General features: G+C 46.9%; 1 protein-coding gene across 2 annotated transcripts; it reads right to left on the reverse strand.

Moving 5' to 3' along the window:
- Positions 1-47,975: 47,975 nt before the first annotated feature.
- LOC123122252 (homeobox-leucine zipper protein ROC6) lies at positions 47,976-54,646 on the reverse strand. 2 transcript variants are annotated; one of them, XM_044542407.1, is made up of 8 exons: positions 53,821-54,646; positions 53,453-53,685; positions 53,247-53,364; positions 52,424-53,113; positions 52,246-52,347; positions 51,940-52,167; positions 50,165-50,749; positions 47,976-48,903 (listed from the first exon to the last, which is right to left on the reverse strand). In XM_044542407.1, exons 1-8 carry the CDS (start codon positions 53,998-54,000, stop codon positions 48,490-48,492), a joined length of 2,550 nt encoding a protein of 849 aa, XP_044398342.1. In that variant the 5' UTR covers positions 54,001-54,646; the 3' UTR covers positions 47,976-48,489. The 2 variants fall into 2 exon arrangements, with proteins under 2 accessions (XP_044398342.1, XP_044398341.1); XM_044542406.1 differs by having other exon boundaries at positions 51,940-52,347.
- Between the last annotated feature and the right edge of the window lie 17,443 nt (positions 54,647-72,089).

A 72,089-nucleotide genomic window follows, 5' to 3' on the forward strand; every position in this document is an offset into this window, starting at 1 on the left:
GATTATTATACCCAGACATTTTGAGTATATGCTCACTGACAGAACTATTCTCTTCCATCTTGCAGCTGTAGAACTTATTGGAGACTTCATATCTCTCAATCCGGGCATTTGCTTGAAATATTAACTTCAACTCCTGGAACATCTCATATGCTCCATGACGTTCAAAACGTCGTTGAAGACCCGGTTCTAAGCCGTAAAGCATGGCACACTGAACTATTGAGTAGTCATCAGCTTTGCTCTGCCAGACGTTCATAACTTCTGGTGTTGCTCTTGCAGGCGGCCTGGCACCCAGCGGTGCTTCCAGGACGTAATTCTTCTGTGCAGCAATGAGGATAATCCTCAAGTTACGGACCCAGTCCGTGTAATTGCTACCATCATCTTTCAACTTTGCTTTCTCAAGGAACGCATTAAAATTCAACGGAACAACAGCACGGGCCATCTATCTACAATTGACATAGACAAGCAAGATACTATCAGGTACTAAGTTCATGATAAATTTAAGTTCATTAATCATATTACTTAAGAACTCCCACTTAGATAGACATCTCTCTAATCATCTAAGTGATTACGTGATCCAAATCAACTAAACCATAACCGATCATCACGTGAAATGGAGTAGTTTTCAATGGTGAACATCACTATGTTGATCATATCTACTATATGATTCACGCTCGACCTTTCGGTCTCAGTGTTCCGAGGCCATATCTGCATATGCTAGGCTCGTCAAGTTTAACCTGAGTATTCTGCGTGTGCAAAACTGGCTTGCACCCGTTGTAGATGGACGTAGAGCTTATCACACCCGATCATCACGTGGTGTCTGGGCACGACGAACTTTGGCAACGGTGCATACTCAGGGAGAACACTTTTATCTTGAAATTTTAGTGAGAGATCATCTTATAATGCTACCGTCAATCAAAGCAAGATAAGATGCATAAAAGATAAACATCACATGCAATCAATATAGTGATATGATATGGCCATCATCATCTTGTGCTTGTGATCTCCATCTCCGAAGCACCGTCATGATCACCATCGTCACCGGCTCGACACCTTGATCTCCATCGTAGCATCGTTGTCGTCTCGCCAACTATTGCTTTTACGACTATCGCTACCGCTTAGTGATAAAGTAAAACAATTACATGGCGATTGCATTGCATACAATAAAGCGACAACCATATGGCTCCTGCCAGTTGCCGATAACTCGGTTACAAAACATGATCATCTCATACAATAAAATATAGCATCATGTCTTGACCATATCACATCACAACATGCCCTGCAAAAACAAGTTAGACGTCCTCTACTTTGTTGTTGCAAGTTTTACGTGGCTGCTACGGGCTTAGCAAGAACCGTTCTTACCTACGCATCAAAACCACAACGATAGTTTGTCAAGTTGGTGCTGTTTTAACCTTCGCAAGGACCGGGCGTAGCCACACTCGGTTCAACTAAAGTGAGAGAGACAGACACCCGCCAGTCACCTTTAAGCAACGAGTGCTCGCAACGGTGAAACCAGTCTCGCGTAAGCGTACGCGTAATGTCGGTCCGGGCCGCTTCATCTCACAATACCGCTGAACCAAAGTATGACATGCTGGTAAGCAGTATGACTTATATCGCCCACAACTCACTTGTGTTCTACTCGTGCATAACATCAACGCATAAAACCAGGCTCGGATGCCACTGTTGGGGAACGTAGTAATTTCAAAAAAATTCTACGCACACGCAAGATCATGGTGATGCATAGCAACGAGAGGGGAGAGTGTTGTCTACGTACCCTCGTGGACCGAAAGCGGAAGCGTTAACACAACGCGGTTGATGTAGTCGTACGTCTTCACGATCCGACCGATCAAGTACCGAACGCACGGCACCTCCGAGTTCAGCACACGTTCAGCTCGATGACGTCCCTCGAACTCCGATCCAGCCGAGTGTTGAGGGAGAGTTTCGTCAGCACGACGGCGTGGTGACGATGATGATGTTCTACCGACGCAGGGCTTCGCCTAAGCACCGCTACGATATTATTGAGGTGTAATATGGTGGAGGGGGGCACCGCACACGGCTAAAAGATCGTTGATCAATTGTGTGTCTAGAGGTGCCCCCGTGCCCCCGTATATAAAGGTGCAAGGGGGAGGCCACCAGCCAAGGAGGAGAGGCGCGCCTAGGAGGAGTCCTACTCCTACCGGGAGTAGGACTCCCCCCCCTTTTCCATGTTGGACTAGGAGAGAGGGGGAAGAGGTGGAGGGGAGGAAGGAAGGGGGGCGCCGCCCCCCTCTCCTTGTCCTATTCGGACTGGGGGGGAGGGATGCGCGGCCCTGCCCTGGCCTCCTCTCCTCTCTTCCACCTAGGCCCAATAAGGCCCATTAAGTTACCGGGGGGTTCCGGTAACCTCCCGGTACTCCGGAAAAATCCCGATTTCACCCGGAACACTTCCGATGTCCAAACATAGGCTTCCAATATATCAATCTTTATGTCTCGACCATTTCGAGACTCCTCGTCATGTCCGTGATCACATCCGGGACTCCGAACAACCTTCGGTACATCAAAACATATAAACTCATAATATAACTGTCATCGTAACGTTAAGCGTGCGGACCCTACGGGTTCGAGAACTATGTAGACATGACCGAGACACCTCTCCGGTCAATAACCAATAGCGGAACCTGGATGCTCATATTGGTTCCCACATATTCTACGAAGATCTTTATCGGTCAGACCGCATAACAACATACGTTGTTCCCTTTGTCATCGGTATGTTACTTGCCCGAGATTCGATCGTCGGTATCTCTATACCTAGTTCAATCTCGTTACCGGCAAGTCTCTTTACTCGTTCCGTAATACATCATCCCGCAACTAACTCATTAGTCACAATGCTTGCAAGGCTTATAGTGATGTGTATTACTGAGTGGGCCCAGAGATACCTCTCCGACAATCGGAGTGACAAATCCTAATCTCGAAATACGCCAACCCAACAAGTACCTTTGGAGACACCTGTAGAGCACCTTTATAATCACCCAGTTACGTTGTGACGTTTGGTAGCACACAAAGTGTTCCTCCGGTAAACGGGAGTTGCATAATCTCATAGTCATAGGAACATGTATAAGTCATGAAGAAAGCAATAGCAACATACTAAACGATCGAGTGCTAAGCTAACGGAATGGGTCAAGTCAATCACATCATTCTCCTAATGATGTGATCCTGTTAATCAAATGACAACTCATGTCTATGGCTAGGAAACATAACCATCTTTGATCAACGAGCTAGTCAAGTAGAGGCATACTAGTGACACTCTGTTTGTCTATGTATTCACACATGTATTATGTTTCCGGTTAATACAATTCTAGCATGAATAATAAACATTTATCATGATATAAGGAAATAAATAATAACTTTATTATTGCCTCTAGGGCATATTTCCTTCACGTCGTCCTCCGCACGCACTACGGCAGCGAGCTTGGGGACGGAGGCCATCCCGCGCGGGCGCTAGGTCTGCGAGGACGGCCTTGTCGTCAGTGCGTGACCTCGCTCGCCGACGATGAGTGCGTCAACGCTGCACGTCCTTTTCTTCCCCGGGGGATCTGTGACCACCGGTGAGGAGGGAGAGAGAGGCCGTCTTTTTTAGATCTGGCGAGAGGGTGATAGTGTGAGAAGCAAGTGGGCAGCCCTTAGCAAGAAAGCTCTGAAGCTCTAGCCTATATATATTTTTTATACTACTAGTACTAGAGGTGGAGTAGTGGTAGAGTAGTTTATATTTTCTCTGCAAACAGTACCAGTTAGTCATGCTTCAAAACTGAACGACACGCCATTAGAAAAATAAAGGCCGATAACTAATGCGGCACCTCGGGCCAGCGCGGCCAGATCGCATTTTGCACGAGAAATTACACTCCATGTTTCGTTGACATGTGGTCCCGTTCCAACATGTCAGTGAGACGACGGCGAGTCCTTTTGTACAATTTCCGAAAGGATGTGTAGGCCGGGGCGCCTCTTCGTGTACCGTGGCAAACTGGCAACCGTCCACCGACTCTTCGCCTTTCCCTCTCAATTTGGAATTGTTGTCGCACGCTCTTCCTCCCTCCTCCATTTGCCTTCACCCTTCCTTCTGCCATTGTTCGATCGTCTTCTCCATGGAGGGAACAAGCCGGAAACGACCCCGTTATTCTTGCCCCGATCTGAAAGATGACGTGGTGGGGGAACTCATTGATCGGTGCGACGTCATCACCTCGGCTAGCATGGAAGGTTCGTTCAAGAACATTCTCGACTCAACTAATAACATCATTAGAAGGAACCCAAGGGTCCAGGAGCGGTTTGATCTCCCCTATCTTCTTCTCCGTGACCCTGCTGACTGGCGCGGGGACGGGGGAAGCCTCGCCTTGTGCAAGTTGATGCCGCTTGATAATGATACGTATGATGTTAAGATGCCATCGCTTGAGGGCAAGGCTTGGGCAGGCGCAAATGGAGACTGGGTTGTTTATATTGGGTACAATTTCGAGTGGGAACTTGTGAATGTGTACACTCGTCAGCGGATTCCACTTCCAAAAATCTCCGAGTGCCCTGAGGTTGAGCACATAGATGATCTACGTACGTTCAAATATGATCATGGTGACTGTCATCTACGGAAGATAGCAATTTCTCGAGTTCCCAACCGCTCTTGGAATTACAGGAACTATCAAGTTGTTGCTATCTTCGACAAGCTTGTCGCCATCCTTCGTGGTTCGACTGGATGGATATTGCTCAAAAAACAGTTTCTATGCACGGATGTGTACTGTGATGCAATTGAATACGAGGGTCTTGTGTTTGCTGCCACCACTCGTGGCACTGTTTTTGCATGGGATCGTCGTAGTTTCGGTACGTTTGTCTTCCACCGTAATTATAATTGTTTCATCCACATGCATGCGAGTTAGCAAGTTTCCCTTCTCTACTAATTAACCTTCTTCTTGTGTTTCCAAGGTCCTGTGAACATTCCACCGCCTATACTTGAAAATTTTTATAACCAAGGGGGAGAGGAAGATGGTGATGATCACGAGCATGAGGACGAGGAGGGCCCATGTACTCAGTGGCGCCTGGCAACTTCTGATGGATCACCCCTTCTTGTCTGTATACAGCCCACTACTGATGTTACTACTGAGGGAGCAGGTGTTGTCTCCCATGGTCGCACTCTCCGGACCTATTCCAACACCCGTTGCATGGTATTCAGGATGGATACTAGTGTGCTAGCGCCAACACCTTCTCCCTGGTACAGTATTGATAGTCTTGGAGAAAACTCGCTCTTCCTTGGACAAAACTATCCAATGATGGTGAAAGCCGATCCAGCTGCTGTTGACACAACGTTACTACCATTTATGAGAAGCAACTGCATCTATACGTCGGACATTGCATTGGTTCCCTATCCTGGTCCTGATATAGTAGGCCGCTTCAGCCTGGATGATCAGTCCTGCGTTGTTCTCGAGATTGACAGTAGTTGGCTCTTCCGAGAGAATCGCTTGTGGTTCAAAGCAAGTGTTTCCAACGCCGAGGATTGGTTGAGTTGAAGTTCATTTCATTGTTTGTTATTTGTTGTGTGATGAAAACTTTAGTATTTGCTAGAATGTTTTGTTGTACATAATCTATAATCCAACATGTATCCTCGTTGTCGTTGTGTGTTGATGACTTGTTGTATTTAATGAATGGTACATTTCAGTTGCAAATGCATGTCATAGACTCAATTTGTGAATGGTTTTCGAGTCACTTCTTGGAGTGTGATTACCGTAGTAGTATAGCCAGCATCCGGTTAATATATGAAGTTGCCACATCACATAGAACCAACCTAATATTGGAGTATGCTAGCCCTCCACTGGCGCGCCGCTTCAAATGGCGGAGGAAGTGAGAGGTCGCGTCACCTTGTGTCCAGATCTGAGATGCCACGTGTACCAGATGAACGACTCCAAGTTCGACCACCGTGATGCTAGGTGCGAGCCCAGGAACACTGTTGGAGAGACCCCCCTCATAATTTTCCTACATTGGTCATTTGATTCATAGGATAGAATGCTATAGGATTTTTTTCCTATGTAATCATGTTTTAATTGGCAATCTAGCATCCACTCCAACTTTTGTTTCACTACAATTGTTCCTACAAAGAGAGTACTTGCTCTAAATGATGTGCCGCTGCAAGAGCCGCCTATATTTATTAACCATGCTCTAAAAAGGTGGACCAGCTTTGGCTATAGTAGTACTGTACTAGGTTAGTAGGTGACCTTGCGCTTGGCTCTTCTCCTCTTCCAGAAGTCGAACAATAATGATGGTACTACATTAGTACTTCTGGCAATCTGACACCAAATGAACTTCTGCACGTCCACCGCTTGTAAGCAAAAGTTTCTCCTCGTGCTGCGAGCCACCGCGCACGCATTGGCGAGGGAGAAGGCGTAGTAAGCAAGCTTCTCGTCGTTCTGCGAATTGACGGGACACATCAAAGTTATTTATTAGTACTCTCTTCAAAAAGGGCCGACCATGTCCATGGCTACCATCCCGTGCTCTGTCATTGAGTACGTGCACTATTCACGTGCCATCGAGGAGAAAAAAATATTGCATAGTACTAGGTGCCATCGAAGTGCACGACTCACTTATGCACTGCATATCTCCATTTTCTTGCATGACACGCCACCTTGATGCTAGATTTCCCGCGTGTCATGGAGGCATATAGTATGATTTTGTAAAATGGAGGCATATAGATGTCCCGCGTGTCGGCAAAAGGATGAACAAAGCTCATGTCTTAAACGAAAGAGTGGAAGAACATAGATTCCCGACGACCGAGAAGGAGCAACAAACCTCGGGGTGGAGCGTCTGCACTCATAATATTTTATATTATTCAGCGATATAAAATCAACCAAATCTCTCCATGTTCGTATACCATTCTATAGTATGAGAATAACTTTGAACGTAAGCCATTGATTCACTCTATCCAATGTTCATAGTTGGAAAATCCAAACAAAACCAAGCATTGGATCAACTCTTTTTTCGAGATCAACTCTTTTAGCACTTACCGCCTGCCCACCTAGCCCACCTATATATCCGCTCACGTGTGATGACCACAGGAGCTATCCACTCAGATTGTATGTTAAAAAAATAAAGGTCGATAACTAATGCGGCACCTCGGGCCAACGCGGCCAGATCGCATTTTGCATGAGAAATTACGCAGCATGTTTCGTTGACATGTGGTCCCGTTCCAACATGTCAGTGAGACGACGGCGAGTCCTTTTGTACAATTTCCGAAAGGACGTGTAGGCCGGGGCGCCTCTTCGTGTACCGTGGCAAACTGGCAACCGTCCACCGACTCTTCGCCTTTCCCTCTCGATTTGGAACTGCTGTCGCACGCTCTTCCTCCCTCCTCCATTTGCCTTCACCCTTCCTTCTGCCATTGTTCGATCGTCTTCTCCATGGAGGGAACAAGCCGGAAATGACCCCGTTATTCTTGCCCCGATCTGAAAGATGACGTGGTGGGGGAACTCATTGATCGGTGCGACGTCATCACCTCGGCTAGCATGGCAGGTTCGTTCAAGCCCATTCTCGACTCAACTAATAACATCATTACAAGGAACCCAAGGGTCCAGGAGCGGTTTGATCTCCCCTATCTTCTTCGCCATGACCCTGCTCGCTGGCGAGCGGACGACGGAGACCTCGCCTTGTGCAAGTTGATGCCGCTTGATAATGATACGTGTGATGTCAAGATGACATCGCATAAGGGTAAGTCCTGGGCTGGCGCAAATGGAGATTGGGTTGTTTATATTGGGTACAATTGCGAGTGGGAACTTGTGAATGTGTACACTCGTCAGCGGATTCCACTTCCAAAAATCTCCGAGTGCCCTGAGGTTGAGCACACAGATGATCTACGTACATTCAAATAGAATCATGGTGACTGTCGTCTACTGAAGATAGCAATTTGTCGAGTTCCCAACCGCTCTTGGAATTACAAGAACTATCAAGTTGTTGCTATCTTCGACAAGCTTGTTGCCGTCCTTCGTGGTTCGACTGGATGGATATTGCTCAAAAATCAGTTTCTATACACGGATGTGTACTGTGATGCAATTGAATACGAGGATCTTGTGTTTGCTGCCACCACTCGTGGCACTGTTTTTGCATGGGATCCTCGTAGTTTCGGTACGTTTGTCTTCCACCGTAATTATAATTGTTTCATCCACATGCATGCGAGTTAGCAAGTTTCCCTTCTCTACTAATTAACCTTCTTCTTGTGTTTCCAAGGTCCTGTGAACATTCCACCACCTATACTTGAAAAATTTTATAACCAAGGGGGAGATGACGATGGTGATGATCACGAGCATGAGGACGAGGAGGGCCCATATACTCAGTGGCGCCTGGCAACTTCCGATGGATCACCCCTTCTTGTCTGTATACAGCCCACTGCTGATGTTACTACTAAGGAAGCAGGTGTTGTCTCCCATGGTTGCACTCTCCGGACCTATTCCAACACCCGTTGCATGGTATTCGGGATGGATACTACTGTGCTAGCGCCAACACCTTCTCCCTGGTACAGTATTGATAGTCTTGGAGAAAACTCGCTCTTCCTTGGACAAAACTATCCAATGATGGTGAAAGCCGATCCAGCTGCTGTTGACACAACGTTACTACCATTTATGAGAAGCAACTGTATCTATACGTCGGACATTTCGGTGGTTACCTACCCTGGTCCTGATATAGTAGGCCGCTTCAGCCTGGATGATCAGTCCTGCGTTGGCCTCGAGATTTACAATAGCTGGCCCTTCCCAGAGAATCACTTGTGGTTCAAAGCAAGCGTTTCCAACGCCGAGGATTGGTTGAGTTGAAGTTCATTTCATTGCTTGTTATTTGTTGTGTGATGAAAACTTTAGTATTTATAATGTATCCTCGTTGTCGTTGTGGGTTGATGACCTGTTGTATGTAATAAAATGATATGCCTGTGATAAACTTACTAAATTTATGAATGGCTATCGAGTCGCTTCTCTGAGTGGGTGCTGCGACGAGGCAAAAAAATATTTTCCGAATACATAATTGTACGTGCATTGCAACAGGTTATCGGATGAGGCCAATCAACAATAGTACACTATTTGTACTAGCTTCACATGCTGCACTATCTCTACGTCTACGTACGTAATACAACAAGTTTTAAACTTGAGACCAGCCACCCATCCTCACAAAGAACACTTTTTAACCTAGCACAGACTCCAGGAAATTTGGCCACAGTGTGAGGTGGGCCATATGTTAATGTGTTCGCTGTACGTAACCAGCACCTCGAATCCTCGATAGGATAGTAGTAGTAGAGTAGTAGTAGGAGTAGTAGGGTGGCATGGGCCAGAACAAGCATTCACGTCCAGGAGTACGGCACACGCCACCAGCACGACTTCCATCTGACACCATATTTCTTGGAGTCCGTGCTACAACAATCTCTTCAACCTCGTCGTTTCTCTAACTCAGCCATCGCGCGGCGGGCGAGGTGGGGGTTTGCCTATAGTCGGTTTCCTCAACTGCGGTCCCACTTGTAAGGCCAACTCCAACGCACGACCCCAACGGACCTCCGTTTTGCCCGGATTCTGTCCGTTTGGGTAGGGCAATGGGGTCATGTCCGGGCCATTTCTCGAATGCGGTGGTCGTGCACCGAATGCGCGACCGCATCCCGGCCGCGTACATTTTCTTTGCAAACACATACCTTTTTTTCATCATTGATTTTTTGGTACATGGAAATACATCACCAAAATTTTGACTAGAAAAGCAAGACCAAAGAAAACAAGAACCACAAGAATACATTTTAGAAGATATCCAACTTCCATAACTGCTCCTGTAAGTTGGATTAGTGCCTTCTCGATGCATTCATTGTTGATCTGCGGAGGCTCGATCTTGCGTGCTTCTTTCTTCTTCGAGTGTAAAGAAGTAGACGTGTCTAGCCTCTATTCTATCAACAAGTGCACTAGTCTCATCTCTAGCCTCTATGCTAGCTAAAAGTGCTAGAACATCTACTAAATTGCGCTCTATCAATATATCGTTGTATTCTTCTTCCCAATACCAAAACTTGCATCCATTCTACACAATAAAATTTTAAGTTAGCACAACTAGTCTAATCCGAGAGCACAACCGAAGATTTGGTCGAGTTCTTCCTCCTTTTGCCGACACGTGGGACATCCAGCATCCAGGTCGTGTCATGCAAGAAAATAGAGTGGTAGGTGAAGCCACGTGATGTGCATCTTGGGTTAAACTGTAAATAGAATCTTACTACTCTTGAGTAACTCCAAAAGCGGCCACCGAAGATCTTTATTGGATTTGTTTTTCATCACCAGCACGTCGAGGTGAAAGATGTGCAGGTTCAGTGGGTCCTCTTGCGTTTTCACTGACATGTGGGACCGCATATGAGCAAACAGACAATGGGCTCCGCGCGTCTGCTGGCTGGCTGAGAAGAGAGATAGAGGAGGGCTGAGCACGGACTCCAGGAAATTTGTTCTACGTACTCGATATAGTGGAGTAACCAGCACCTCGATATAGTGGGGTGGCATGGGCCATAACTAGCATTCATGTCTAGCAGTACGGCACACGCCACCCACACGAGTCCCATCTGACACCAATTTTCTTGGAGTCCGTGCTAGCTACAACCATCTCTTCTCCCTCCTGTTTTCTCAGCCATCGCGCGGTGGCGGGGTGGGGGTTTGCCGATAGTCGGTTTGCTCAACCGCGGTCCCACTTGTAAGTGAAAATGCAACACAGCACGCATTACCCCTTGAGCGGCGTGCCGGACAAACCGTGTGGGGGTGCGACGCGAACACGGCAGGCTTTTCCTTTTGAACTTGTAACTTGTAAAATTTGGTTCTGCTCCATGGGGCGACCGATAGATAGAAATAACGATTTTCCCTAGAGTAATGAGAAGTTTGGTTCTGGCGCGGTTCATGCATGGAGTACGTAGGAAAATTATGAAGTTGATGCGAAAGGTAAGATAATTACTAGTAGTACCATATACTACTACATGGATTCCACGGAAAGATAAAGATACATACGGATCCATCAACGACATCCTCACGCCCTAGTGCACCGGGTCACCAACCGACGTGTGAGGAGCAGCGGCGTTGGCGGCAAGCTCAACGTGCTTCTGAACAATGCCGTCCAAGGTTGCCATGCGGTCCAAGAAGGCCAGCGTCCTATCGTCCTCCTCTTGCATGTAGTAGTCCTTGTGGACGATTTGCGCGTAGACGTGGGTGATTATGTCGATGGTGTCTTGCTGCTCCAGGCGCTGCGTGGCAAGCGCGACCTCGAGGTGGACATTCTCCGGCGCGACGGCGGGCAGTCGCAGGGCCAGCAGTGCGTCGAAGAGGTTGTCACCATAGAGGCCGTTGAGGGTGGCAGGCATCGTAGAGCCTGGGCGCGTGGGATGGAGGCGTACGTCAAGGTCATCCGCGAGCTTCTTGACGACGGTGAACTTGTCGAGGAAGCCGACGAGGACCTCGTCGAACAAGGAGACGAAGCTGTCGTCCAAGCGGCCCCTCGCCCTGGCGGCCTCAAGCACTACCTGGAGACGTTCCTCGGTGCCGGGCCGCAGGCCGACGTCGTGGACCATCTGGCACAGCCGGCTGATGCTCGCGCTCATCGCCTCCATGGGTCTAGCTTCTAGTCAACTGATCTTGCGATTGGAGTGATCACTCTTGCCCTTGGGTGCGTAGGTGCGTAGGATTTCGTAGATTGGACTGGCGGGAGCCTTTATATGAGAAGTGCAGACTGCGTTGAATTCACGTGTGTGTTGGCCATCTACTCCTCGCCCCTCTACTACACCTGCCTTTGGCTGTATGACAGGTTGGCCAGCCACCCGTTGGACCCACGTGTCATACACCCAAAGGCAGGTGCAGTAAGTCAATGAAGCTGCGTCCCCCTCCGTGCCCGTGCATGCTTTCAATGACTTGAGACTACCAAACATCACATGCGGTGGTTAGTTCATTGCATGTAATCCTATTAAGTAGCAAAAAGACATTAAGTTACCTCGCCGATAGGAATAAACAATACACCATGTATTTATTTACAGAGGGAGTAGTACATTTTTTGCGACATGCATTACTAGATATTCTAGTCAAATACTAAATCCAGATGGACGTGGTAGTACTAGTAAATCCAGACGGTGGTGCTAGTACTAGTAGTAGTAGTAGTACTACCAATGTAGTAGCACTGTACTACCCGTTGGTCAAATTATTACGTGTTGCTCCTCACAGTGAGGTGACAAGACCCTACGCCGGAGATCACACCTGAGTATAGGCGCCGTGTTCGGCATACCATAGTCAGCCTCACCGTCTGCAGTCACTATCATCATGGCTGTAGACCTAGCCTGCTTACAACTAGCCGTGTTCAACATAATTTACCGTGCGTAGATGCCCGTGCAATGCACGGAACACCAAGATTGGGGGGTGGACGGCGCCGGCAGCGGCCATCGCGCCAGATTTTTCCATGGCCTTCTAGATGTGGTGGGGAGGAGATAAGGCTGATTGTGAGAGACAAGGAGTTGTTTGTAAATAGGGAACAAGTGTGGGCATCCTTTTGCAAAACTGGAGAAGTTTGGTTTGTATGCGTCAGATCTAGATCCGACGGCTATTGGTGAAAGACGGCAGGCACAACATCATCACCAACTCAGGACCTGTTTGATTCGCGGGATTTTGAAAACGCATGAATAGGACACGGCAATATTACAAGTTTCAAACTGATATTACAAATGTTAGGAGTAATGCTGCACCTACAAAGAGGGAATTACTAGGAAGTTTACGTAAGAACTTTCGTTACTTTAGGTGGATGCAGCATTATCGTACAAACTAAAATCCACCACCCTGACAAGTCACTAATGGGCAAATAAGTTTTCGAGTCTCTGGCCACTTGATGTTTCAAAAACAAATTCAGCTTCTGCGGAGACTTTGTCATTTAGGTTTAGACGCTTGCGGTGATCAGCACGCCATTCATTGTTGCGCCAGAGAACGCCAAACCTCATTACCTTGAGCACACTTGCCTCCAGAACAAAGAACCTGGCCAATTTAATCTCAGATGTGCTGCCTCGGTAGTCGATCAAATCAATTTCTGTAAGATGGAGATCAAGGCATTCGATGAGATTGTTATAGTGCAGCACATTTTTCACTTTCGGGTCTTTTTTATCTGCAAAAGAAGAGAACATATTAGAGCAGCTGGCTGTATAAGATTGTCGTGTCATCAAGAGGTACCAATATCATTCGCTCATACGATAGGGTTGGCTGGCTAGTGATATTTTTTCACTCTCTCTCTCTCTTTTTCTCTTTCCTCTCATTTACCTAGGAGTACGTGAAGAGCTTGGGCATTTGTTGCCTTCCACTATGTGGCCGATGCCATATTTCACAAAAGTATGCCACATAATACGCATCGATGTCAAATCAAAAGATTTTGCCACCGCTCTCGCGATGTGAGAGAGTTGGCACCGCTGTGCACACAGACCCACATGTATAAACAAATCAATCAAACCAACAACACCAGCCTCTCACTCTCCCAAACAAGTGTTTTTTTATTGCCTCAGTCCTCTCTCTCTCCCATGCAAGTGTATTTTCATTGCGTGAGTTAATTTGGCACCGGAGCAAAGTAGGTGATCCAGATTGGGGCACCGGGTGAGCAATGGAGGGGCATCGATGCCCCTAGCCCACTTTTGTACTACCTCTTATTTAGTATAAATTTTTGACCATATATTTATGTAAGAAAGTGCCAATGCATGTCACTAAAAATTACACCATTTGAAATTATGTTCAAATACGAATCCAACGATATAGTTCTTAGTGACATGCATTAACATTTTGTCAGTTAAATCTATGGTCAAATTTTCATACTACAAAATAGGAAGAGTAAACCAGGACGGAGGTAGTACTTGCTCTTAGGGTAACCATAGAGTTACTGGAGTAGTCTAAGTTACTTTCCACTATGACTAGCCTAGGCTACTATAGTAGTACAACAAAAAACGATGCAGGTGATCACGTGAGAAAAAATACTAAAAACATTTCTTTCGGTGCAGTGCATAGATGCAGTTTTGAACACTACACTTGTCATCGTAATTTGGGAAAATTACGAAAAATTTGAGCCACATTGTGATTACCGTTTACTAATAGGAAAGAAGTTTCACCTCGATGAGTAGCTTCTCCGTGCACGGAAAGCATGTAAGGAATCCAACAACTTGATCCAGATTGGGGCCGATAGATTTTATTGGCAAGATCTTCACTTTGCGCATAGACTGGGTCAAGCTTGTGGGAATCATTTTCTGGAAGACGGTTGTAAATACATCAAGAAGAAATTTAAAAATGAGAATTGCAAGAAGACGGAGAAGAAGATGAGTGATGTACCTGAACGATTACGGATCCAATAAAGAGTTCGGAGAATTTGGCAGATGAGTGCACCAACGCTGTCAATTTCAGCGCGTCAATGACCCTGATTTTTGTTGGACCTTCTAGATCCGATACAAGCAATCTCTCAAGGAAAGGCGCATTCTCAATGACCATAACGTGGAACAGCTGGAGTGATCTCTTCCCAATTGATGTCTTGTTGCGGGGCCAGCAAGACACATAAATCCATCGGAGATTCGTCGAGGCGATGTGGAGGCTAATGAACCCGTGGATCTGCTCAAGACGAAGGTACTCGAGCGCAGTACAGCTGCGGAGAAGGTGCTCCATAGCCTTCTTTGAGATGACAACGTCGAAGAGGTCGAGCTGCTTGAGTTGAGGGAGAAGAAGGGCGGGCGCGGCATTATTCTAGGGAAGATAGCAGGAGCTGAAGCTGGCGCGGCGCAGCGTTGGCGCGAGGCAGAGCGCGGACGGCGGCAGAGAGCGACATCGTCCAGCTTCAAAGCTGAGCTCCTCGAGCTGATCTAGGGCAGGGGATAAGAACCACTCGTCAAACTTGGGTTGGACCTTGCAGTTGGTACTGAACATGTGGATGTCAAGGCGTATGGCTGGCCCAGGGTGCGATGAAAGGATCTTGGAGACTGCGGCCATGCGTTTGCAATCCCCGTCGCAGAGGCAGCTGTCGACGGTGAGGTTGAGGGGGACGCGGCGCCAGAGGGGGCGCCACTGCCGGGAGAGCAGGGCGGTCCGCACGGCAGATTTGGTGGGGAGGAGGCCGATGATGACGAGCAGCATGTCATCGGGGAGGCTGCTGATGAAGTCTAGGCTCGCCGGATGCGGTTTTGGCTCGAGCCGCCTCCGCTTGTTGGCTGCCTCGCCATCCATCTCAATCGGCGGCGACACCGGTGTACACGTGTGCTGGTGTGTGTTGTGTGCTGGGTGTGCACGAGTGTGTCCTTCTGTGCATGCCGCCGCGCAGTGGTGAATTGTGCGCGAGTGCGTCCTCCACGCGGAAGAAGTGTGTCCTCAATGCGCCCTCAATTTACTAGCCTGCGGGGTGCTACCCCGAGTGGTTTCAACTTTGTTTACTTCACCGCGTGTCAGATGGGCCTCTAGTTTACTTATTTTCACCCACTGCCACATGGGCCAGCACACGAAGATACAAAACACGAGCTGACAAGGCAGCATGTGGACTGGTTGACCGGTCAACTAAACAATATACAGAGCTATACGCTGACATAGTGAGCGTATAATCCGTCGGTATAGAGTGTTCGTGTGAGAGGGGAGGCCCGTGAGAGATAGCAGAGAGAGAGAAAGAGCTACTCCCTCCGTTCGATAATGTAGTTCCAACATTTTTTTAAAAGTCAAACTTTTGAAACTTTGACCAAGTTTATAAAGAAATTACTTATATCTACAATACCAAAGATAAATGATAGTATGAAGTAAGTACATGTTGTGATGAATCTAATGATCTTTCCAGATGTAAAAGTTTTTCTCCACATATACCTGGTCAAACTTTTCTGAGGTTTGACTTTTCAAAACATCCATATGCTTATGGACGTGAGAGAGTCCCTAACTAGAGAGAGAGAGAGAGAAATAGAAAGAGTGAGTGAAAAAAGTGTGTGTGCATGTGTGAAAGAGACATGGACAACACTCCATAAAAGTCGAGAAAAAACGTGTGTGTCTTATGCAAACATATCACAGATGCATCTTCGACAACGGAAGCAAGGTAAGGAGATAGTGTGTGGTTGTTTGCAACCAAGAGAGCAAGACCCCTAGCACGTGGCCAAGAGGGGTCTGACAAACAAGCGAGAGAGGTCGAGAGAGACGTACGGAGAAAATGCAGACATGGGGAGGAGAGAGTGTATGTTTGTCATAGAGATCCCCTGGAGATCGTGATGGGAGTACATGGGTGGGAGATCGAGTGACAAGGTGTGTGCGCGATAGAAGATACCCTGAGAGATGTCGAGATAGACGTATGGATGGAAGGAGACAATACGTGTGTTCCTGATGGCTAGTGAGAGATAATCATACTTGGGGGGGGGAGTGCTTGCGCCTATGATGGAGTGAGGGATTATGGTACTTATTAGGGGGGTGCGTGTCACATAGAGAGAGAACAAGGGTGGAGAGTGTTGGATGGGTCTATATTTATAGCGCGAGCGATACATGTGTATGTGTGAACCAGGGAGATATAAAGTTTGAGAGAGATTGAGGAGCCCCGATAAGGCTGAGTGGTGCGTCAGATAGCTGAGAGGGGGAAAGAGATATTCCATCCGCTCGATAATGCAGTGCATGTAACTTTTTTAGAAGTCAAACTTTGGAAACTTTGATCAGGTTTACACAAATGTTATTTATATCTTCAATACCAAAGATACATCATACGAAACTACATCTCACGGTGAATCTAATGGTATATGTTTGCCGTTCCAGATGTAATTGTTTTTCTCCACGTACATGGTCAAACTTTGTGATGTTTGACTTCTCAATAAATCAATATGCTATGGACCGAGGAGAGTGCCTAAGTCGAGAGGGATCAAGTGCGTGCGAAGGAGAATGACTAGGTGTGCAAAAAGAGTATGTGTGTGAAAGAGAAAGTGACAACAAACGATAAATTAGAGAGAGTGTGTTTTTTTCGTTTCTTAGGCGAACATATCACGCATGCATCTCCGAGATAGAAAAGCGAGGCGAGGAGATACACGAAGATAGCTAGTGTGTGATTGTTTGCAACGGAGAGAGACACCCCTATAGCACATCTCCAATAGAGGTCTGGCCAACAAGGAACAAAGGTCGAGAGGGACACATGGAGAATACGGACGCATGGGGAGGGCGAGAGGGTGTGTTTGTGATAGAGAGACCCCCTCGAGATCGTGAGGGGACTATATGGGTGGGAGATCGAGGGAGGTGCGTGCGCGATAGAAAGATGCCCCGAGAGAAATCAAGATAGACCATGCACATGTTTGTGATGGAGACTAAGATTAGCTAGTCATATACATATAGGGGGGACTGCGTGTGCCTACAATTGAGTGAGAGACCATCATACTTGGCTAGCTAGGCATGAGATTGTGTGTGTGTGCGTATGAGATGGAGAGAGAACGAGGGAGAGAGATAGACTTTTAGATGGGCCTACTGAGTGCGAGTGAGATATGCATGTGTATGTGTGACCCAGGTAGATGGAGAGTTTGAGAGAGAGGGGGAAGAGCTCCGAGACGACAGAGTGGTGCGTGAAAGAGTTACGGGCAATGAGCCAAGGAATTTGTGTGCATACGATGAGTGCACCCAAGATATCTAGCTTGGACTAGAGAATCATACATAGTGTGCGAGAGAGACCTATAGATGGAGTATATATGCATGCGAACTAGAAAGACCCCCCCCCCACCCACGCACATACACAAAGAGAGAGAGAGAGAGAGAGATGGAGAGAAAGAGACAGGACCAACAAGGTTTGTGTGTTGGATGCGTGCGACAGAATTGAAGATTGTCGGCGAGAGAGAGAGAGAGAGAGAGAGAGAGAGAGAGAGAGAGAGCAGGAGTCCGGGAGAGGGGGAGGTCGCGTTTTATGCATTAAAGACTGATATAAACCATGTTTCGATATAAACTTGTATTCAAATATTTAAATTGGAGAACATGTTGTCTGCAATCCACACATGAACGGATATATGCGTATATCAAACAAGTTCATTAATTTGACTTTCAACATGTTCATGGAGTACTACAATATTGTACAACATGCTATTCGATTGAGGTGTTCAATTTTGGATTTAGTTCACTATTTTGACCTGGTGAACGAGCTACTTCATTGAATCGAGATATTTCATTTTGGGTTTGATTCCCGTTTTTGAGTGGGTCAACTATTTGTCATACAGTAAATCGCTAGCAACGAGCATGTAAAAACACATTACTCCCGAGCATCATCTCTCCATCTAAAAAAGAAGTGGCAAGCTAATATTTCTAATTTTGATTCGAATCGACTTGGTAAGGTAGACGTGGATGCTCGTTCTCCCAAATTTTGAACGAACTGTTAAACATCCTCTGCTCGGTGGAATTCGCCCGAGCAAATAAATGGGAGACGCGAAATTACCGTCCTATGTGGGAGACGCATTAATTGGCCCGTTGTGCATCGAGGGTAGGTTCGTAACTTCATCCAAGCGCGCCTTCTCCTCGGCCGAAATGACATGTGCCGAATAATTCATAAACCATGGCCGGCAAAACACGCTCTCCTCGCCCGAAATAGCTCGCGCCCACTATTTCAAAACACGCTCTCCTCGCCCGAAATCGCTCGCGCCCACTATATTTCAAAACACGCCCGAAATCGCTCCCGCCCACTATTTGGGGAGAAGAAAAGTTACTCTACTATCCCCGACCCTCAGTACACACACCCAAGCCGAGAAGCCTAAAGGCACGGGTAGAACTGTAGCTCCCCCTCACATTTCAGACAAATGCGTGTGTATCCCAATTCCCCTCCCCCCCCATTCATACCTCATGGGCGCCAAATCACCTTCTCCCTGGAAGCTCCCTTCTCCCGAGCCGCGAAAAACCTCAGCCCCTCCTCCATGGCGCCCCCACCGCACCAATTTCACAGCCGCCCTCCTCCCTAATGCCGGAGACGCTGTCCATTTGTCGTCGTGCACTGGGCCGTGTGCCTCTTACTCCGTGCTGCCGGAGCTGCCTCGACGACGGCCGCGTGAACCGTACCGGAGCCGATTCACCCCCGCCGTTGTTCACGGCGCCAGAGCGGCTCCAACTTCGGATCTGTCCAGAGTCCCGGCGCTGCTTCCCCGTAGCCGTCGACCGTCGCGACATCGCTGTTTCCCTGCCGCCGGTGGCCACCGCAACCGCGCCGGCCTCACCGACTCGGCAGCTGGACCTGCCTACTTCACCATGCCGCCAGATAGGTCGCACCCTCATCTCAAATCACTTTATTTAGGCGTCAGTTGTCTGAATTTTTATTCTGGGCCAATCGATTCCCAATGGGAAGCAGCACCCCTCGAGGCGGCGGAGCTCCTAGGCTGCCGGTTGGCTGGGGTCTAACGTAAGGGTGCGGGGCCGCAAGTTCGCCGCGGTAGCAGCGCTTAGATGGCTATCTTAGAGTTGCGTGGGTTCAAGGTACTGCCGCCGCCGGATCTGGATGACGGGGAGTCTTTGTGGATTGGCCCGGGGGCGGCGCAACCACGGCAGTGCGGTGGGGCGGGGAGCGGGGTTTTGGCCGGGGCCACGGACGGCGGAGGCAAGCTGCTCTGCCGTTGGTCGCTGGCTCTTCGGGGAAGATTCCTAACAGTGTCAGCCGGGAGGCACAAGACGGCCATCAAGCCATCCGGCGTAGATCGGACAGTACCAAAATAAAATAAAAACGTGTGACCCCAATTTAGTCTCAGTCAACAGACGTGTGACCACTCTCGTACCTTGTTGTTGATCTCTTAGTGTATTTCTTCAGATCAAAGAGATGCGTCGTTCTTAACATCATGTGTTATCTGCATCTTCAGCCACACCGTCTTCCGACTCACCGCAGCTGCTCCAACAAGGGAAGCATACACCAAAAGGGAGCTATAGTCCCCACTTAACAGTTCCCTGCATCGAATGCGCGTGCCCGACATGGACAACCACAACAACTGCAGGGCCATCGACAAGCCAGCACATGATGCTCACTCCTATCGATGGCGACCAGTTAGGTTGTACCCTCATCTTACTTGTGTGCAACATTTATGGCTTTGTTATTCATCTAAGCATGGAAAATAGATTATCACATTTCACTGTATATTCATGTTGATCTCTTACGGGTCTTGTTAAGGAGTTAACGCTGTTCTATAGTTCAGCTAAGATACTTGTTCTTTAGGTAACACTGTTCCATAGTTATCATCCATCAGCCAATGCTATCCCACAGGCCGGTGATTATAGTATTATACCACTTCTAGTATTACCTATGTTGTTCTTTAATACTTTTGTGTGCCATCTAGTTAATCTTGACTACAAATGATACATATTCTGTAGCTTTCATCTGTGTTCTCCCTTTAGTTTTTGAGACCTGTTGCTGCTAGTTAACCCTAGTCCTACTATTTATGTCGTCTCCTACAGGCACTCATTACATAAATCTAACTACTAGTTGTCTTCCATGCATGTCAGATATAATTGCACACACTGATATATCCACAAGAACCTCACGGAGCAATGTAAAGGCCAATAAACTTGATGTCAATGATACCCAATATGATGGAACATGTAAAGGCAGTTCTTCATATGATATTTTTATTTGGTTGTAAAATATTTATTGTGATGTAATATGTGACTTTTTATTTGTATTTATATGCATAGAATGTAAAATATTGAAATTTGGGCAAATAAACGACCAAGCGGACCAAATGGGTCAACCAGTTTGGCGCCCTGGCAGCAAAACGAAGCCGAGGCCAGATGCCGCCCCTTCGGACTACCCAAATGAACAAAAACCGGATCAAAGGGGCATCCATTTGCGTCGGCTAGTTGGAGTTGGCCTTAAGCTCGTAGCTCGTTTCTTAATGAATAGAGCCAATCATATGTTTTAGCTTATTAAACTTAACAAGCTTAACGAGTGAGTGAACGAGTTTCACGAGTAGCTCGTTAAGCTCGTCAATACAACACAACACATATTTTTTATTTTAAGCGACACATTTCTTGGCACATCGACCCATATATTCCATCTAATAGAAACAACCTAGCCCACAGGAGATAATAACTAGCATATCTCCTCGTGTGGTCACTATCTTCCTTCATATAAAAACACATCAAAACTAAAGTAAAAGGGGGTAATGTCTGATAACAAGCAGTTGCGATCGCGAGCTTAACGAGCTTATTATGAAAAGAGCTGATCAGAGTTTTTTGCTCCTTAATCTTAACGAGCATAACGAGCCGAGCTTTAACGAGCAGAGTAGCTCGTGAATCCACCCCGACTCATCAACCGATTACAGTAAGAGCATGGTTAATAGTACAACGAGCTACTGGCTATATGATATTGCCACATCATCTATAGACAAGGTTATAGCTAACAAGTATAATTGTTAGATATAAATATGTAGTACTTTATTGAAGCATGACCCACCACACACTCTCAGAAAGTATCTAGGAGCACGTGTTGTAGCTGGCTGTTAATTTATAGCCCGCTTCACTTATTTCTCCTGTAGCTTAGCAAAAATATAGTATTTAAAGTTTTTACAGCCTGCCTATATCATCTTATTGTACTTGCTCTAAGTAATACATGCTGCTGCTTTCATATTAAATTCATGCTGTTGGTGAAACGTATACACCTCAATCTCAGGCAATCTTATAAGCTACTATAGTTTCTTTTTTAACTTCGCATATAAGATTGTCTTAAGTCAAATTTAGTGAACTTTGACCAAATTTATTAATTAAGAAGTAGAAGCTAAACATATATAATGTAAAAGTTGATTCCATGATGCATCTGGTGATATTTTCAAGAATGCGTACGGCAGCCTGTCGTCGCTTTCCAGCGATCTCGCTCGTGATGGCAACAGGCCGGCCTGCCTCCTGCCTGTCCTCCTTTCTCCGCTCGCGCTAAACTCAAACACGTGAGAGATCGACGATGCGCCCTCGCAAAGCCACCGGAGTGTACATCCACTGGAGCAGCACGTACAGGTGCACTTTTTTGTTGCATTGCAGGAACCAGTACTACATTTTTCCTTGTCCGCGTGTGAAGGCGTTGCACCAAGTCTCCTCCTCTGGACGTTAACGACATACTACAGGAACAGCGCTGCCTCTCCGGTCAAGAAGAGCAACAGTGTTCGTGACCCAGCGAGTGAGAGGATCTTTCCTAGTTCTTCTGGACGTGAACAGCGCAGTGGACTGGATCGACCAGTCGCGAACGACCGCTAGCCCGCGGACCGACGTACGTACGGCGGCAGCAGCGGCGCGTGCGTCCAGCTGGGAGGGGCCAGGTTAGGCGCCGGCAGCAGTGACCCGGACGATCGAGCCCGACGTGCCGTGCCGGGCCCGGTGTCGTCCCGCCATCGGTTGGAGGTCAACAACATCTTCCGGGTCGGATCCAGCAGTGATGCTCTCACTCATTGTCCCCGGGCCAGCTTTGTGTCGCGAGTTCCGCCAGCCATGCACGCCACGGTGTTGTACGTGGAGCGACACGCACGCGCGCGTGGACGATTGATTACGAGCAGCCGATGCCACGACTCTTTTCTTGTGGGACGCACGTATCAGCGCATGAACGGTGGGCAGCAGCCAAGGCAAAAGTTTTGTGTCGCCTTGGAATCTCAACGATACGGTTGATCTTTTCAAAAGGTTGGTCGGGTCGCGAGTCTTTTGAATCCATTCGTGTGATAGTCATCCGATTCAACTCACGAGGTTTGTAACATGGTCATGTATTATGCTTAGTAGTTTGCAACATGGATCATGTTGCACTTTTTACACAATCAGTGTTTTGCAACATTGCCATGTTCCTCAGCAGATCTGTCTCCCGACACCGCAGCACCGGCACCGCCGTCGCTCGACGTTTGCAACACCGCCGTATAGCCCTCCAACCGCAATACGCATTTGCCGCATGGTGGCGCCTGCCACAACATTGAAGTCAGCAGCATCAGTGTCTGTGCCCCAAGTAATGTCGGCAACGAGCGACATCTTTGTTGCAACATTAGCGCCGTAGTCCTTGCAGTGCCGGCTGCGAGAGACGGTATGCATTGCAGCCCTCAAGCCTCGTGTGTACCATCGAGTCCAACAACTCTAGACTTCTGTAGTGCAACACTGGCGCCTCCCTTATCCAAGACCTCCTACCCCCTGGTCGTCGAGTGTCGTCGGAAAATTGCCCGGTGTTGGGCAACTAGAGGCCATGGACTTGCCTCTCTCGCACAACTGTTCTGAGCTTCTCGAAGGGGAAGGAGAGGTAGAAGACGAGAGATGAGATCGGATGAAATTTTTGTGAACATAGGAGAAAGAGTCGGGATGGGTCACAGAGTCAGAAAGAATGTCCCGAAGAAAAAGGACACTACAAGAAACGAGAAAACTAACGCCCACACGTGCGGCATCTTGCACATCGCCCACACGCCTCCATCACCACTCATTTTGCCACGTATGAAAAGATGACATCAGCAGGAATCTTTTTGGTTTTCGGCTTAAAAATGTTTTATCTTCTAATTAAAAAATCGAATTAAAAATCCATTTTCACCATTAAATCCGTCTCGACGAGATCTTCAAAACTAGACCCCATTGATATGTTTCGACGAATTTTTTTTGCCCAAAAATTGCCATGATGTTTACACTGTAGTTGCCATAGTGCTTAAACTAAAGTTGCCATGTGGCAATTTTAGTTTGTAGAGCATGGCAATTTTAGTTTTTTATGATGGCAATTCCAGTACTTTGACCATGAAAATTATTTTTTGTATGAACCATGGCAATTTTAAGTGCATGTATCATGACAATTTTAGTTTATGGTTCATGGCAAGTCTAGTTTCTTAATTCCCCGTTTTATAATATGTCAAAATTTGCTTTTAAATGTAGAAGAAAATAGCTGAAACATATCATGGCAATTTCAGTGTAAACATCATGGCAATTAGTATGCAATAGACATGACAACTTTTAACCAAAAAAAATTCGTCGAAATATATTGATATAAGATCTAGTTTCGAAGATCTCGTCGCGAGGGATTTAATAGTGAAAACGGATTTTCAATCGGATTTTTCATTTAAGAGATAAAACATTTTAAAAACTGAAAATCCAAAAATATTCTCACATGCATGCATGCGGTGACGTGGCGCAGTCTGTGTGTTATAGGGCGTGTGGGCGTGTTTGGCTCCCACCACATGTGTGGGCGTTAGCGTTGTCCACAAGAAATATGGTAATCTGTGACAGCCCCTGTCCATCACCGAGAGCCCAAAAACTGTAATCGATGACCATCGGTGACGGTGGGCCCGTCCATCATGTATATCGCGTCATAATTTGTCCACCCCACCAACCATGACGGATTTTCTGTCTGTCATTGATTTAGGTCAAATTATGACGGTCATTTACCGTCACCGATCGGCCCCCAAGCCCACCCGGCCCGCCAAGGCCCGGGCCTCTGTGACGGAATTTTCCGTCACGGATTTACATGACATGGCATCAACACTCCAGTCTGGGTCTGACGTGGCGCCGCCTTGGCCCATGTAGCCTTCGGCCCAGTAAGTTTTGGCCCATTTGTTTTGGTTCGAACTATTTTTTTAACTGTTTATGTTAGTCCATTTCCCGTGGTCCAAGCACATCAGCCCATTAATCTTATGGCCAGTTATGTTTTTTTTACCCAGAATATGTTTCCAGGCCTACTTCATCCGGCCCATCAATGTTAGGTTTGCCCAACGAAGCCCATTTGTGATTTTTACACAGAACAATTTAGCACCAGACAGTGACAACTATTCATTATTTGTACAAATATTAAGACAGAAAAGAGGCACAACATTACAAAGCACAAGTCACATTACACAAGTACCGATCCTCCATGACACATCCAGCATAGCGTTCAGCTTACATCTCGAGATCCACTAACCATCAAGCACCAAAATGCAACCAGTTTGCATCCAACAGTATGCAGTTTGCACAACAAAAGGCTGACAAAATAACAAGGTAGGTTCCACCAGTATATCCCACATTCATATAGCTTCCAGCAACTTTTTGGACAAACAACTTACCCTTCAACTGATCTTGATGGCATCTGACTTAGCAATAAGTCTAGTTTTGCATCCATCTCAGCTTGCTTCTTCCTGTTCTCCTCGTCGCGCTTCCTGTACTCCGCATCTTTCCTGGCCCTTTCTTCTTCAGATTCCTTCAACTTCTTAGTCAAGGTGTCAACACGCGCTCGAAGCTCAACATTCATCTTCTCCGCTGCCAACTCTACTTCACGGTTGATAGCACTGGATCTCGCATGGACAGGCTTTGCAAATAATATAGTACACTACAAGAAGAATGAATATAGTACCTTCTACTCATCATTGCTGTCGACATCCATTGTGGCACCTCCTTAATTTTCACTGTAATACTCCAAACCTTTATCATCTTCTTCATCTTCGTCGCCAGCTTCGTACACTTGTGTGGTATTTTGTTTCATCAAATGGGCAACAACATCAGCTTCAAAAGTAATACCTTGCTCATCATCTCTATGCAAAGGCTTCTCAAATGTAAGGTCGGAACCTGATGTTCTCCTACCCTCCTCTTCACAACACTCCTCCTCTTGATATGCAGGACCACTAAAAGGTGCACCCTCAGTTTCATTAATACTGAACAGATGCCTATGGTCAAATGTTTGCACACTTGCCAATTTTTCCCATACTTCGTGTCTGGCAAATAAAATACCTTACTAGCCTGAGTAGCTAGAATCAAAGAATCATCCTTGTACCACCAACTTCCAACATGTATGCTTTTGAAAAAAAACCATCATTTTTAAGATCAGTCTTCTTTCCATCAAGTTTAAACTAGTCACATTTAAACAAAACAACTGACCTATCTTCCAAGTTATAATCTAATTGAATGATCTCTTTTAAGGTTCCATAAAAATCTATGACCTTACGGTCATGTTCACCTTTGGTCATGAGTCCATTGTTCTGCGTCCTCTTGTTGCTATCACGGTCAACAATGCTAAATCAAATCCCATTCACTATGCACGATGAGAATTTCCGTACTCTTCGATCAGGACCACATGCCAAGGCAAAGAGATCTTCATCTACCTCTTCGCCATCCTCATCTCGCAGCCTCATCATCTGCAACAACACACAAACACATACATTAGAATCTGTAGTGAAATTTGATAACCAAAAATTATAACTAGATGTGAATGAAAACTAACATAGTTCCTAAACCATGTCTGAAATTTTTGTTGAATCTCTTTATCACTATCCGGCAACCGTTTTCTCTTTAACTCATCTCTGAGCATACTGTAAATAAAACAAATTAGTCTCGAGATCACATATGTACAACACAATGCAACATATTGCAAGTTTCAGAAGCGACAATGTACTCGATATATTTCTTAGCTTGATCACAATTGTTCAACACATACCACACTATCTGGTCAAATTCTTTGTTCTCATGCACATATTCATATTCATATCCTGAAGTAAAATTAACTCCATGCCCAAAAAGTCAACACCATAGGCTTCTTCATCTGAAAAAACCTATATTTCTTGGTTTCCGATTAAATATTGTTTCAACATCATCCATGTACCTAGAGCAAAATGTCAAGCATGCATCTGCAATATATGCCTCAGCAATCAAACCTTCTGGTCGTGCCCTATTCCTCACATAGCGCTTTAAAGTATATAGTCTTCTTTCAACTGGGTGCATCCACCCATATTGCACAGGACCTCGGAGCAATGCCTCTTCAGGTAAATGTACGACAAGGTGTACCATCACATCAAAGAAAGCAGGCGGGAAAATTTTCTCAAGCTTGCACAAAATTACAGGGATTTCCTTCTTCATTTCAGTCAAGACATCCCTATTAAGAATTTTGCTGCACAGTTCCCTGAAAAACTTGCCTAACTCAGCTATTGCTTGATATATATCACTGTCCAAAAATCCTCTCATGCCGGCAGGTAAGATTCTTTGTAGAAGAATGTGACAATCATGTGTTTCCAGGCCTTGTACCTTGGTTCCATCAGCACTTGTGCATCATGAGATGTTGGAAGCAAACCCATCTGGAAACTTTAACTCTCATAAAAAAATGGCAAAATGCAACCACTTGTTCTTTGGACAAGGTATATCGGGCCCGAGGCATCACATATGAGTCTCCTTCCTTCCTCAACCGCAACTCCTCTTTAATATTCAAATCTTTGAGATCAATCCTAGCATTGAGTGTGTCCTTTGTTTTACCCTTAAAATTCAGAATTGCCCCTATGAGGTTTTCACATATGTTTTTCTCAATGTGCATGACATCAAGATTGTGTCTCAGCTTCAACTTTTCCCAATACTTCAAATCCCACAAAGAAACCCTTCGGCCCCAAACTGGCACATGATCCTTCTTGCTGCCCAAGTTAGAACGCTTCCTTTTCCTACTTTCTTGTTGTGTCCCATGTCTAACCTTCTCCAATTCTGCTTGCAACTCTTTCTCAGAGAATTTACCTGGCTCATCATTGCTTTCATGAAGACAAACAAATTCATTGTTTCTCCGCAAACGATGACCCTTTGGAAGGAAACAATAGTGACCAATATACCCAATTTTACTCCTTAGGCTGTAAGAAAGAGGGTGTTTGTCACAATGAATACATGCAAAATAGCCTCTTGTAGTACGCCCTGAAAGAGTGCTCAGAGCTAGGTAATCATGAATGCACCATAGAACTGCAGCATGAAGATCAAACATTTTTTCACTAAGAGCATCATATGTGCGCACACCCTCCCAGAGCTCAAGTAATTCTTCTACAAGTGGTTGTAGAAAGACATCGAAGTGCTTGCCAGGTGATTTGGGACCTGGAATCAGCAGATCCATCATGAAATTTGACTGATACATGCATGCCCAAGGTGGAAGGTTGTATGGTATAACAAATACAGGCCACATACTATAGGTTGTGTTAAATTTTCCAAAAGGATTGAACCCATCAGTGGCAATGCCAAGCCTAATGTTTCTGGCATCTTTTGCAAATTCTGGAAAATTTTCATCAAAGTCTTTCCACGCGTCACCATCGGCTGGATGACTCAATTCTTCTCACTGGGATGCCTCTTTAGCTTATGCCATTGTGCTTCGTCTGCGCCTTTTGTCTTTTCCTTTTTGAAGGAACATGTCAGTAGTTCTGCCTTTTCATATTAGAAGAGGGAAAGGAACCAAGGTTCCAAGTGTTGTACAGAGCGGCCAAGCCCACACTCACACTCTTAAAGAAAAACACAACTCTGGAAACCCAAAGGAAAGGAAATAAAGGCGCTAAACAGTAGCCTCCTTGAACATTGCTATTTCATCTCTAGCCATAGCAGCAACAGTCTCAGGGGAGCATCTCTTCCCTTCAAAAGTCCGCCTATTTCTCTCTTTCCAAAGATTCCAAGCGACGTATACAGCCGAGGTGATCTGCATGCGCCTAGTTGGATTGTTGCGCAGCTTTCAGACCTTCCTCCACCAGCCCTTGATTGTCATTGAGGTTGAAGCAACAGTAGAGGCCTCGGGGTCACTTTGCAGGAAGGAAAACCAAACCTCCCGGGAAAAAAGGCAAGTCAAAGTAAGATGAGCAGCTGACTCGATGATCTGATCGCAGAACATGCACTTCTCGTTGTGTCGCCATCCCCACGTCGCAAGCCGATCCGCTGTCCAGATTTTGTTTTAGAGTAGTAACCAAGGGTGAAATTTGATCTTCGGCTCGGCCTTGCTCTTCCAAACAGAGTGTAGTTGCGGTTCTGCAATACGGCCCAAGAACTGCCCCTTGTAGGCGAAGGCAGCGGAGTAGCAGCCGTTAGCAGAGAACTTCCACCGAATAGAATCTGGGATATCCGAGAGCACAATGGGTTGGAGCATCTCCCACAGCCTGACAAACTGGTCGAGAAGCTCCTCAGAGGAAATCCTCTCCAGGCCCTTCATCCAGCGGCCACGGTCCAAAGCCTCCTGCACAGTCAAAGTTTTCCTCCGCGCCAAACCAAACAGGCCAGGAGCAATATTGACCGGAGCCATACCATCCAACCAACGATCATGCCAGAAATGTGTGCTCTTCCCATTTCCCAGAGATATGTCAGTGCAAGCCGAGAATAGCAACCTATCAGTGCGGTCACAAGGGATGGGAGTGCCCAGCCAAGGCCTAGGGGTGGGGCTCCATTCAAGCCAAGCCCATCGCAGCCGTAGTGCCCTACGAAAACAGACAATATCTTTGATTCCGAGGCCACCCAGATCCTTAGGGGAGCACACCCTCTTCCAGTTTACTAAACATTTGGCTCCGCTACACTCGTCACCCCATTCCAAAGGAAGCTGCGCATAATCTTCTCCATTCTCTTTACTGCCCATTTGTCAATCACAAACTAGTAAGGAAATAAGTGGCCATGGACGTAAGCACATAATTTATTAGCGTGAGCCTGCCAGGTTTTGCCATCAATTTGCCTTTCCATCCCTTAAGCCTGCCAGCCATGCCCTCAATGAGTGGGAGGACCTCAATTCTCCTGAGCTTGCGGAAGCTAAGCGGGAGACCAAGGTAGCGACACGGAAGAGATCCCGTCGTGCCACCAAAGTCCTGAATGATATCCTGGAAGTCAAACCCCTCGCATCTAACCGGGTAAGCAACGCATTTCAGGGCATTGATCCTTAGTCCAGAGGCCTCCCCAAATCTGTCCAAAATTGCTCTGACCGCCTACACCTCCTCCTTAACAGGGTTAATAAACAGAGCCACGTCATTAGCATACAAGCTAGTACGTAGTCTGGCAGTCTTGGTCCCAAGCTGAGATAAAACCCCCCTCTCTGTTGGAAGATCTAACAGCTTTTGAAGTGGCTCCATGACAAGAATGAATAGCATTGGGGATAGGGGGTCTCCCTGTCGCAGGCCACACATGTGCTTGAAAGGCATGCCAGGGGTGCCATTTAGCAAAATCCTCGATGAGGTGGAGCTCAGAATGGCAGACACAATATTTCTCCAACGTTGTCCGAAGCCAAAAGCAGATAAAGTCTCCAACAAAAAAACCCCAACCAACTGAATCAAATGCTTTTGCAATGTCAAGCTTCAAGAAGATTAGAGGCTTCTTTTTTGTGTAGGCCTCTCTGATAACATTGCGCACGCAAAGGAAGTTATCTTGAATGCATCTCTTTTTAATAAAGGCCCTTTGGGAGTGAGAAACCAGAGAATCGAGCTTCGGGGCCAATCTGTTGGCAAGCAGCTTGCAGATGATCTTGGCAATGATGTGCATCAAGCTGATTGGCCTATAGTCCAAAGGGCTGTCAGGGGCATCTTTCTTAGGGAGTAGCACAATATGAGCCGAGTTCAACAAGTGCAAGTGGTCTATTCTGAGAGAGTGAACTACATCAATAGCCCTCATGAGATCGATCTTCAGGACATCCCAACAACTCTTGAAGAAAAGCCCAGTGAAGCCATTAGGGCCTAGTGCCTTCTCAGACTGCATCGAATCAATCACCTCTTTTAGCTCATCTATGGTGAAGTCAGCATCGAGATGTTGCAGGTCATGGCGTGGCAACTGCAGGAAATCCCAATTCAAATTGTGGTTGCCTTGAAAGGCACACCCAGAAGGCCCTTAAAATGTTGCAGTAGGATCTCTGCCTTCTCCTCGTGAATATTGGTCTCTGATCCATGTTGCTTTTTGAGGGTAGGAATGTGATTCTTACGACGCCTGCCATTGGCATGCAGGTGGAATAGCTTCATGTTTGCATCACTAACTCTAATGGTAGTCAATCTGGATTTTTGCCTCCATCTCGCTCGTTCAATGGCCGCCAACCCCAGCAGTCTAGCCTTTAAAAGACGCCTCAAATTTAGTTCATCATCGGACAAAACCCTTTCATCTTGTGCCACATCCAAATGGAAAATGACGTCGTTGGCGATGGCCTCCTGTAGCCTCAACTCGGACATGCGAGCTTTGCTCCAAACTGGATCGTATTTTCATGACCCAGGATTGGGAAATGCGGTTACCCCAATACAATCGGATGCCTGCTTCCACGGCCATTTCAGATCATAGTTGCAAGCGAGAAGAGCGCCTTTTTCGAAAGAAACATCCTCCTTAGCCTAGGCACCAATGCAAAATGCCTCAACACTTTCTGCAGAATCTTCTTTCTAGCAAGGTCTTTCCACCTTGATAGGCCACAAACTGGGCAGTTGTCATGATTGGCATATTGCTTTCTAAACAGAATGCAATTATTGAAGCACACATGTATAGAATCATACCCAAGGCCTAATTCCTTTAGAAGATTCTTTGCTTCCTTATACGATTTTGGGAGCGTATTGGGTTCAGGGAATGCTTGAGCTAATAGCTTCAAAATTTCAGTAAATGCACCATTCGGGATCCTATGGTATGACTTCCAATGAAGAAGCTTTACCACAAAGGAGAACCTTGAAAACTTCGTACAACCACGATAAAGCTGTCGTTTTGCCTCGTCCATCACATTCTTCAAAAAAGACTCATTCTCAGAAGGGTTTCCACCATTGCTATCATCTTGATTTTCGGTTTCACTTTGAGCTTGTTCTACTGCTGTGCGTAGGTCTTCAAACATCTATTAGAACCAGTCAGCGCCATTGTCACCATGCTTGTTGTCATGCACATCCACAGGATGTTCAATAACATCTAAATCAAAGTCTTCTCCATGATATATCCAGCGAGTATATGTACTTTCCATGCCATACGTCAATATGTGCATGTTCGCAACGGCCTGATGCTGGTACTTATGATTAAGGCATTTTCTACATGGGAAGAGTATTTTTTTCATCCTCGCTGAATTTCTCTTGAACAAGGTGCATAAATTCTTTGACATCTTCTATGTAATCACGAGAAAACAATGTACCATGAATCCAACGTCTATGCATCTGCACTGCAGAAAAAGAACTAACTCAATCAAAGGTTACTCCAGCCATCAAATTAACGTGTATAGTATGGCAAACTAAAATAAGTTCAGAACTAAGTTATATTGTTTCACACTATATTGAACACAGTTCATCAGAAGAATATTTGTTTACTGTGATAAAGTAACATACACCACTAGACTATATTTCACTGATTATTCGACATTCAGAGGTCTACAAACCAATACAATTCCATAGTACACATTTACTAGTATGAGTTGGCCTACAAAATGTACTAGTATGCGAATAAGACAAAACATCGATTGATCCCAACTCAATATTATAACTGGTCTGCCCAGGCTGCTACTGCGTGCCCTTCACGAATGTTCATAGGCACTGTTGTGTGCTGAACAGAGTTAAGGTGGCCAGGATACAAATGCCTGATAGCTGTAGAAAGTTGCATAAGTTGGGATTCCTCTAGAACTTGCACCGAAAGGAACCTCAAACCAGAAAGGAGGGCAAAGATGGACCAGATAAATGTTTTAAAGCAAGAATCTCATCTAAGTTGCTCGGGGCAATACATGCCAAAAGGTTCTTTGAGAACTGGTCTAAGAAATCTCTTATATTTTATTCTCTCCTTCTTTGTAAATTTTGATCGTACATCTGTAAGTGAAGAATAAGAGCGTGTACAATAACTAGACAAATAAGTTTACAATGTATGTGAAAGAATGCACCCTGAACAACAAAATGTACATGGTTCAAGTGTCACATCCATGGTGTCATGAAAACAATAAAAATGGAACTATAATCCCAAATGCCAACTACACTGACATGATATTTTCCGAATAAATAGAATAATATGATAAACATGGATGCAACATATAAGCTCACTACATGCTGCAACATTTTATTGCCATTTAAGCACCACAAGAAACAAACATAAACCAAATTACCAATTGGATAATTCACCCCAAATTCTGAAGGGGAAAATTGCAAATCACAATATTAAAAGAACAAATTCTGGAGAGAGTTTGTTTCTGCCGGAGACATACCGCTAGCTCCTGGGCTCCTGGCTGGCGTTGATGTTGGGAGGAATGGGGGAGTGTCCGGTGCAGCAACTATAAGCAGCGGCTGGCTCATCGGTGCGGCAATGGCGGACAGCGGCGGCTGGCTCATTGGCACGGCAATGGCGGGCGGTGGCTGACACGTTGGCGCGGCAAGGGCGGGCGGCGGCGAGGCAGGAGGCTGACGGGATCCACAAGATGGCCGAGATAGACCACCCTGCCGGATCTACTCAGCCTTTCCCGGGCTGTCGTCGGTGCGGCAATGACGAGCGGCAGTGGCTGGCACGTTGGTACGGCAAGGGCGGGCGAAGGCGGGGCGGGAGGCCGACCGGATCCAGAAGATGATCGAGATGGACCACCCTGCCGGGTCCAACCAAACTCCCCCCGGGCAGTCGTCAATGGTACTGGCGCGGGCGACCACCGACGGGATCAGGAGGATAAGTCCCCACTACTTTTTTGACAGGAAGCAGCTTAATCCAAAATCCACTGTCATGTGGGGCATACAAGGGCACCCACGTATCCTCACAGTTTTTTGAGCAAAACATATCCTGACAGGTTGGTCCGACCGACATGTGGGCCAAAGAAGTGGCATGCATGCTACATCAGTAGGAGCACAATCCATGACGGTCTCGATGGTGTATATTAAAAAAATGCTAGGCCCGACTAAGCCCATTTGGTCGATCGGTGATAGTTTCCGTGACGATAGCCCGATGTCCGTCATCAAGGCGCAACTGTTTCTGGCCCAATTGGGTCTCACTAATCGGTGACGGTATTCATGACGGGCAAGGGCGAGTCATCATAATCGGTGACGGATAGAGGCAACGTCAGAGGAAATCCGTCATGCATTAACAAGTTTCTTGTAGTGGGATATGACCGTTGGTTGCTTCGCGAGGGCTAAGCGGTGCATGGGCCCCACGTGGGATGTGTGCCGTGCGAGGAAGGCGGTCAACGCTGTGTTGGTTTCATGTGGTTGAGGGGAGTGACGGTGTCCTGGACTAGGGGGTGCACACTCTGCGTCGGTCCGCCGTTTATGGGCTGGGCCGGCGATCCACTAGAAACTGATGAATGGGCCTCGCAGGCCCTGGTCCTCGGCGTAATCAAGAAGAAGATCACCGAAGGCTTGGCATACACTTCAAGGCGTGTTTAAGCGATCGGCATGTTTATCCCCAGATTTTAACCGACTATGGGTAAACCCTAAATATCCCCGGTGCCTATATAAGCCGAGGGGCTTAATCTATAGAGGCAAGTTTTTAGAGGTTTTAGAGCTTAGAATTCCTTCATACGATCTCGAGGTAGATCATACTGTACTCTGTACCCCATCACAATCAATATGTCAAAAGCAGGATGTAGGGTTTTACCTCTTCGAGAGGGCCTGAACCTGCATAAAACATTGTGTCCCTATTCTTCCTGTTACCCCCGATCCAAGATCACCGGCTCGGGACCCCCTACCTGAGATCTGCCGGTTTTAGCACCGACATAGGTGGCCCATGCAGGTCCCGCTTCATGATCACAAAGGATCGATCGAAGCATCTTGAGATGATCTATTTGTTCCGGCGTATCCCCTATGCCAGGAGCCCAAGACCTCGGATCAACCGAAGCACAAGAGCGTTGTGAAACCCCTAACCGCCGTCAGGATCTAAAACCCGACAGATTAAATTTAGTGGTCGATCCCTTCCTCGCATCCACGAATCTGGTGGAGAACCTTAACACAGTCATGGCTGAGGAACTAGTTCCCGGCCTTTCAAACCTGAAATCCCACCAAGACGACTTCGAAAACGTCACCTCACAATCCGCCCCGATGGCGCCCTTAAACTACCATCAAGGAGATTTCCCTGGAAAACCAATGTCAGATCAAACCGGAATCATATTTTCTCTCCCACCCACCCCCTATGTCATGTATTGCTCAGATAGTTTGGGACCAACTGACGTTTGCGATCTAGCTTATGTTAAGCAAAAATCTAAAGAAACAGTTCGGCAATTCTGGATGAGATTCGTGTTTGTAAAAAATAAGATCCTAGATTGCTATGGCGCGGAAGCCCATGCGGCGTTTCATCATAATTGTCACGATGAAGGCATCACCAATGTTTTGGCATGGAGACGCATTAGAACGTTCCCCGAGCTATCAGACATAGTTTCAAGATACCGTGTTATGGAAAACGCCTGGCTAACAGAAAAGGAATAGAAGGACTCAATGCGGGATCTGTTAAACTTCGTCGACCAAAAGAGAAGGTGCCAACGCCAAAAGCACTCTAGAACTGAAGCTCGGGCCACTCAACGTGTACATCGAAAGAAGCGGTCAGAAAAAAGACCCAACACCACGCTGGACGCAATCTTGGACGAGCCATCCGCAGTACACTCTGTCTCATTGAACACAAACCCAACTGACAGTCTTTGAGCGTGTTGGGTGGTCAGACAGGTTGCGAAAGGAGGAATCGATCTCCTAGACAATCTCGGAACTCCGAAAGCCGGAGGACAATCTCGAAACTCCGAAAGCCGGAGGACAATCTCCAAGCTGGGAAGAAGAATCATTCGACGAGGACGAGAAGCTAATGATCTATGAAACTCACTCCTCAAGGAACCATCGGAAAAGAGCACTCCGGGAAGTGAACCATGTTTACCACATGGCAGCCTCGGACAACAGGTGGCTGGATACCCCAATAACTTTCGGGCATGGAGATCAGCCGAACTCCAGCCCAAGCCGAGGAGCCGCAGCCCTAGTCCTCGACCCCATCGTCGATGGTTACAGGCTAACTAAGGTCCTGATGGATGGAGGCAGTAGCCTAAACCTCATTTATGAGGACACTTTGCGAAAGATGCAGCTCGATAAATCTCGCATCGAAGCAACCAGAACCACGTTTAAAGGAATAATCCATGGATAGGAGGCGCGATGCAGCGGCAGGGTCATGCTTGACGTGATATTCAGAACTCCCGATAACTACCGACGAGAAGAATTAATCTTGAATGTCGTGCCATTCCAAAGTGGCTATCACGCGCACCTCGGCCGAGAAGCATTTGCTAAGTTCCACGCCGTCCCACAGTATGCTTACATGAAGCTCAAAATGTCGGGATCGATGGAGTAATCATTGTGGCAAGCAATGCAGATAGATCACTTAAATCCAACAATAAAATGACAGTGCTTGCCTTAGAGGAAGGGGCTGAGGCCCTCGTAGCCGAGGAATTATCAGCACTGCGCGTAGCCGTGCACAAGGATGACGTTATCTCGATAAACGGCCAAAATTCATGTCATTTTAAACCAGCTGATGAAATTACAAAATTTCAAGTGCATCCCGAGGATCCGTCTAAAACGGCCTCAATCGGAGCATGGCTGGATCCATTACTCGACAAGGCGCTAGACGCATTTTTCCAAGAAAATGGTGATATTTTCGCCTGGCACCCATCGGACATGCCTAGCATCCCAAGAGATCTGGCCGGGCATAACCTTAATATAATCGAGGGGTTTAAACCCGTGAAGCAAGCACTCCACAGGTTCTTGGAACCTTAGCGGCAACAGCGGTGCGAACTCCCCCCTCAGTGCAGTAGCCGCCAGTGATATGTCTCCAACGTATCTATAATTTTTGATTGCTCCATTCTATATTATCTTCTGTTTTGGACATTATTGGGCTTTATTATCCACTTTTATATTATTTTTGGGACTAACCTATTAACCGGAGGCCCAGTCCAGAATTGTTGTTTTTTGCCTATTTCAGAGTTTCGCAGAAAAAGAATATCAAACGGAGTCCAAACGGAATGAAACCTTCGAGAACGTGATTTTCGGAACGAATATGATCCAGGAGACTTGGACCCTACGTCAAGCAACCAACAGGGAAGCCACGAGGTAGGGGGCGCGCCTACCCCCCGAGGGCGCGCCCTCCACCCTCGTGGGCCCCCTGTTGCTCCACCGACGTACTTCTTCCTCCTATATATACCTACGTACCCCCAAACGACCAGATACGGAGCCAAAAACCTAATTCCACCGCCGCAACCTTCTGTACCCACGAGATCCCATCTTGGGGCCTGTTCCGAAGCTCCGCCGGAGGGGGCATCCATCACGGAGGGCTTCTACATCAACACCATAGCCTCTCCGATGAAGTGTGAGTAGTTTACCTCAGACCTTCGGGTCCATAGTTAGTAGCTAGATGGCTTCTTCTCTCTTTTTGGATCTCAATACAATGTTCTCGCCCTCTCTCGTGGAGATCTATTCGATGTAATCTTCTTTTGCGGTGTGTTTGTTGAGACCGATGAATTGTGGGTTTATGATCAAGTTTATCTATGAACAATATTTGAATCTTCTGAATTCTTTTATGTATGATTGGTTATCTTTGCAAGTCTCTTCGAATTATCAGTTTGGTTTGGCCTACTAGATTGATCTTTCTTGCAATGGGAGAAGTGCTTAGCTTTGGGTTCAATCTTGCGGTGTCCTTTCCTAGTGACAGTAGGGGCAGCAAGGCACGTATTGTATTGTTTCCATCGAGGATAACAAGATGGGGTTTTTATCATATTGCATGAATTTATCCCTCTACATCATGTCATCTTGATTAAGGTGTTACTCTGTTCTTATGAACTTAATACTCTAGATGCATGCTGGATAGCGGTCGATGTGTGGAGTAATAGTAGTAGATGCAGGCAGGAGTCGGTCTACTTGTCTCGGACGTGATGCCTATATACATGATCATACCTAGATATTCTCATAACTATGCTCAATTATGTCAATTGCTCAACAGTAATTTGTTCACCCGCCGTAAAATACTTATGCTCTTGAGAGAAGCCACTAGTGAAACCTATGGCCCCCGGGTCTATCTTCATCATATTAATCTTCCAACACTTAGTTATTTCAGTTGCTTTTTACTTTACTTTTATTTTACTTTGCATCTTTATCATAAAAATACCAAAAATATTATCCTATCAGATCTCACTCTCGTAAGTGACCGTGTAGGGATTGACAACCCTTTATCGCGTTGGTTGCGAGGATTTATTTTTTTTGTGTAGGTACGAGGGACTCGCGCATAGCCTCCTACTGGATTGATACCTTGGTTCTCAAAAACTAAGGGAAATACTTACGCTACTTTGCTGCATCACCCTTTCCTCTTCATGGGAAAACCAACGCAGTGCTCAAGAGGTAGCAAGAAGGATTTCTGGCGCCGTTGCCGGGGAGGTCTACGCAAAACTCAACATACCAAGTACCCATCACAAACCCTTATCTCCCGCATTACATTATTTGCCATTTGCCTCTCGTTTTCCTCTCCCCCACTTCACCCTTGCCGTTTTATTCGCCCTCTCTTTTTCGTTCGCCTCTTTTTCGTTTGCTTTTTGTTTGCTCATGTGTTGGATTGCTTGTTTGTCACGATGGATCAAGATAATACCAAATTATGTGACTTTACCAATACCAACAATAATGGTTTCCTTAGCACTCTGATTGCTCCTCTTACCGATACTGAATCTTGTGAATTCAATGCTGCTTTGTTGAATCTTGTCATGAAAGATCAATTTGCCGGCCTTCCTAGTGAAGATGCCGCTACCCATCTAAATAGCTTCGTTGATTTGTGTGATATGCAAAAGAAGAAAGATGTTGATAATGATATTGTTAGAAGCTATTTCCTTTTTCGCTTAGAGATCGTGCTAAAGCTTGGTTTTCATCTTTGCCTAAAAATAGTATTGATTCTTGGAATAAGTGCAAAGATGCTTTTATCTCTAAGTATTTTCTCCCGCTAAGATCATCTCTCTTAGAAATGATATTATGAATTTTAAGCAACTTGATCATGAACATGTTGCACAAGCTTGGGAGAGAATGAAATTAATGGTACGTAATTGTCCTACTCATGGTTTGAATTTGTGGATGATTATACAAATTTTTTATGCCGGATGGAATTTTGCTTCTAGAAATCTTTTAGATTCGGCCGCGAGAGGCACTTTTATGGAAATCACTTTAGGAGAAGCTACTGAACTCCTAGATAATATTATGGTTAATTATTCTCAATGGCACACTGAAAGCTCTACTAATAAAAAAGTGCATGCAATAGAAGAAATTAATGTTTTGAGTGGAAAGATGGATGAACTTATGAAATTAATTGCTAGTAAAAGTGTTTCTTCTGATCCTAATGATATGCCTTTGTCTACTTTGATTGAGAATAATAATGAATCTATGGATGTGAATTTTGTTGGTAGGAATAATTTTGGTAACAACGCGTATAGAGAAACTTTAATCCTAGGCCTTATCCTAGCAATTCCTCTAATAATTATGGTAATTCCTACAAAAATTCTTATGGAAATTTTAATAAGATGCCCTCTGAATTTGAGACTAGTGTTAAAGAGTTTATGAATTCGCAAAAGAATTTCAATGCCTTGCTTGAAGAAAAATTGCTTAAAGTTGATAAATTGGCTAGGAACATTAATAGATTTTCTCTTGATGTTGATTCTTTAAAACTGAGATCTATTCCTCCTAAGCATGATATCAATGAGTCTCTCAAAGCCATGAGAATTTCCATTGATGAGTGCAAAGAAAGAACCACTAGGATGCGTGCTAAGAAAGATTGCTTTATAAAAGCGTGTTCTTCAAATTTCTATGAAAATAAAGATGAAGATCTAAAAGTTATTGATGTGTCCCCTATTAAATCCTTGTTTTGAAATATGAATCTTGATAATGATGGGATTGAATATGATCCACCTTTACCTAGAAGGCGTTCCAAAAATTTGGAAGTTTTAGATCTTGATGGTAAAATTGATAAAAGTGGAATTGAAGAGAACAAAACCCTAGATATTAATAAACCCACTATTTTGGATTTCAAGGAATTTAATTATGATAATTGCTCTTTGATAGATTGTATTTTCTTGTTGCAATCCGTGCTAAATTCCCCTCATGTTTATAGTCAAAATAAGGCTTTTACCAAACATATTGTTGATGCTTTGACGCAATCTTATGAAGAAAAACTTGAGTTGGAGGTTTCTATCCCTAGAAAACTTTATGATGAGTGGGAACCTACTATTAAAATTAAGATTAAAGATCATGAATGCTATGCTTTGTGTGATTTGGGTGCTAGTGTTTCCACGATTCCAAAAACTTTGTGCGATTTGCTAGGTTTCCGTGATTTTGATGATTGCTCTTTAAACTTGCACCTTGCGGATTCCACTGTTAAGAAACCTATGGGAAGAATTAATGATGTTCTTATTGTTGCAAATAGGAACTACGTGCCCATAGATTTTATCGTTCTTGATATAGATTGCAATCCTTCATGTCCTATTATTTTTGGTAGACCTTTCCTTAGAACGATTGGTGCAATTATTGATATGAAGGAAGGGAATATTAGATTCCAATTTCCATTAAAGAAAGGCATGGAACACTTCCCTAGGAAGAAAATAAAACTATCATATGAGTCTATCATGAGAGCCACTTATGGATTACCTACCAAAGATGGCAATACCTAGATCTATCCTTGCTTTTATGCCTAGCTAGGGGCGTTAAACGATAGCGCTTGTTGGGAGGCAATCCAATTTTATTTTTACTTTTTTTTACTTTTTTGCTTCTGTTTAGGAATAACTATTTGATCTAGCCTCTGGTTAGATGTGTTTTTATGTTTTAATTAGTGTTTGTGCCAAGTTAAACCTATAGGATCTTCTTGGATGATAGTTATTTGATCTTGCAGAAATTTCCAGAAACTTTCTGTTCACGAAAATAATTGTTAAAAATCACCAGAATGTGATAAAATATTGATTCCAATTTCTGCTGATCAATAAACAAATTTCCTAGGTCGTCCTATTTTGGCTGATTTTTTGGAGTTCCAGAAGTTTGTGTTAGTTACAGATTACTACAGACTGTTCTGTTTTTGACAGATTCTGTTTTTCATGTGTTGTTTGCTTATTTTGATGAATCTATGGCTAGTAAAATAGTTTCAGATTTGCTATTTCACATCTAGATGTGAAATAGTATCTCACATCTACTTTTCTAGCCACATTATTTAGACATCAAGATTAGTATTTTTACTTATTTTTTATTGACTGATCATTTTCCTGTACACATTACTTGCGGGGCGCCCGTCGTGGTAGTAGGCCGTTGTTGATCCATTTGATTTTGTTCCTCGTGGGTGCCTCCTTGGCTGTTGTGGCTACAAGTGAATTTTTTTTTCATTTTTTGTTTCTTTTGCCTTTTTCTTCTTCTTCTTCTTTATTTATTTCTTCCAAATTTGTTAACTTTTTAAATTCATGATTTGTTATTTTTTATTTTCAAATTCTTTTAAACTCATGATTGTTTTCATAGTTGTTAGTTGACTGTCCACCACCAAACATGGGTTGTTTTTTTTCTAAGTTGCAAGTCTACCCTCAACTTGCAATTTGGACCCGACCTTTTGTCGTAGTTGCAATCCCACCCTCAACTCGCAATTGGACTTTAACATTTTTTGTCTACGTTGCAAGTCCATCCTCAAATCGCAAATGTAGCCCGAAACTTTTTTTGTCCCAATTTTAAGTCTACCCTCGACTTGCAACTCAGGCCCAACTTTTTTCTGCTAGTTGCAAGTTCACCTTCAACTCGCAACTAGAGCCTGATTTTATTTAGTCTCAATTGCATGTCGACCCTCGACTCGCAACCGGGGCTTGAGTTTTTTTGTCCTCGTTACAAGTCCACCATCTACTCACAACTAGACTCAACATTTTTTTCCTAGTTGATAGTCCAATCTTGACTCGCAACTGGGTCAACATATTGTCCCAATTGCAAGTCTACCGTCGACTTGCAACTGGGCCCAACCTTTTTTTGTCCCAATTGCAAGTCCACCCTTGACTCGCAAATGGGGGCCCGACCTTTTTATGTCCCAGTTATAAATCCACCATCGGCTCGCAACTGGGTCTAACATTTTTTTTGTCCGAGTTGCAAGTCCACCAACAACTCGTAACTCGAGCGCGACCTTTTTTTTGTCCCAGTTGCAAGTCCATCCTTGACTCGCAACTGGGCCCTGGTCTTTTTTTTCCCAGTTACAAGTTCATCCTTGACTCGCAACTGGAGTCCGACCTTTTTTTCCAGTTGCAAGTCTACACTCGACTCGCAACTGGAGCCTGAACTTTTTTTTGTCCCAGTTGCAAGTCCATCCTTAACACGCAACCTGGGCACGACTTTTTTCGTCCCAATTGCAAGTCCACTGTGAACTTGTAACTGGGGTCCGACCCTTTTTTGTCCGAGTTGCGACACAGTGGGTGCGTGACTTTTTTGTGCGCGACAAACAAACAAAAATAGTAAGAGTATATTCACCCTGTCCTAAAAAATATATTCACCTCTTTCTAAAAATATATTCACCTCGTTCTACAATTTATTCATTGATTTTTTAAAAATGTTTACATTGTCACTCGAGTGACTTGTTAATGTGTTAAGTGATCTCTAGTATAGGACGTTTGTGTCCATTGAGAAAGGAAGCCAACACACTAGTACGTCGTTGACGCAAAATTCCTGTAGCAAATCGTGTCTCACTGTAGACTGCACTGTAGCACTGCGGCTCAACATCAGTGACTCTGTGCAGCCTAGTGCGCAGAAAATTAATTTTACTCTAGTCCGGTTCGTGCATGGGTGACAAGGAAAAAATAAAGACAAAAAAAACAGTTGATGATGTCAAATAGTTTATAAACCATAGAGAAGTTGGAATACAATAGGTTTAACACCAATATAAATAAAGAATGAGTTCATTACAGTACCTTCAAGTGGTCTTTTGTTTTCTTTCGCTAACGGAGCTCACGAGATTTTCTGCTAAGTTTTGTGTTATGAAGTTTTCAAGTTTTGGGTGAAAGATTTGATGGATTATGGAACAAGGAGTGGCAAGAGCCTAAGCTTGGGGATGCCCATGGCACCCCCAAGATAATCTAAGGACACCTAAAAGCCAAAGCTTGGGGATGCCCCGGAAGGCATCCCCTCTTTCGTCTACTTCTATCGGTAACTTTACTTGGAGCTATATTTTTATTCACCACATGATATGTGTTTTGCTTGGAGCGTCTTGTATGATTTGAGCCTTTGCTTTTTAGTTTACCACAATCATCCTTCCTGTACACACCTTTTGAGAGAGACACACATGATTCGAAAATTATTAGAATACTCTACGTGCTTCACTTATATCTTTTGAGTTATATAGTTTTGCTCTAGTACTTCACTTATATCTTTTAGAGCACGGTGGTGGATTTGTTTTATAGAAACTATTGATCTCTCATGCTTCACTTAGATTATTTTGAGAGTGTTAAATAGCATGGTAATTTGCTTAAAAAATCCTAATATGCTAGATATTCATGATTAGTAAAAACTTTCTTATGAGTGCGTTGAATACTAAGAGAAGTTTGATGCTTGATGATTGTTTTGAGACATGGAGGTAGTGATATCAATGTCGTGCTAGTTGAGTAGTTGTGAATTTGAGAAATACTTGTGTTGAAGTTTGCAAGTCTTGTACATGCACATATGGTAAACGTTATGTAACAAATTTGAAACATGAGGTGTTCTTTGATTGTCCTCCTTATGAGTGGCGGTCGGGGACGAGCGATGGTCTTTTCCTACAAATCTATCCCCCTAGGAGCATGCGCGTAGTGCTTGGTTTTTGATGACTTGTAGATTTTTGCAATAAGTATGTGAGTTCTTTATGACTAATGTTGAGTCCATGGATTATACGCACTCTCACCTTTCCATCATTGCTAGCCTCTTCGGCACCGTGCATTGCCCTTTCTCACATTGAGAGTTGGTGCAAACTTCGCCGGTGCATCCAAACCCCGTGATATGTTATGCTCTTTCACACATAAACCTCCTTATATCTTCCTCAAAACAGCCACCATACCTACCTATTATGGCATTTCCATAGCCATTCCGAGATATATTGCCATGCAACTTTCCACCATCCAGTTTATCATGACACGTTCATCATTGTCATATTGCTTTGCATGATCATGTAGTTGACATAGTATTTGTGGCAAAGCCACCGTTCATAATTCTTTCATACATGTCACTCTTGGTTCATTGCATATCCCGGTACACCGCCGGAGGCATTCATATAGAGTCATACTTTGTTCTAGTATCGAGTTGTAATCATTGAGTTGTAAATAAATAGAAGTGTGATGATCATCATTTTTTAGAGCATTGTCCCAAGTGACGAATAAGAATAAAAAAATGAGAGAAAAAGAGAGAAGGGACAATGTTACTATCCTTTTACCACACTTGTGCTTCAAATTAGCACCATAATCTTCATGATAGAGAGTCTCTTGTTTTGTCACTTTCATATACTAATGGGAATTTTTCATTATAGAACTTGGCTTGTATATTCCAACAATGGGCCTCCTCAAGTGCCCTAGGTCTTCGTGAGCAAGCAAGTTGGATGCACACCCACTTAGTTCCTTTTGTTGAGCTTTCGTACATTTATAGCTCTAGTGCATCCGTTGCATGGCAATCCCTACTCCTTGCATTAACATCAATCGATGGGCATCTCCATAGCTCATTGATTAGCCTCGTTGATGTGAGACTTTCTCCTTTTTTGTCTTCTCCACATAACCCCCATCATCATATTCTATTCCACCCATAGTGTTATGTCCATGGCTCGCGCTCATGTATTGCGTGAGGGTTTATAAGTTTGAGATTACTAAAGTTTGAAACAATTGCTTGGCTTGTCATTGGGGTTGTGCATGATGAGAGCATTCTTGTGTGACGAAAATGGAGCATGACTAAACTATATGATTTTGTAGGGATGAACTTTCTTTGGCCATGTTATTTTGAGAGGACATAATTGCTTAGTTAGTATGCTTGAAGTATTATTATTTTTATGTCAATATGAACTTTTATCTTGAATCTTTCAGATCTGAATATTCATACCACAATTAAGAAGAATTACATTGAAATTATGCCAAGTAGTACTCGGCATAAAAAATTCTGTTTTTATCATTTACCTACTCGAGGACGAGCAGGAATTAAGCTTGGGGATGCTTGATACGTCTCCAACGTATCTATAATTTTTGATTGCTTCATGCTATATTATCTTCTGTTTTGGACATGATTGGGCTTTATTATCCACTTTTATATTATTTTTGGGACTAACCTATTAACCGGAGGCCCAGCCCAGAATTGCTGTTTTTTGCCTATTTCAGAGTTTCACAGAAAAAGAATATCAAACGGAGTCCAAACGGAATGAAACCTTCGGGAACGTGATTTTCGGAACGAATATGATCCAGGAGACTTGGACCCTATGTCAAGCAACCAACACGGAAGCCACGAGGTAGGGGGGCGCGCCTACCCCCCAGGGCGCGCCCTCCACCCTTGTGGGCCCCCTGTTGCTCCACCGACGTACTTCTTCCTCCTATATATACCTACGTACCCCAAACGATCAGATACGGAGCCAAAAACCTAATTCCACCGCCGCAACCTTCTGTACCCATGAGATCCCATCTTGGGGCCTGTTCCGGAGCTCCGCCGGAGGGGGCATCCATCACGGAGGGCTTCTACATCAACACCATAGCCTCTCCGATGAAGTGTGAGTAGTTTACCTCATACCTTCGGGTCCATAGTTAGTAGCTAGATGGCTTCTTCTCTCTTTTTGGATCTCAATACAATGTTCTCCCCCTCTCTCGTGGAGATCTATTCGATGTAATCTCCTTTTGCGGTGTGTTTGTTGAGACCGATGAATTGTGGGTTTATGATCAAGTTTATCTATGAACAATATTTGAATCTTCTGAATTCTTTTATGTATGATTGGTTATCTTTGCAAGTCTCTTCGAATTATCAGTTTGGTTTGGCCTACTAGATTGATCTTTCTTGCAATGGGAGAAGTGCTTAGCTTTGGGTTCAATCTTGCGGTGTCCTTTCCCAGTGACAGTAGGGGCAGCAAGGCACGTATTGTATTGTTGCCATCGAGGATAACAAGATGGGTTTTTTTTATCATATTGCATGAATTTATCCCTCTACATCATGTCATCTTGATTAAGGCGTTACTCTATTCTTATGAACTTAATACTCTAGATGCATGCTGGATAGCGGTCGATGTGTAGAGTAATAGTAGTAGATGCAGGCAGAAGTCGGTCTACTTGTCTCGGACGTGATGCCTATATACATGATCATACCTAGATATTCTCATAACTATGCTCCATTCTGTCAATTGCTCAACAGTAATTTATTCACCCGCCATAAAATACTTATGCTCTTGAGAGAAGCCACTAGTGAAACCTATGGCCCCCGGGTCTATCTTCATCATATTAATCTTCCAACACTTAGTTATTTCCGTGCTTTTTACTTTACTTTTATTTTACTTTGCATCTTTATCATAAAAATACCAAAAATATTATCCTATCATATCTATCAGATCTCACTCTCGTAAGTGACCGTGTAGGGATTGACAACCCCTTATCGCGTTGGTTGCGAGGATTTATTTGTTTTGTGTAGGTACGAGGGACTCGCACATAGCCTCCTACTGGATTGATACCTTGGTTCTCAAAAACTGAAGGAAATACTTATGCTACTTTGCTGCATCACCCTTTTCTCTTCAAGGGAAAACCAACGCAGTGCTCAAGAGGTAGCAGCCAGGTCCTCCTCTCGCGATGGAGGATCTGGCGAATGCGGCCGTCCTGATGGCGCATCTCGTGGCGCTGACGCCGACCGTGTGGGACCTAGGCCCCTCGTCCGGGTGAAGGAGGAGGAGAACGCCATCCCGGCCGACCCGGCCCGCCTCCTCGTCCAGGTGAAAGATGTAGTCCACGTCTCGGCCGAGCCAAAGGCGGAGACAGAGCCCGAGGGCCTGGACCACGCTATGCTCGATCTCACAACCCTCCAAGCACGTAACGAGGCGCGGGACCTCACATTCACAGACGAAGAGAGCAAGCTGCCGCTCGTGAGTCCGAGCCCTACGCGTGGATGCAGGATATCCTGTCTGAGAAGGAGGACGACGATGATGGCGATAACACCGACGCTGGCGTAGATGACGATGACGACAACGCCGACTAGATGGCACCGACCACCGAGTAGCATAAGTAGTCTACTCCCCCTCTCTCAGTTTACAAGGCGTGCGCGTATTCCTAGATCATCAATTTGACCAACCTAAGAGAAGTCATATATTACAAAAAACATACCATTATAAACTTCAGATGTTCTATTTTCAAAGGGTATGTTTTTTGTGTTATATAGTTTATATTACGATGATAAAATTGGCAACCTAGGTATACGCGCAGGACTTGCAAACTGAAACGGAGGGAGTATATGTAGCAGTGTCAGCTCGAATACCCATGTTTCTTATTTTAAAACTGTTCTTTAATGACATCTGTAGTCACTAATTATATTTAAATGCGACGGATTTTAGCCAATATTATAATTTCATTTAATTTAGCACGTTCAAACTTGCGTTTGGTATGTTAATTTCAGCTTTAGTTGCCCCTGCATATGAAGGCTGTATTTGCCGACTTTGTGTTTTTGCCCGGCCGCACCGGAGTGTGCTCTATATCCCATTTGACGATCGCCGATACAGCAACTCTGCTGGAGTTGCTCTTAGTGCCGGCGCCCCTGTAGAGAAGGTAGTCCCAACACGGCAACACGTGAGCGGTCGGTCGGCCGCGTGGTGCAACCTTGGTGTAGCTTTCATTCGATGGATCAACTAATGAATACGCATGCGGTACATACATCAGCAGCTATAGATACGGGTATAGCTTCCATGGCATAGCATGTGCACTTGCCGACGTACGTATGCTACGCATTAACATACGCTGCAACGTTTGGTAGGAATGAATGGCCAACAACACAACAGTGTCAGTGTGTACGTGCACTAGCTATCAATGTGTATGCGATGCCCTGCAGACTCTCGATCTGTTGCTGTCCTCCACAAGTATTTGCTGCACAGAAGCAAATTAAAAACGAACATTGGCAAGCATGTATATCTTCAAGACCTTAGGTTTCACAGCATAAAAAACGAACGACTACTACTTAAGCGTGTGGACAAGAGGGATAAGATTGGTCACAGACAGTGCAACTGTCACGCCATGCATCAACTGGGAATTGTTCAAGTTAACACCAAATAAAGAAGTTCTAAGCCCTAAAAAAACAAACAAATATGTTCTAATTCCTCAAAAAAGTCCAACCTAAGCAATAACTTGACGTATTTTGGTTTTCAAAAAATCTTTCTTGAGTAAGCACGACTAAACCAGAACATAGTGTACATGAACTCATTCCAACATTTTCAAGCTAGAAAAGACATTTAGGGTAAGTTAACAAACGCAAACATATTATATATATCATGTTGATCTGATGATCAGCATCTTTGCCTAGGAAGCTTCACAGAAGCATGCATTAATAAAACCAAAGCACTAGATATATAGATAAAAAAATAAAACAAAGCCCTAGGGGGTTCTCTTCAGTCTTCACCAGAGTTTAAGTCAATACCCGAACCACCACATCAGCTAGTTTAAGCAGCGGCAAATTAAAATGCAAGCATGCCTAGCGCGAGGTTCGTTCTTGACTTAATCCCTAGTTCGCATCTCGCCCCGTTCATTTCCTCTATGAAATACTAATTCGATCTCCACACTATAATTTATTTGTATCCCAAGAAGCCACTATGATGATCTGAGTTCTCGCCTGAAATCTTCTTCTTCCTCTAGCTTTGTGATCTTCATCTTCCACGACCTGATCGAGCTAGTTAGACATTTGAAATGGCATCCGGCTGGCGCTGTATCGGTGTGTTGGCCGGAATCCATGTCAAATGCCCGCTAGCCATGGAGCTAGGGCGAGATGATGCTGGCCTGCAGGGCGGACTTGATCTTCTGGATGGTGCAGGAGAGCAGGTTGCTGACGGTGTCGACCGACTCCACGGTGAGCTTCGCCGTCGGCAGGTTGTTCACCAGTATCTGGAACGCCACGGTGACGAGCGAGCCGGGGCTGTTGTTGCTGCTGCCGCCATGAGCGTTGGGCGACGAGCCCTGGGGAGAAGGGTCAGTAGCGGCGGCCGGCGCAGTGTGGCCGTCGGGGAGGATGGCGAAGCCGGAGGGCAGCAGGGAGACGTAGGCCGAGTCGCCGCCGCCCATGACGACGTGCATGGACTGCACGTCCACCGGCGCGTACACCACCAGCGAGCCGGACGCGTCGGTGCACGTCTCCTGCAGGATGAGCATGTTGTTCTGGTTCCCGCTCGTCGCCTGCAAGCAAATTAAGCAATATCAGTGACATGCATCAGCCATGCTATACTTGTACAGTTGTACCAGATGTGGACAGTCCTTGCAAGCATTTAAATTGTCAGCTTAATTAAGGTACGGAGTAAAAAAATTAACTGAAAGTGTAACATTTATTTGCTTAAGACCTCCAACAAACTAGGAGTGGTTCGAATTATAACTAGTAAGATCGTACATTCAATTGCTTTCTTTCACTGTGTTGAATTTGTTTGCGGTACAAACATATTACTCCCTCTGTACACTAATGTAAGGCGTTTTTGCAGCTCAAATTGAACTGTAAAGACGTCTTATATTATTGCACGGAGGTAGTATTATCCAAGACAAAGGAGGTCTTAAAAAAAGTGGCAAAGATCTGTATAAGCAACTTTGGAGAAAACTGAAAAACTGTGCATAGTCTCAACTTTTTTTTTGTTAGGATGGTACTTCTGTAAATTCAATGTGTTTTTCTTTAGCCAATCATGCTGGTAGAATCCTGGTGTACTTGAGATCAAAAGGGGATCCTGGTGTACTTGGTGTCAACCTCATGGTTCTACGAACCAGGATATTCCCAAGCCGCTTTACAAAGAAATCAAATAACGGAAGAAAGAGATACTCGTCATGGATCTTTGAAAAGTATAGTAGAAGAAAGATAAAGCCAATACTGACAGGCTTTGGTGAGCATGCATGCAAGCGAGGACAAGGGCAGATAGGCTGCATGGCTACATGCAAGCATGCCCCCAAAAGGAGGGAAAAGTTAACAGCTAGCTTTCTACTATCACAAATGTCAACCCTACTACTACCCCCCACCCCCAGACCCCAGTTCTGCAGCCAAGAACAATAATTTCTTGGAAGCTTTCTGCGTCGTCCTCTTCCTCCTGTCACTGTGCCCCCCAACCCATGCATTTGCCAATATGGCCATGAAACCTGCATCATGCTAGTTCATGCTAGTACAGTGCTACTCCATGGAGTAGTACGAGAGGTAGAGGAGTGCTTGACTTCTTCACAAACTATTCATCATTAACTATCTATCACTATTGATCTGGTTGCAGGAGTTTTGTCAGTTTAATTGCTATTTACTACTACTCCTAGTTAATGTTAGATGCACAGATGCTTTAATTTTACGTAAAAATCAACAAGTGTCAGAAGACACTGAGATTCATTATGAGCGAGGAACAGAAAAATTCAGAAGGAACTGGGATGTGTGGAGAGGAAATGAGAAATGATGGAAGGTATGATGTACTGTACTTACGTTAGGACGGAGGAGGGAGACGGCGTTGCCGTGGTGCTGGCCCTTGGCGATGTGGTCCATCTCCTGCATGGCCTCGCCGTTGGCGAGGATGTCCCACTCACCGCGGCGCTGTTCGTCGCGGAGGTAGTCAAATACACGCTGCGGCGGCGTGCCGGGGAGCCGCACGGAGGTGGTGGCGCTGAGCACGACGCCGGGGGGCTCGCCGGGCGCGCCCACGCTCTGCCTGGCCATCATGCGCACCTTGTCCTCCCCGCCGGCCGGGTCCCGTCCGCCGGCGCCCTCGACGCGCCACTCGTCGAGGCGGCGCCACTTCTGGGCGGCCGTGGCGCAGACCCCGGCGCAGAAGTTGTCAGCCATCCGCTGCGCCAGCCTGAGCATGCAGCGGCGCCCCGCCGGCGAGATGGGCTCGTGGCGGTCGCCGTGGTTGGGGTGCGGGTTGGAGCAGAGGATGGCGTGGTACTCGCACTGGCGCTGCAGCGAGGCGAGCCAGCGGCGCGCGCCCAGCGCCTGGCCGGAGCGGAGCAGCGGGCGGTACAGCTCGTGCACCGCCGCCTCGTCGTACTCGGCGTGAACCACCCACGTGACCTGCACAGTAGGGTACAACAGCGTCAGCAGTTACACTTACCACGGGCATTGATCGAATGCAGCTTCGCTTTCCCCGCTGGCTCCGGCCACTTGCCGCGACAAGGCAGTAATGGCGGCTGCCGGCGCACGCGCGGTGCCGGCCGGGCAGCTAGCTGGTCACGCACAGTAGCAAAGTAATAGTAAATCCGGCGTGCGTGTAACAAATGGCGTCGCTCACTGGCTGAAGCAAGAGGACAAGCCGCGCGCGTAGACACGGCCACGAGCAACGACAGCCAGCCTGCAACTGCATGCTACGTATCTGATCGGCCATGATATCACCGGAGCATAGTGGAGGGTCCAGAGGTTCAGAAGAAACCCAGTTGACCACTGCAAAGCCCTAGCTAAACAACACACTGCGCTGCTACAGTCGCAACCAGAGGGAGATTAGTATACTAGAAAAAATTACAGGCAAATGGTCGAACACGAGACGCGCAGTACAACGGCTGGCGATCAGATCGTGCACGCATAGACATAATCTGCGACGTAGATATGCTTAGGTTTGGAACTGAGCGTCGACCACACGGCAGTGGATCACGTGGGGTGTCAACAGGCCGCAACTGTGTCATTAGCTAGCATGGATCATGCACAATCGAGGATGAATCCTCCCACGATTGATTATTAAACTGGACTAGTTGAGTACTCGTCTACTTGTATAAGCAGCCAAGGAACCCTAAAATACTGGATCTGTCGACTAGCCAGGCATTTCGCGCGCACGGATGGAAGCATCGAAACAGTTGAAAATTGCTTTGCTCCGGGAAGCGAAAACAATGGCGATCAGTCGTCGCAGGCGGCACGGAAACCAACTGATCGTATCTATGCATGCACGTCCCGGCCCGTCGTCACACGAGACGAGAGCATTGACTTGCGGGAGGTGGCCTTGGATTCACCTTCGTCCACGTCCTTCTGTGAGAGCATAGAATACTGGGCCGCGCTGCCTGTACGTGCGCGCGGCGTTAATGTGGGCGGCCGGCTGACTGCCGCCACATGCCGACGCGCCGTGCGCCAATCTAGGCAGAAGGTCTGATCATGGGCTGGCGGTGGCCGTGCGGAGTTACGCCGGCCGAGGGAGCAGGACGACGGTACGGATGGCGCGTTCGTTCGACCGGTGGGTGGATGGGCGGGACGGACGGACGGACGGGTTGGTTACGTACCTTGGCGTAGCCGTTCTGCATGTCCTCGACGATGCAGCCGGAGGGGAGGAGGCGGCAGCCCATGTACCCTGCCGGGCCGGCGCCGGTGCCGGAGTCGGGGCGGAGGACGCCGTCCACCGACACGTCCACGATGGCCCACAGCCCGTCGGCGTGCTGCTTGCAGAAGCGTAGGAACGTCACCTCCCTGATCGGCACCAGCGGCGACAGCACCTGCAGCTCCGCGCGCATCTGCACACAACATAACGTCAGTGGTACGTCGCGCGGGCGAGCATAGGCTGGGCAAGAGCAAGGACGGTGCATGGTCACCAGTTGGATTGAGCCGCTGCGGGTGCCGCCCATGCCGCTCGAGATGATCTCCATCGTGCTCGCCCTCGCCACCACGCACGGGAACATCTCCGACCACCGAGCCTGCAGCATTGCACCGGTTAGCTCTTGTGTTTCTGCATGAAGCACCGCTAGTATCCATGTTGACGGCAATCCGCACCTCGTTCATGAGGCTGTTGACGAGGTCGACGCTGTTGATGATGGCAATGCCGACCTCGCGGGTGGCCTCGGAGACGTAGCCGGCGGGGCTGGGGCCGAGCACGCGGGCGAACGCGCGCCGGTACTCGTCGAAGTTGAGCGTCTCCAGCCCAATATCCAGGCTGGGCTGCCACAGCGGGTCGTCCACCTGCGTCACCTTCACCAGCTCCTCCATTGCCGCCAGCCCGAGCTCCAGCAGCGCGCCGCGGTCGATGGCGACGCCTTCGCCGCCGAGGCCGTCATCGAGGCCGCCGCCCATGATGCCTGTGGGCAGGCGCATGGCCGCCGAGCCGCCGCCCATGAGGTCGGGGATGGACTGCATTCCCATTCCCATGAAGCCGTTGTTGCTGCCGACGGCGAGGTCGAGGCCGGAGCAGAGGGACGACGGCAGGCTGAGCGGCGAGGAGATGGCGGAGACGGGGCGGCCGAGGAACTTGCCGGCGAGCGCGCAGACGCGGTCCAGCTCGTCCTTGAGGCGCGAGTTCTCGATGCGCAGGTGCTGCTCCTCCAGCGACACCTCCCCGAGCACGGCCGCGCCGCCGCAGTTGCCGCAGGTGGGGCTCCGCATCGCCTCCCGGATCGTCATGTTCTCCGTCCGCAGCTTGTCGTTCTCCTGCCGCAGCAGCGCGTTCTCGTGCCGCTCGATCTGCGTCTGCAACCAGCCCAGCACGATTACCAAAAAAGAAGAAGGAATTGATTCTTCTTGCCTAGCTTGTCACATCAACCGACACGTTACACCAAAGATAGATAGTGGATTGTTCTAGGTTCTGACTGACAGTCCGAACCTTCATCTGGGTGCGGCGATTCTGGAACCAGAACTTGACCTGGCGGCTCTCCAGGTTGAGCCGCCGGCTGAGCTCCATCCGCTGCTTCTCGTCGGGGTGCGGGCACTCCTTGAACACGCTGCGCCAAAATGAATCAGTCAAGCAAGCTGTAATTTAGGGCTAGATGGAAAGTAGACCAAGAACCCGCGAGAATTGCAATTGCTTACGCTTCGAGCTCTTGGATTTGCTGCGGCGTGTGGCGGTGGTAGCGCTTCTTCTTCTTGCGCGGGTTGCTGTTGTCCGGGTCGAGCTCGTCGGCTGAGGCGCCGTCCAGGTTGTCGCTGCCGGAGCGGCTGTCGTTCTCGTCCTCCCGCGCGCGGCCCAGCGAGTCGCCGTCGCCGCCGCTCCCCGTGCTCCCCATGAAAGCGCCGCCCAGCTGACCTCCGCCCTCCATGTTCGTCTGCCAATTAAACCGATTAAAATCCAAGGCAATTAAACACGGCAAAGAAGAGAAACTGACCGATTAATTAAGGCCAATAAACACGCAGTGGTATTGAGCGCATGAACGGCCGGGTTGTAGTATAGGATAGCATACCAGGCCGAGGGAGAGGCCGGTGGAGGAGGCAAAGCCACCGCCGCCTGCGCCGGCGGCGGGCCTGGGGATGGGCGGCGGGGCGAGGAGGCGGCCGGGGTTGTGCATGCCGGGGCCGCCCCCGCCGGCGTCGTAGGAGAAGACGCCGGAGCCGGCGCCGTCGAACATGCCGCCGAAGCTCATCTACGACCGCAAACCACAGACAAAGACTCCCCGGCTGTGGTTTTCTTTTCTAGGACGACTGACGACTGACTGAAATCTCTCCCTCTATCCCGAGAATTGATCCTGCTGCCCACCCCTGCGGCTGCAGGCGGGAAGGAAAGCCGATCCCCTCAGATCCCGACGATTGATTGCGTTGTTTTTATGAGGAAAGAGGAGGAGGGCTAGGCATGCATTAAAATAGCAGGAGCGGGCTATACATGGCATGACGGGCGCGGGGGCGGAAGGGAATCATGGCGCCCGGTGCAAACAAGGAAAGAGTCGCGACGTGGAATCCCTAGTAGCCTACAAACAGCGCCTCTGACTTGAACCTTCCTCCCCGACCCCCGGGATACTACCGCCAGTCTCCCTCCCTCGGCCGCCGGCGGCGATGGCGACGAACAAACGAACGACTACGAAATCAACTGAATAGCAACAAACGGCGCGCCCCTCAGTCAAGGAGAAGGAACTCGTGGAGGAAGAAGAGGAGAGGAGGAGAGTGCGAGATGGGAGGAGAGGGGTTGGGAGGCTGGCAGCTCCGGCTATGGATATAACGAAGCCAAGCCAGGGCAGGGCAGGCAGACAGCGTTGGTGCTAGATAAAGCCGGACATGTGGCGAGCAGATAAAACGGTTGTGTTAAGAGAGAGCTCATCGTGAGTGCGCTATGTAAACCCGTGGAAGAAAATGGCGACGGAAACGAACAAAAAATCAAGTGGGGCTGACTCGCACACGGGGCTGCGGCTGGGCGGAGCGACGCGAGAGTCAAATGGCCCCCACCGCCGGCGGTACATACGCTACCGACACCGGTGGCCGTAGCGGAGCAGCTCCGGCTCGTTCCGTACGCACAGGCACGGATCTGGGCATCTGGCACGCACGCAGCACGGATCTTTTTAGCGAGGAGTTAGCGGTGTGTACTGGTAGTATTTACCTTGAGATTAATTACCCGGCTGGGCTAGCCTCGGCGGTGGCTCGCTCGCTGTCAGCCGTGGGGCAAAGAGAAGAGGCGCGGAGGAGGTGGAGGTGGGGAAAGGAGGTGCGTGAGTCGTGACGGGGACTTGTCACGGGTGGGTCACCTTTTCGGATCGGACGCCGTACGCAAGGTCCCCGCGTCGTGGAAAATGCACGAACCGCGTCCGATCGACCGATGGAGGTGGTGGCGCACGGCACGGGGTGAAGGTGGGGGGGGGGGGGGGGGGGAGCAAGTGAACCCAACCGATGGGAAGGAGACCATAAATGGAGGGGAGGTGGCGGTGCGGTGGGGTGTCTCTGGCTGGTGTAACGTCCGTCCCGTCCGGCGGCTCGGCCCGGCTGGCATCCGCAACGGCAACCGGCGCGGAGTAAATGCCGTGGGCGGGCGGGGCTGGGCAGGCGCCGTGCCACGGCACACGGCACGGGACGTGGTGGCGGTGGTGGTGGTGGTTCGTTCGGTGAGGGCGCCACCGTATTAATTCATTGCTGTGTCCGTCCGTCCGTCCAGCCAGCCAGCCAGCAAGCGCGCTGCAGCTGGCCGGGCGTCATAGAGGTCTCGAGCGATCGTCGTGGCCGTGCACGCGCGCGCGTCGGGACGTGCATGGACTATGTACGTACGTATGCTCTCGACGCTAATTTGCCGTTGAGCTCTGTCCACCGGTCCATTCATTTGCGTGTGTACGGCTTCATATGCCATTCCTTAAATTTTTTTGAACCAATTCTTAATTTTTTTGCATGATAATGTGTGTCTCATTCATATAAAAAAAGATTAAAGTTCGACCCCTAAAAAAAGATTAAAGTTCGAGTCATATGCAGACCGACATGACAAAACTGAAAAGACCGCAGAACGTCTCTGAGCTTGACACCAACGCCCGTCACCTACCTCCGGCACCACCACAACAGCCAGCGAAAGAAAAAATGACGGATCACCTCCTCATCCGAGCTCAACGCGGCTCCATCGCTGATATGCAACTTTGCGGACCTCCAAGGTGGCTTGCCAAAGGCGAACCATTACCATTGAACGAAGCAGACCGGGCAACACCCCGGACACACCATCGAACTCCAGATATGGCACCCCCACATGACTAAGACGTCGGGGGAGGAAACCATACCTGCCATCCGTGAACCACGAGCCCAGCACACGTTCCGTCTTCCAGATGTCGTTGATGCAGACCACAATCTGCATCCGCTCCTCGACTACCTCCCAAGCTCCGCGGCGACGTTGGAGCAGACGCCGTCACAACGTCGGAGCCCGAGGACACATGTCCACCACAAGGATGCCGACGCCGCCATGACATCCCCGCTTGAATAGTCTGGTTCCCAGATCCTTCACCGACCATAGAGACGATCACCTCGCGGGAGAAGAATCTGGAGCTACTTTATTCAGCATCGCCGTCGCCGTCGCCGAAGCCAAGACGTCGAACAATCCAAAGCCCTAAGTTTCTTGGGCCCTAAAACCTAAAGCTAAAACAATCCACGCGCAGAGGAGAGCCGCCACAAGACGGCGCGGGAAGGAGCGGCTCTCCTGGTGGTGGCGGCTAGGTTTTGCTACCAGGAGGAAAACGGTATATTCTGTTGCGTCAATCCTTAATTTCTTACTCCCTCCGTAAAGAGCGTTTAGTTTTGTTTACGAAGGGAGTACTACATATGTATGGGCCGCTAATTGACATCTGTGTGTTCTTTCGTTTTTGTGCGTTCCCTTGGTTATCAAATCCATGAAATTTTTCTCCTAATCCAAAGCTCAAATGTTACCGTTCTGAACAGTATTTCCTCAAGAATTATTAAAAACATTTCAAATAATATTCGCAAAAAAAACATTTCAAAAAAATTCTGACTTTCCTTTTACGACAAACATTGCTTAGTTCTCTACCTGTGTAAGAAAATTTATGATGAGATCACATTCGTGGGGGTCTAGACAAAAGTAACAAAAACACTTCAAAATGCTTTAAAAAAAGTTTTTTGAAGCATTGCATTTGTTTTTTTTGCCCAGAGCATTAAAAATGTTTTTTCTTCATGTAATTTTGCATAAATATAGAAAATTCAACAATGTTTGGTGCAAAGAAATTTAGGACCTTTTGTTTTTACTATCTTTATGTTTTACTATTCACAAGGGTGCATTTGAGCTTGAATGTAAAATCTCCATGTCCATTAAACCGCAATTATAGTTTGGTGTGATGATGATTTTTGTTATGGGAGTGCGATACTTAATTTTGGCATGAAAATACTCCCTCCGTTCCAAAATAGATGACCCAACTTTGTACTAAAATACTCCCTTCATCTATTTTGGAACAGAGGGAGTATGTATTTTTATGTTGATACCATGTTTCTATTCTTTAACGGCCTCCAATGAGAATGCTAAAATCTGCGGGGAAAAGTACCTATGTTCTTTATTTTGGACAAGTGTCTGTACTCCACTGTTATGCCGGTGACTTTACGCACCAACAAAAACCGCATCCCTCCCCCTCCCACCCGTTGATCACCGAGTATTGCCACGCCGTCTCGACAGCGGTAAGTTCGACGCTACATGATAGCCCACAAGTATAGGGGATCGCAACAGTTTTCGAGGGTAGAGTATTCAACCCAAATTTATTGATTCGACACAAGGGGAGCCAAAGAATATTCTCAAGTATTAGCAGTTGAGTTGTCAATTCAACCACACCTGGAAAACTTAAAATTTGCAGCATAGTATTTAGTAGCAAAGTAGTGTGGAAGTAACGGTAACAGTGGCAAAAGTAAAAGTAGCAGTTTTGTAGTAATTGTAACAGTGGCAACGGAAAAGTAACTAAGTAAAGATCAATATGTGAAAAGCTCGTAGGCATTGGATCAGTGATGGATAATTATGTCGGATGTGATTCTTCATGCAACAGTTATAACATAGGGTGACACTGAACTAGCTCCAGTTCATCAATGTAATGTAGGCATGTATTCCGAATATAGTCATACGTGCTTATGGAAAAGAACTTGCATGACATCTATTGTCCTACCCTCCCGTGGCAGCGGGGTCCTATTGGAAACTAAGGGATATTAAGGCCTCCTTTTAATAGAGTACCGGACCAAAGCATTAACACTTAGTGAATACATGAACTCCTCAAACTACGGTCATCACCGGGAGTGGTCCTGATTATTGTCACTTCGGGGTTGCCGGATCATAACACATAGTAGGTGACTATTGACTTGCAAGATAGGATCAAGAACTCACATATATTCATGAAAACATAATAGGTTCAGATCTGAAATCATGGCACTCCGGCCCTAGTGACAAGCATTAAGCATAGCAACATCAATCTTAGAACATAGTGGATACTAGGGATCAAACCCTAACAAAACTAACTCGATTACATGATAAATCTCATCCAAACCATCACCGTCCAGCAAGCCTACGATGGAATTACTCACGCACGACTGTGAGCATCATGAAATTGGTGATGGAGGAAGGTTGATGATGATGACGGCGACGGATTCCCATCTCCGGAGCCCCGAACGGACTCCAGATCAGCCCTCCCGAGAGAGGTTAGGGCTTGGCAGAGGCCCCGTATCGTAAAACGCGATGAATCCTTCTCTCTGAGTTTTTTCTCCCCGAACGTGAATATATAGAGTTGGAGTTGAGGTCGCTGGAGCCTCAGGGGGCCCACGAGACAAGGGGCGCGCCCCCACCCTCGTGGACAGGGTGTGGGCCCTCTGGTCTTGATTCTTTCGCCAGTATTTTTCATGAATTCCAAAAATATTCTCCGTGAAGTTTCAGGTCATTACGAGAACTTTTATTTCTGCACAAAAATAACACCATGGCAATTCTGCTGAAAATAGCGTCAATCCGGGTTAGTTCCATTCAAATCATGCAAGTTAGAGTCCAAAACAAGGGCAAAAGTGTTTGGAAAAGTAGATACGATGGAGACGTATCAACTCCCCCAAGCTTAAACCTTTGCTTGTCCTCAAGCAATTCAGTTGACAAACTGAAAGTGATAAAGAAAAACTTTTACAAACTCTGTTTGCTCTTGTTGTTGCGAATATGTAAAGCCAACATTCAAGTTTTCAGCAAAGATTATGAACTAACCATATTCACAATAACACTTAGATCTCATGTTTACTCATATCAATGGCATAATCAACTAGCGAGCAATAATAATAAATCTCGGATGACAACACTTTCTCAAAACAATCATAATATGATATAACAAGATGGTATCTCGCTAGCCCTTTCTGAGACCGCAAAACATAAATGCGGAGCACCTTTGAAGATCAAGGACAGACTAGACATTGTAATTCATGGTAAAAGAGATCCAATCATAGTCATACCCAATATAAATTAATAGTAATGCATGCAAATGACAGCGGTGCTCTTCAACTGGTGCTTTTTAATAAGAGGGTGACGACTCAGCATAAAAGTAAATAGATAGGCCCTTCACAGAGGGAAGCACAGATTTGTAGAGGTGCCGGAGCTCGAGTTTTGAAATAGAGATAAATAATATTTTGAGTGGCATACTTTCATTGTCAACATAACAACCAAGAGATCTCGATACCTTCCATGCTACACACATTATAGGCGGTTCCCAAGCAGAATGGTAAAGTTTATACTCCCCCACCACCAACAAGCATCAATCCATGGCTTGCCCGAAACAACAGGTGCCTCCAACTAACAACAGTCCTGGGGGAGTTTTGTCTGCAATTACTTTGATTTGGTTTGAGCATGGGACTGGGCATCCCGGTGACCAGCCATCTTCTCGTGAATGAGGAGCGGAGTCCACTCCTCTTGAGAATAACCCGCCTAGCCAGACAACCCTAGTTGATATATGAGCTATTCGAGCATACAAAACAAAATTTCATTTGAAGGTTTAGAGTTTGGCACATACAAATTTACTTGGAACGGCAGGTAGATACCGCATATAGGAAGGTATGGTGGACTCATATGGAATAACTTTGGGGTTTATGGAAGTGGATGCACAAGCAGTATTCCTGCTTAGTACAAGTGAATGCTAGAAAAAGACTGGGAAGCGACCAGCTAGAGAGCGACAACAGTCATGAACATGCATTAGAATTAATCAACACTGCGTGCAAGCATGAGTAGGATATAATCCACCATGAACATAAATATCGTGGAGGCTATGTTGATTTGTTTCAACTACATGTGTGAACATGTGCCAAGTTAAGTCACCTGAATCATTCAAAGGAGGATACCACCCCATCATACCACATCACAACCATCTTAATAGCATGTTGGCACGCAAGGTAAACCATTATAAGCTCCTAGCTAATTAAGCATGGCATAAGTAACTATAATCTCTAATTGTCATTGCAAACATGTTTATTCATAATAGGCTGAATCAGGAACGTTGAACTAATCATATTTACAAAAACAAGATAGGTCGGGTTCATACCAGCTTTTCTCATCTCAAGCAGTCCATCATATATCGTCATTAATTGCCTTTCACTTGCACGACCGAACGATGTGAATAATAATAATAGTGCACATGCATTGGACTAAGCTGGAATCTGCGAGCATTCAATAACAGGGAGAAGACAAGGCAATATGGTCTCTCGGTTAAGTCAACAATAATGCATATAAGAGCCACTTTAACATTTCATCATGGTCTTCTCCTATCAATCCCCAAGAAAGAAAAGAAATAAGACTATTTACACGGGAAAGCTCCCAACAAGCAAAAAAGAACGAGAAATATTTTGTTTTTTTAATTATTACTACTACAGACATGAAAAGTAAACAAGCTAAAAGCTACAACTAATTTTTTTTTGCTTTTTCTCAAGGTTTTTGAAACACACAAGAAGAAAGCGAGAAAAATGAAAATAAACTAGCATGGATAGTACAATGAAAAAGTATGAGCACCGACAACTTGCATGAGTGTGTGAACATGAATGTAATGTCGGTGAGAAATATGTACTCCCCCAAGCTTAGGCTTTTGGCCTAAGTTGGTCTATGCCCATGGTTCAAAGTAACTCTCTCGGTGTACTGAGGAGGGTCCTCAGGGTGCCACTGGTTAGCGAGCTCCTCCGGATCTCACTGATAAACAGACTGCCGATAAGGATCAAGTGGTGGCTCCGGCTCAGTTGGAGCAGGTGTCACGTTCAAGTATGCATGAATGGCCTCCAGCAAAATGAGGTACGTGCCTGAAAATATGTTAAACAAGGAGGGCGCAGGCAAAGTAATAATCTCACAATAATTTTTATCAAATATCAAATTATACTTAAGCAGTTTCTTCTTATTTTTAACAATAAAGTCATGTGCTACCATACTCTTATAATATAGAAAGACAGGGGCAGCAACTTTTCTTCCTTTGAAAAATTTCTGAAATTTTTAGTAACTCAAAATAAAAGTAACCCAAACTCAACAAGATAAATAGCAACTACTCCCACAAGTTCCTAGAGACTATATCATGCATTAGAACTACTTGGGACCAAATAAATTTGACATGCAAGCTCAAGGAGAGGGTCACCGAAGCAGCAAAAAAAATGCAATGAATAAAGCACTAGAACAAAAACTAATTGGACCATTGGAGGAGTCACATATCGAAGAACAATCCCCCAAAGCAGTTTTATGAGTGGAGCTTTGAGCAAGGAGATCGAAATCGCAGCAAAACGAGCTAGAACACAACTTTTAGCTATGTGTGGATTTTTTTGGGAGGAAGAAGGAGTGTGTGGGTGCAGGAATAAGTGGAGGGGAGCCACCATGGGCCCACGAGGCAGGGGGCGCGCCCAGAGGGGTGGGCGCGCCCTGGACCCTCGTGGCCAGGTGCCAGCTCCCCATGCTGTGTTCTCAGTGCCAGATATTCTCAAATATTCTAGAAAAAAATCATATTTTATTTTCGGGACATTTGGAGAACTTTTATTTTCGGGGTATTTTTATTGCACGGATAATTCAGAAAACAGACAGAAAATACTATTTTTACTTTATTACAACTAAATAACAGAAAGTATGAAGAGGGTACAGAAGGTTGTGCTTTCTAACTTCATCCATCTCATGCTCATCAAAAGGAATCCACTAACAAGGTTGATCAAGTCTTGTTAACAAACTCATTCCGAATAGCATGGAACCGGAGAAATTTCTAATAACACTATGTTACCTCAACGGGGATATGCACATCCCCAATAATAAGAATATCATATTTCTTCTTGACAGTAGGAAGAGGAAATTCAAAACCTCCAATAATAATCGATGGAATTTTTCCAATAGAATTGATACTGTGGACTTGAGGTTGTTTCCTCGGAAAGTGTACCGTATGCTCATTACCATTAACATGAAAAGTGACATTGCCTTTGTTGCAATCAATAACAGCCCCTGTAGTATTCAAAAAGGGTCTATCAAGGATAATCGACATGCTATCGTCCTCGGGAATATTAAGAATAACAAAGTCCGTTAAAATAGTAACGTTTGCAACCACAACAGGCACATCCTCACAAATACCGACAGGTATAGCAGTTGATTTATCGGTCATTTGCAAAGATATTTCAGTAGGTGTCAACTTATTCAAATCGAGTCTACGATATAAAGAGAGAGGCATAACACTAACACCGGCTCCAAGATCACATAAAGCAGTTTTAACATAGTTTTTTTAATGGAGCATGGTATAGTTGGTACTCCTGGATCTCCTAGCTTCTTAGGTATTCCACCCTTAAAAGTATAATTAGCAAGCATGGTGGAAATTTTAGCTTCCGGTATCTTTGTTTTATTTGTAACAATTTCTTTCATATACTTAGCATAAGGATTCATTTTAAGCATATCAGTCAAACGCATACGCAAGAAGATAGGTCTAATCATTTCAGCAAAGCGCTCAAAATCCTCATCATCCTTTTTCTTGGATGGTTTGGGAGGAAACGGCATGGGTTTCTGAACCCATGGTTCTCTTTCTTTACCGTGGTTCCTAGCAACGAAGTCTCTCTTATCATACCGTTGATTCTTTGATTGTGGGTTATCAAGATCAACAACAGGTTCAATATCTACATCATTGTCATTGCTAGGTTGAGCATCAACATGAACATCATCATTAACATTATCACTAGGTTCATGTTCATCACCAGATTTTCACTACAAAAAAAGACACATCCGTGACATTTTGGGCCAAACGAAATTTTTTTCTGTCATACTTATGACACTTCTATGACGATAATTGTGACAAAACCCGGTATCATCATAGATGTGGTGGGGTCCTACTTCTATGACAAAAATCATGACAGAAAATGGGCTTTTCGTCCTGGGCGGGCCGGAGACGCAGCTGCATGACATTCTTTGGCCGTCATGACGGAAAAAACCGTGGTAGAAGCGAGGGCGAGGAAATATCGGGGTGTTCCCGGTTACGGTGGGTGGTTGGGGCCGAGCGTTGCGCGTTTCTCTCGTACACGCACGCGCGTGGGTGCGAGGCGTTGGGCTCTAACCAAACCCGAGCGATTGCACTGCAGGCTACGCGTTACTGAACCTGAGTGATCGATCGATGGCTGTTAACTGAACCTGATCGAGCGATTCCTTCGCTACTGCTGCGAACCGAAGCCGGTCGATGCTGCCTCTGGATGAACAGAGCGTTGCTGGGGGGGTTGGAAGAACAGTTCCTGGTGGGGGTGGATGAACAGGACCCCGTGGTGTTGCCTCTGGATGAACAGGACCCCGATCGATCGAGCCGGTTGGGGCTGGATGAACAGGACCCCGTGGAGCGCGAGATGAACAGGACCACCCCCGTGGAGGGCAGGATGAATAGTAGACGGTGGAGGGCTGGATGAACAGTAGACAGTGGAGGTCTGGATGAACAGTAGCCCGTGGAGGGGTGGTTGAACAGGAGCCCGTGGAGAGGGGTGGTTGAACAATAGCCGGTGGAGTAGCACGCGGTGGAGGCTGGATGAACAGGAGCCCGTGGATGAACAGTCACATGTGGAGGCTGGAGGAGGTCGACGGTGGATGAACAGTAGCCCGTGGAGGCTGGAGGGGTCGACGGTGGAGATGAACAGTATCCCGTGGAGTCCCGTTTTGCGGTACACCACACCCCTCCTGATGAACAGGACCCCCGTTTCGACCGTAGCGCTCCAACACAAGTCTGTTTCCTCCATTTTGCGGTACGCCACACCCCTCCTGATCAACAGGACCCCGTTTCGACCGTAGGAGGTCCGTTTCTCCGTTTGCGGTACGCCAGACCCCTCCCGATGAACAGGATCCCGTTTTCGAACGTGGCCGGTCGAACACAAGGCCGTTTCCTCCGTTCTGCGGTACGCCAGGCCTCGTTTGCATCGGCTGTTCCGTCCGAGCCCTCCCGATGAACACGACGACGCATTCCATTCCGACCCAGCCGGTTGGATCCCCATGAACACGATGACGCAGTTTCTCCGTTCCGACCCAGCCATGTACACGAGCCCTGGCCGTACGTATGCGCGAGTAGGCGTTCGAGACCCTGCCCATATGTACGTACGTGGCCGTATTTTCTTTCTTGCACACTGGCCGCTGTACGTACGTGTACATGCTACGTGCGCACCTCTACTACGACACGTGCGCGCCTCTACATCACCAGTATGTACATACACGTTCGTGACCAGAATGACAACGCTAGTACGCTTCGACCAGGTGGGTCCCGACTGTCAGGCACTTCCTTGCGTGCGAAGATGTAGCTGGTGGGTCCCAGCAGTCAGGGGGGCGAATCGTTTTTTTGCTCGGACGCACTTCCTTGCGTGCAAAGATGTAGCTGGTGGGTCCCAGCTGTCAGGGGAAAACGTTTTTTTGCGAAATACGGTGGCCCGCCCGGTGGGTCCCCGCCGTCAGGTGGAGGAATAATTATTTTACGCGTAATAAGGAGGCACTTCCTTGATGCGGCCGTGAACCCAGCTGTCAGCCTCTCCACGTACAGTCCACGTCCGATGGAAGCCGTTCCTTGACCACGTTGACCACGCCGCGCCGAGAGCACCAGGGCGGTGGAGACGGCGAGGCCTAGGAAGGGGACGACGCGGAGCCGGGGAAGACGCGGCAGTGGATGCCCACACGTAGATGAGTATGAGGGTTCACGGGTTCGCTGCGGTGTGAGGCTGCCGTCGCCGCAGAATAACAGGGGGTGTGGGTGACTAGAGGGATGGCCTGACCAGCGGTGGGAGTAGTAGGGGGCAGTGAGGCCTCCGCCGCATCGCAGCCGGCCACGGGAGGCAGGAGCACGAGGCACGACCGGCGCTGGTTTGGGCGGCTAGAGCAAGAAGACCAGAGGTTGAAGAAGCACTACGGCCGTTTGATGGACATCGTACGGTCACTGGAGCTAGAATCGTGCATATTGACTAAGTTGACAAAGCCCTCCATCCCCATCAACGTAGTAGGCCCACAAGTCAGCCTGCCACTATACTGGGTCCCAGCTAGCAGGGGGAGTATTCATTTTTTTGTGCGTAATAAGGAGGCACTTCCTTGCATGCGAAAGATATAGCTGGTGGGTCCAAGCTGTCAGTGGCAGTAACGTTTTTTTCGCGAAATACAGAGGCCCTTTCGGTGGGTCCCAGATGTCAGGTGGAGGAATCATTATTTTGCGCGTAATAAGGAGGCATTTCCTTGCATGCAGCCATGGACCCAGCTATCAGCCTCTCCACGTACAGTCCACTTCAGATGCATGTCGGTCGTTGACCACGTTGACCAGGCCGCGCCGAGAGCACCAGGGCGATGGACGACGGCGAGGCCTAGGAAGGGAACGACAACGGAGGCAGGGAAGACTCGGCAGTTGTTTCCCACGCGGAGGGGAGTACGACTGTACGAGGGTTTACTGGTTCATCTGCCGTCGCCGGAGAATAACATCATGTGTGGGTGAGTAGAGGGATGGCTAGGCCAGCGATGTGAGTACGGTGGGGCGGTGAGGCCTGTGCGGCAGCACAGCCGGCCGCGGGGAGGAGGGAGCAGGCAGTCCTGCCGGCGCTTGTTTGAGCGGCTGGAGCAGGAAGAGCAGAGATTGAAGAAGCACGACGGCCGTTGGATGGACATCCAACAGTCACTACTTGTGCGTCAACCTTTTTTAGGAAAGCCTCAAATCTGCGGAAAACATCATACAACCCATCTGCCATTATTTCTAATAATTTACAGCCCACTTGCTAATTCTTAAGGTTTTTTTGGAGCCCATATTCTTTTTGTTAGCATTACAGCCCATATTGTGGCCACGGTTAAAAAATTATACGAAATTTTGCATATTTCGGTGCGGTCCAAACTGTTTTTAATCCTGAAATTTTGAGTCACATTCAAACTGATTTTAAAAATAAATGTATATCAATATAAAATCCAAAAACTTGTCCATGCATAAAAATCAAGGGATAATTGATATTATGCCCCTAGTTGGGTCACACTTGACAGGTTTACCCCTACTTTTCAAATATACTCGTTCCTGCCCAAACCACTTTGCTTCTCTTGTGTATTTGCCCTTCCGTCTCAATTCCGTCTGGTCAAAGGTGTTTGACTGTTAGAGAGACATTTTTTGGACAATTTTACCCCTCCTTACGACTCCAGTTAAAAAACAAATAAAAAACAATGTTACACTTACACGTGGGACCCGATTAAATGCAAGAGAAAAAAAGCATTCCCTCTCTCTTCCCTGTGGGACCCACGCCCCCATCCCCCTTCCTATCTTCTTCCTCCCCTTGCTCCAGCATGGCTCCCCCGCTCACCCCGCAGCCGGTCACCCACGCCGGTGCCTCTCCGACCTCGAGCCGCGGGACAAGTAGCTGTTGCCCATCTGCCCGCCACCGGTCGCTAGTGCCTCCCCAACCTCCATCCCGGCCAGATCCGTTCCAGCCCAAACCTCCCGCGACCGGATCTGCCGTCTGTGCCGCGCCCCCATGCCCCGCGCCGATCCTGGCCTCCCCTACATCGCGCCGCCGCCCCTTGCCCAAGGATCGCCGTCGCTCCTTGCCCAAGGATCCCCGCCGCCCGTCCCTGGACCCACCTCGTCCCGGTGGCTCTGGCCATCCGCGTCGAATCTCGGGCACTCCAGCCAAACGTCGCCGCCAACTACCTCCAGCGACGCGTCAGATCGGGACCTCCTGCATGCCTTGTGGTGGCGCTGCCTCTATGTAAGGGCATATTTATCCCTAAGGTGTTTTGGTGATTGATGACAATGCTTTTGCGGACTAATCGTGTGCGTTGAGTGTTTTTCAGAGATTCATTCTTTTGGGCACGAGACGATATCCTCCCCTCGGAACTTAAAGCGAAGACGGTGTAGTCCTTTCGGATTAGTTTGGTGGACTAGTTTCATAGGGATCACCGTACTATCAAGAGGGGGTCCGCTTTGGAAAGGCTAGGGCGGAATCATCACGTACACTTCCTTTGCCCCTCCCTCCGAGCCTTTCCGTTTCGTTGATGGGCTTGGATTCTCCTTTCTTTGTGCCCTCTCTGGTCCCAGCGGTAGTACCGCGGGCCAGAGCGGTAGTACCGCTTGGGTGGTACAAGCGGTAGTACCGCTCCGGAGCGGTAGTACCGCCCAGAGCAGTAGTACCGCTAGTAGCTCCGTGTGTGTGCTATCTCTGGTCCCAGCGGTGGTACCGCGGGACGGAGCGGTAGTACCGCTTGGGTGCCACAAGCGGTAGTACCGCTCTGGGCGCGGTAGTACCGCTCCAGAGCATGAGTACCGCTGGTGGCCCCAAGCCGTAGTACCGCTCTGGTCTCGTGCTAGTACCGCCTCGATTCGAGGGCTCATTTTTCGTGTCGGGTTTTACGGTACTGGCCGCGGCTGTGGGGGGCCGTAGTACCGCTCCTGTGCGGTAGTACCGCTGTGGACCAAGCGGTAGTACCGCGCTTTTGGGCGGTAGTACCGCTTAGTGTTGCAAGCGGTAGTACCGCTGGCACAGCGGTACTACCGCTCTCTTCGGGGCAGAGGGGGGTAACGGTTGGTTTGTTCCCCCCCACTATATAAAGGGGTCTTCTTCCCCAAAGTTGACTTACCTCTTCCCCCAAAAGCTCCATTGTTGCTCCAAGCTCCATTTTCGCCCGATCTCTCTCCCTAGCCAATCAAACTTGTTGATTTGCTCGGGATTGGTTGAGAAGGCCACGATCTACACTTCCACCAAGAGAAATTTGATTCCCCCACTTATCCCTAGCGGATCTTGTTACTCTTGGGTGTTTGAGCACCCTAGACGGTTGAGGTCACCGCGAAGCCATAGTCCATTGTGGTGAAGCTTTGTGGTGTCGTTGGGAGCCTCCAATTAAGTTGTGGAGATTGCCCCAACCTTGTTTGTAAAGGTTCGGTCGCCGCCTTCAAGGGCACCAATAGTGGAATCACGGCATCTCGCATTGTGTGAGGGCGTGAGGAGAATACGGTGGCCCTAGTGACTTCTTGGGGAGCATTGTGCCTCCACACCGCTCCAACGGAGACGTACTTCCCTTCAAAAGGAAGGAACTTCGCTAACACATCCTCGTCTCCACCGGCTCCACTCTTGGTTATCTTGTTCCTTTACTTTCGCTAGTTTACTTGTGTTGTTTCTCTTACTTACTTGCGTGCTTGTTGTCGTTGCATCATATAGGTTGCTCACTTAGTTGCATATCTAGACAACCTATTTTGATGCAAAGTTTAATTTGGTAAAGAAAAGATAAAAATTGTTAGTTGCCTATTCACCCCCCCTCTAGTCAACTATATCGATCCTTTCAATTGGTATCAGAGCCTCGTCTCTTTATTAAGGACTTTACCGTCCAAAGAGTATGGTTGACGTCGTAGACGGTGCGGAGGAGCACTCCGGTGAAAATCCTGTCTCGTCTACGGGAGATGGGGGAACCGCGGTCTCTCGTGAGGAATTCAATGTGGCGTTGGACACATTGAAAACTTCCATGACGACCAAGGTTGAAAGCATGTTGAATAAATTCTTAGAAGGGCTTAAACTTACAACCGCACCGTTGAAAGTGGGTGATCCCGCTAACAAGGTGACGGATGCTACCTCCGACAAGGGGGAAGCTTCGAGCGAGAAGGCTCCTTGTTCTAGTGATAAAAATGGCACCGGCATCTTTGCCCATGTGGAACCTCCACCCGTCTATGGTGGACCGCTTCCTTCCACTCATTTGAATCATGCCGGCCCGGCCCCTAAGATTGAGAAGAATGTAGATTTTGATTCTTGGGTCTATCGTTTTAAGCGTCATTTAAATCATGTGAACACTAACCTTTGGAGAATCATTGAAGAAGGCTTTTATCCGCATGACCGAAGCAACTTCACTCCTAGAGAAGTGGTGGATCATCAATTCAATGAGAATGCTCTCTTCATCATCCAAGAAGCAATCCCGCCCGAAGATCTTCCTCATCTCCGGCCTTACACCGTGGCCAAAGATGCTTGGCTCCAAGTTGTTTCCCTCTATCGGGGAAGCGCAAGCATTCAACGCTCCAACTATGAAGTGGTGCAAGATGAAGCCGACGAGTTTGCAATGAAAGAAGATGAAGAACCTCGTGAGCTTTTTCGGAGAGTGACCAAACTTGCGGTCTCTCTCTGAGATCATGGAAGTAAGGACACGGATGACAATTGGATCAAGCGCAAATTCCTCAAGGCAATGATGCCCTACCACAAAGCCATGTCCTCTGTAATTCGTCAAAGGCCGGACTTCCACACTTTGTCATCAAGTGAAGTGTTGGATGAGTTTGTTGCTATGAGCATCTTGGACAAGACCGCCGACAATGCGGTCCTTCGCTCTCAAAGAGTAAAGAAGCCCAACCTTGCTCTAAAGGCCAAGGCTAGTATGGAGGAAGAGGATGAAGAGGAAGAAGAGGAGGGCAACCTCGAAGATACGAAGTATGCCTATCATGAACACATGGCTCTTGCGTCAAGGCAATTTTGGAGCAAGAAGAACACGAGGCCAAACTTCAACAAAAGCAACTCAAGTGGCGCAAAGGGCAAGCAACGGATGAGGACTTGCTTCAATTGTGGCAATGTGAGCCACTTTGTTGCGGAATGCCCTTACGAGAAGAGGGAAGACAATGGTGGCAAGCTCATTAGAAAAGACAAGGCCAGGTCGTTCCCCAACAAGAGCAACTTCACCAAGAAGACTCCCTTCAAGGCGTTGGTGGTTCAAGAAGAGTACAATGAGGATGATGACAATGATGAAGATAGTGAGTCGGTTGCCATGGCCTCCGTTGCCGTTGCCAAGACTCCACGGGTGTCTCTCTTCGACTCACCCAATGAGAACATCACCGCCAAGTGCCTCATGGCTAAAGCCACCAATAAGGTAACCTCCAACATCAAAACTACCATCATTAATCATCCTTCTTCGACGGATAGTATTGATGAACATGAGGGAACAAATGTGGAGGAAAATGAGTTTGAGATCTTTATGAGTAAACTCAAGGGAAAATCCAAGAAGCACTTCGTTGCTCTCTTGGAACAACTTGGTGAAGCCAATGACATGATCGAGGCTCACGAAGATACCATCTCTAAGATGGAGGGGCATAGTCGTGACTATGCCGATGAGATTTCGGATCTTTCCAATGCTCTTGATGAAGAGCGTGGTCTTCGTTTGGCTCTTGAGGAGTCATACAACGATGATCATGCTAAGTTAAAGAAGGATCTTGATCATGCTCTTGTTGTGTCTCGTGTCCTAAACTCCGAGAAGGCTATACTTGGGGTTGATCTTGCTAGACTCAAAGAGGAGTTTGGCATCCTCGACAAGGCTCACAAAGTCTTGAAGGGCATTCATGCTAGCCTCAAGGAGTCTCATGATCAACTCCAAGTGAAGCTAACAAAGGAGAAAGCCACATTTCCTCATATAGTGTTAATTGATAATGCAAATGCTACTAACCCGTGTTGTGAGCATGTGCATCTTGTTGAGGAGAATGCTAAGCTAAAGGAGCAACTTGAGAAAGGCCTCATGTCATGCATACAAGGTGAGAAGAACCTCAACGACCTCTTGAGCAATCAAAAGGAAGTTGTGGCCAAGGAGGGGATTGGGTTCGCACCCAATCTCAAGAACAAGAAGAAGAATGACAAGACCAAGCGACCTCCTCCTCTCAAGCAAACTTTTGTGAAGGAAGGAGAGGGTACTTCCAAGGAGAAGAAGAACAATGTGAAGGGTGGAGGTGTCAAGAAGAGCAATGCCACTCCTTCCAACAAAGCCGGCGACTTTAATCCTTCTTATGTGTTATGCCGTGCTAGTGATGGGCATGTTTATGCCAAATTCGTTGGTTCTCCTCATGAGTACATTGAATGGTCTATTTGGGTTCCTAAGACCCTTGTTGCTAACATCAAAGGACCCATTACAAAATGGGTACCTAAAACCAAGCATTGATCTCTTGTAGGTATTTGCTTCTGGTGGGGGATCATGGTTGCTCGATAGTGGAGCTACAAATCATATGACCGGAAGCAAGGACTTGGTGGTGGACGTGCACAAGAATCCATCTATGCCCACCAATGTCGAGTGGGGTGATGCCTCGTCTTCTAAGGTACTGGGACTCGGCAAAGTTGCCATCTCTCATGATCTCACGATCGAGAAGGTCATGCTAGTTGAGTCCCTTGCATACAATTTACTTTCCGTTCGTCAACTTGCTATCATGGGCTTTGCCACCTTCTTTGATATTGATACCGTGGCCCTCTTGTGGAGCAAGACTCTTAAAGTAGCCTTTGTTGGGCATGTCGAGAACGGTCTCTATGTGATTAACTTTTCGGAGCAACCCACTAAGACCGCGACATGCCTAATGGCTAAAGTTGACGTGGGGTGGCTGTGGCATCGCCGTTTAGCCCATGTCAATATGAGATCTTTGCAAAGTCTTCTCAAGGGGGACCATGTCCGTGGACTAACGAACGTTAGTTTTGCCAAAGATCGTGCTTGCAGTGCTTGTATCGAAGGAAAGCTTCATGAGAAGGTTCACCCTCCCACGACTCTTATTTACTCGAAGAGGCCGTTGGAGCTCCTTCATTTGGATCTCTTTGGACCTCCATCCTTTGATAGTCTTGGGGGTAGAAAGTACTGCTTGGTAATTGTGGATGACTACTCTAGATACACGTGGGTGTATTTCTTCAAGAGGAAGAGTGAGACCCAACAAACAGTCATTGACTTTGCAAATGAAGCCCAACGTCAACACAATACAAAGATCTTGACAATAAGAAGTGACAACGGCACCGAGTTCAAGAACTACACCTTGGATGAGTTTCTCAGTGATGAGGGGATCAAGCATCAATATTCCGCACCTTACACCCC

The sequence above is a fragment of the Triticum aestivum genome, chromosome 5D, assembly GCF_018294505.1.
Source record: "Triticum aestivum cultivar Chinese Spring chromosome 5D, IWGSC CS RefSeq v2.1, whole genome shotgun sequence".
NCBI classification, from domain to species: Eukaryota; Viridiplantae; Streptophyta; class Magnoliopsida; order Poales; family Poaceae; genus Triticum; species Triticum aestivum.

Bases quoted from the DNA above. Each gene is read 5' to 3' on its own strand.
- LOC123122252 (XM_044542406.1), bottom strand. From the start codon at position 54,000: ATGAGCTTCGGCGGCATGTTCGACGGCGCCGGCTCCGGCGTCTTCTCC. The intron at 53,114-53,246 runs GTTCGGACTGTC...GGCTGGTTGCAG, and splicing joins ATCGCCGCACCCAGATGAAG to ACGCAGATCGAGCGGCACGA. The intron at 50,750-51,939 runs GTACGTAACCAA...CCTACTGTGCAG, and splicing joins TGCAGAACGGCTACGCCAAG to GTCACGTGGGTGGTTCACGC.